The following is a 72,089-nucleotide window of genomic DNA, read 5'->3' as shown; positions in this document are numbered from 1 at the left end:
TCAATTAGCGTGAATTGTATTGAATTTCTTGGTGCACCTTTTGGAATTCTTATATTCCTAACTTCCCAGTTCAGTTTGCATCCTTAATTTAATTAGAAAGCTATCAGCACAACTTTTCAGGCACACTGCCACTGCATGGTCATGTTAGTAATCCTTCTGCTGCTTTGGCTTCAGCCAATCAATTAAAAAGATGGAATGTCAACATCTTTTACATCCAATTTACTGTAAATGCCTTTCTCTTTCCAAGTACCTAACACAAAGGATGCTGGGAAGAAGGGTAAGAAGAGGCATATAAGAGATAAATCCATAATGAACCTTTGTATAATTTCAAAATCAGGAGACAGAGAGAGAGAGCCCTGGTCCACACCTTCTCTAGCACATTTGCAAGCTTGGAATATGCCTTTGGACTGGGATAATAGTTCCTTCCTACTTGGATGAAGGGAGGTGGTGTATGTCAAAACTACTGTCCGGACATATTTACCTATATTTACCTATATTTACCCACTAGTTCAGTTCACAGTTCAATTTAAGTTCATCCTAATGATCCTCAACATTTTCTTCCATCATTCGGAATATTACAAGCAGTGTCAAACATACCTGAGAAGATAGTAAGAAGAAGAAAACTCTCACACAGTTGAATGTCAATTACTTAATTTATTTTCCCCAACAATTACGATCTTCAAGCTTAATCACCCAGCAGAGTTTCTCCCTTTAGAGTTTCAGGCCTCTTGTGGCTGATCTACATTTATTTGTATGCACAAGCCCTCCTAACCTTCTAGAATAAAGCTTTTCTCTCTCTCTTATACATTGGTTATTTGGAATTCAGTTTACTTCATAGAAGACTAATGTAATTTTTTATGAGAACGGTGTAGGAAAACCAGCCAGTATCAGAAGCAAAAATGGCCAACACTTCCACTATCTCAGTATATTCCATTTTTGGTATCATGAATTTGGTTAGAAAAGACATACAAACACTATGAAATACCAGAATCTAGCCATCTAACTATGACAGCTGCTGTAAAAGTACAAGTTTGTACAGTGAGGATGGACAGAACATGGTAGTGGAGTCTTGATCTGATTCCAGAATAATGTGATCAGTAAATCTAACAGCCAAAAGGCACTTCTGACATGACTCACTGGTCCAGCTGGCTTAAACTTAAAATTAGTAGCCAATATTAAGCCACAAAGTTAATTTCCTGCAGTAAACAATAGTATAAAGGTATATGAAATGTACATGTAATGAAACAGAATAAAAAAACACACCCCGTGTTCAATTATTCCTTTTCTTGGTTAGCAGCTTCTTGGTATTGAGATCAGCCCTGAAAACAATGACGTAACACTTGGGGAAGAAGATGCAAGCCAACAGCCCGGTATTGGAGGCCAAGATGGCAAAAAGCTCCACAGCCACAATGTGTTTCCCCTTGGTGCTCAGATAACCAGGAATAAAGGAGATCCAAACACTGCAAAACACCAACATGCTGAAGGTGATAAACTTGGCTTCATTGAAGGTGTCAGGCAAGCTTCTGGCTAAGAAAGCGACAATGAAGCTGAAGAGGGCCAAAAAGCCAATGTAGCCCAAGACACAGTAGAACATAGTGATGGAACCTTCATTGCATTCCAGTATGATCTTCCCAGTCTGTGAGTACATGTCAACATCTGGGAATGGTGGAGAGGTCAACAACCATGCAATACAAATACAGACTTGTTTGAGGGAGCAGGAAAGAACAATGGTAATAGCCACTTTTTGGCCCAGCCATGTCGTGATCCTCTTGCCTGGTTTTGTGGCCAAGAAGGCCAGGACCACAAGGGTTGTTTTTGCCAACATGCAAGAAACTGCCACAGAGAAAATGATGCCAAAGGTCATTTGTCGGAGAAGGCAGGACACCTTCCTAGGTTTGCCAATGAAGAGCAAACAAGAAAGATAGCACAACAGGATGGCAATGAGAAGAACACAGCTGAGGTTCTGGTTGTTGGCTTTGACAATGGGTGTGTTCCAATTCTTTAAGAAGGTTTGTATCACAAAACAAGTGATCACAGCAAAGGAAAGAGCAACACTAACCAAAACAATCCCCAAGGGCTCTTGATAGGATAGGAAAGATATAACCTTAGGGATACAGTGGTCATGGTTCTCATTTGGATAGTGATATTCTGGGCACATGATACAGTGAAGTGCATCTGAAAGTGATAAAAATATATATCATATAAAATACACTCCTTGTTTATGCGGAAGTGTTGAAATGTTGTAATACATAATTAATGGTAATGAAAACATCTCAATCCACTTATTTAAATGGCGATATTTTGGATATATATTGAATATAAAACAATTTTTAATGAAATTCTCTTCAAACCTGGGATAGAATTATGTATTATTATTACTACTACTAATATTTGCAGGAGGGCTATATTCAGCAAAGTACCTCAGGGTGACCCAAAGCAATGGTCAGTAAAAAATAAATTTGTTAATTAAAAAAAAAATCCTCCCAGCTGCATGTTAATTAAACATAAGTCTCACTGAACCTTTGAGTAACTGAATGAAGGATGGGTTTGGTGGTCCCCATATTGGTCCAGGGTGGATTGCCCTGAATTGGAACCCTAGTTTTGCTGTCACTGGGTAGCCTTACATACTATAGATCTGTATTAAGAATATTTTCACTATATTGGGAAATCTGCAGTTCTCTGCATGACTACATAAAATACATAAATGCTGACTTGGAAAAAAACTGCATACCGCAGTTTCTTGAGGACCTGATTAGGATTAAGAAATCTGCTCCACTTCCTAGTGGGGAGGAGTTGTGGTGGGCCGGCCACGTCAGAGCCCAGCCAATCCGTTGGCCAGGGGGGCGTGGCCAGGTCTGTTTAAGCAGAGGTGCGAGCCAGAGGGCTTCCTCTTTGGCTTGCTTCCTCAATCAAGTCGGATGTCACTGTCTCCGCTCCTCCATTGTTCTCTTGGGCTTTGGCTGCCTGCTGAGAGCGCTTTGGGATTTTTGCTGCTTGCCTGCTGCTGCTGAACCGTGCGTGCTGCTTCACTTCTACAGATCAACAGCCGGCTGCCAAATTACTCAGGAGCAGTGCGGAGAGGTGCAGATTGGTTTTTTTGGGCTCCCTGCCACCTGCCCGTGCTCCGGTGCCCAAGGTGGTGATCGGGTGAGTCGGACTAGGTCCGGGGGGAGAGGGTTGTTTCTTCTTTGCCTTGCTAATTTGGGTTGGGAACGTCTTGCCCACAGAGGCCCAGTCAGCTCTGTTTCATTAGCGGCACCTACCTGGAGTCCACCTGCTCAGCTCTGCCTTAGCCAGCTTTGCATTGAATGCACAAGGCTTTCCAGCAACCACGTGCTGTGTTTGTTTTCCCCTTGCCTTGGGGTCCTTCCGGCGGCAACGGTTGCCACTTGGGGTCCTTCTGGCGGCAACGGTGGCCATCACCTGCCCCTCCAAGCTTAAGGGTATTCCGTTAAAGGAATCTGGGGGTGTTGATCTTGTCCGAAGCCTGGGTCAGGGTCTAGGGCCATGACACAACTCTGATGGAAACACCAGGTGGAGCTCAAGTTGGTATGCATCAACAGGGCTCCCCCTTCCGGTGGTTTACCCTTACCGGACTTCCTGCGCATTGGGAAGGAGTCAGATATAGTCAGGGCCATACAATGCCTAAGCCAATACCGCTCACATTCTGTAATCAATAAAGTTTTGGTCAAATTTGCCCAATAACATTAACCTAATATCCGTGTCCTTGTGTGTGTTATTTCTCAACGAAGGGGTGGCTTCGGGGTCTTGACACACAATACACCACACAAAGAGAAGTTTTCCTACTGCACTTTGGTCTTGACAAAATATAAAACATGGAACTGTTTTGAAAATTTCCCTGTACATATTTGTGTACTGCCACATACCTTTCTCATTAGAAATCATGTATTCTGGGCACGGAGAGCAGTCATAGCAACAGGCTGGTTTCCCTTCTTGAATTACTTTGCTGTGCCCAATATGGCAGCTTTCAACACATATGGAAGGAGGTGGCATCTATTCAGAAAAAAAAAATACATGACCATACTTACCTCAGGAACCCTGCCCTTCCACATGAAACAGCCCACCACTTACAGTCATCTTCAGAGGCCCAACCTTATGTCCGGTCCTTGTATGAAAACATAGAATGGTGAGCAAGACAGGGTATTTCCAGCAGTGATGCTGATGTAATGGAATATCCTCTCCCCTCAAAAATGGGATCCACACAATTCCTGTATCTGATACTTTTCTAATATTATTTCTGAAAGGGGAAGCAATTTCAAACTGCTTTTAATGTTTAACATTTTAACCTGCTGTTTTATATTTTTCCTGTAGGAATTCATACCTGTTTTATTCACATTTGTAAGCTGCCTGGCTTTGATACAAAAAGGCAGTCGATGATTATGCTGATAAATGTGTGAAATAATTAATGTGATAAACACTGGGGGCCTTATGTTAAATAAATCAGTCCTAACCCGAAGAGAAAGAACTCTGAATTGTGATGTGATGGAGCAGTTAAAAGTGGAGTTCAAGTAAAAATTCACTCTGCATCAACATTTGATATTTTCAGTAGCATGTCAAATTTCAAATCCATTTTTAAAAATGTAGTTAAAATTATTATAACTGAAGACTACCAAATTAAAATTCTAAACTAAAGATGTCGTGGAAAGCACTCAAGCAGTTGTAACCCATTCAACAACTTCAACAAGAAAAGTTAAGTGCCAACCGTTTTGTTCCACTGTTTTGTGACATAGGTGAGACTGGCTGACAAATTGCAGCCTTGCTATGTGGATGGCAAAAACCACAGAAACCTAGTCCAATTTACATAGTGAATAAAACACCTTCCCAGCTCTGTTAACCAGTGACCAACATCTGTCCAGATCAAAGTGAGCTTAAATGAGGGAGGGTGAGTAGCTCAATTAGCAGCTGAAAAATGAAAGCAGCAACAGCCCAGGTCTCCTTTTCCAGCCCAGAAACAGACTAAGGGAGCACACTTTCCCATCTGGGTCTTGCTCTGCCCCGAGAGCTTCTCAAGGGACCAGATTGGCTCTCATAGCATGCAAAGGACCAAACCTTGCTAGCCAGAAAGCAACCTGACTCCCAGCTGCTTGCTGCAGTGAGAGTGCAACCCAGCCTGTTGTGGAGGGACAGTAAACCTGCATTTGTGGGAGACAAGCCTAGTTTTATTACACTAGTCTAACACTAGTCAAACTAGTTTTATTACACTAGTCTGGGTGTCAGAGAGTACTCAAGACAAACTGAATATGGCCCAGGAAGCATCTCCATTCCATTAAGATAAACAATTTATTTCTACCATTCTTAATCTTTGATTCCACACAATGGCATCTTGGATAATGCTGAAGTTCTGACTTGACGAAACACTTCCAACCAAGACTTTTAGGTAGGATTGGTTAGGGAAAGTGACCCAGTTGATGATGTCATATCCAATTGACACTTCCTTGTTCTCAAACAAGACTTCTTGGGCAGCTCCATTGTTAAAATGGATGTTTTCCAGGAAAGGGTGGAGCTAGATTGGGATAAAACAAAATAAAGTTGATAAAGTGGCATCCATAGTTTCTGTGTGCTCAATCTGACATTTGATCATGTAGAAGCATTTTAAAATTGGACCTGAAATAAAGTACAGAAGAATCAAATTCAAAGGCTTTCTGTTCCTTTATCTCCACACAGTAAGGTAGTAGAAGAGTGAATTAATTTTGGAGCTTGACTGGGAGAAACTGCAACAAATATCTAAAATGAAATCAATTTTCTCAGTACGCTCTCTCAGCAATCTACAGGTCTACCACCTTTGACATGAACTGCACAGCAGACTCCCACCAGTTCCTCATAGGTTTACCAATACTTAGGACAACCAAAATGTTACCAGATAGTGAGCAAACTTCCATATTCTCCAGAGCTCTTTGTTAGATAGTGATTTTTTGGGTGGAGGTGTGTGGAATATTCCCATAGAGTACTGTGGTCCTGTCTCTTTTTCTGGTAATCTGATGCAGTAGCCATCCTGTGTTGAGCCATGCTAAGCTTAGTAGCCATCAGGTGACTGATGGTTTTCCAAATTCCAAACATTAAAGTGATTCTTTACCTGCCATGGCTGGACATCCACATGCTCCAGTTTGCTTTTATGCAACATAGTTCTTGGTCTGGAAAAATATATGGCATGCAAAGCATGTGCCACAGCATAGACAGCATTGTAGATACCATAGCTCTCACCAGACAAATACATTTCAAAAACCTTGGCAGGAAGATCCTCTAAATTCCCCTCCCTACAGCTTTCACACCGTAGCAGTGCTAATTGCCAGAACAAACAGAGGAACATCATTAGTGTCTTATCAAGCTTTACATTATGAAGAAATTCCCTGAATCCTGGCACTGTATCTGCATGGACTGAGAAAGATAAGACACCAAAGAAAATGTTTCTGCCAATCAGTTCTCCATTGGGTAATGTGCTGAAATACCACCCAAGGGGCATGATCCAAACCTTTCCTATTTTGCTCATCACATTGATTTCATTTGCTTCCATCAACTGTGCTAGAGTATTAAGCAAGAATGCATCCACCTTGAGAACAATCACATTGGCATCAGCTGAAGCAAGTGTTTGCATCAACTCTGTGATTCTTACAATGTAATCCAATTGCATGTGATTGTTAAGAATATAGTTAGTTACTGTTTCTCTTTTCAAGAAGGCAACACATATTTTGTTCTGGGCAAGCAAAGGAGTCAGTTTCTGCACCAAGATTTCCCCAGCATCATCATCAGATACAATAAGGCCAATCCATGTCCATCTGAAATGCAGAAGAAGCTGAATGATCCCCACATGGTAGGTAGTTTCCCTTGGTGCCATCCGGTACAAAAAAGGAAAATCACTTTTGCCTCTTACTGTAGCTTCAAATGAACCAAAAGTGAGCTAATGAACAGACAGACAAAGTATATATTAAAACTAAAAGTAAAATAAACCTGTCTTTATTATAAGCAACTGCACCCAGTGGAAACCATCCATGTGATCATTGTGGTCACATGTTACATTCAACAAGGGTACAGTGTGTATTTGTGTGTTAAGCTATAAACTCATACCCTTATTCACATGTAATTTTCAATGAGTGTATGGTCTGTGAACAATACAATAATATATGTAAGAATAGAATAGGTGTCCCACTAATGCACTAATTTTCATGAATGTGCAAATGATGATAGAATGTTTTCCTTTGATTTAAAGAAAAACCGGAAAAAAAATATTCAGAGGAAAATGTTTTGGATAATTCAACTCAAATATAGTCACTACATGTGTTGATACAGATCATGTCTCTCTGTTATAGCCAGCACCTTGTATATGTAGCTAAAGGTAAACCTACAGACCAACTTTTTATAACTTTAGTGATGGATTTATTATGCTTTATTAGTTGTTCTATGATACTTCCAGTATGGGTGCATGAGGCCCTTCTCTGTGTGTCCCCTCCACGAGAGGTCTGGAGGGTGGCAACACAAGAAAAGGAATTTTCTGCAGTGGCTTCCCATATGTGGAATGGTCTCACAGGAAAAGTTTGCATGGCACCTTCATCAGACATCTTCAGGCACCAAGCAAAAACATTCATCTTCAACCAGGCCTTTGGCCTTTAACTATTTTTAGACTTTTAGAAGTGAGAGGGATGTTTATAATATATTTCTTTTTCACTCTTGGCTTTAATGTATCTTTGTGTGTGGTGGGTAGGGGGGTTCTTCCTGTTGGCCTGTTTGTAAGGCATTTTGGGTTGCCCTGGCAGAAAATTCAGTGAAGAATAATAATAACTATTTATTATTTATACCCCGCCCATCTGGCAGGGTTTCCCCAGCCACTCTAGGTGGCTTCCAACAAAATATTAAAATACAGTAGTCCATCAAACATTAAAAGCTTCCCTAAACAGGCCTGCCTTCAGATGTCTTCTAAAAGTCTGGTAGTTGTTCTTCTATTTGACATCTGGTGGAAGGGCGTTCTACAGGGCAGGTGCCACTACCGAGAAGGCCCTCTGCCTGGTTCCCTGTAACTTGGCTTCTCGCAGTGAGGGAACCGCCAGAAGGCCCTCGGCACTGGACCTCAGTGTCCGGGCAGAATGATGGGGGTGGAGACGCTCCTTCAGGTATACTGTACCGAGGCTGTTTAGGGCTTTAAAGGTCAGCACTAACACTTTGAATTGTGCTCGGAAACATGCTGGGAGCCAATGTAGGTCTTTCAAAACCAGTGTTATGTGGTCTCAGTGGCTGCTCCCAATCACCAGTCTAGCTGTCACATTCTGGATTAGTTGTAGTTTCTGGGTCGCCTTCAAAGGTAGCCCCACATAGAGCGCATTGCAGTAGTCCAAGCGAGAGATAACCAGAGCATGCACCACTCTGGCGAGACAGTCCGTGGGCAGATAGGGTCTCAGCCTGCGTACCAGATGGAGATGGTAAACAGCTGTCCTGGACACAGAATTGACCTGAGCCTCCATGGAGAGCTTCGAGTCCAAAATGACTCCCAGGCTGGGCACCTGGTCCTTCAGGGGCATAGTTACCCCATTCAGGACCAGGGGACCACTGGAAATCATTGACCAGTGCAACCAAGGCAGTTTCAGTCCCATGATGAGGCCTGAATCCCAACTGGAAGGGATCCAAATGGTCCTCATCTTCCAGGCGTGCCTGGAGTTGTTCAGCAACCACTCACTCAATCACCTTGTCCAAGAAATAAACAACAATCATATAGCCTGCATGTAAACTACATCATTTATACATATATTGATATGCACAAACCTGCGGAAACTTATAGTTACTTAAGAGGATGGCCATCTGCATAGAGTGTTCTGAACTGAATCCCCCAATAACAGACAATGCATTTTTCCTCTCACACCTGTAATTGGGCATATTCTTTCTCTGCTTGAAAAGTAGATCCAGGATGACCTCGTATGTTCTTCTGGAGTTAAATAGGTTGTCATAGATATCGAACCCCAGTGTGATGTTGGGCAACAGCCGTGGGTTATTGTTGATCTCATTAATGGCAAAAATCATGGTGAGAACATGTTGATAATGTTTAAACTTTATGCTGCAATGAGGTTCACACTGAGATTTACAAAGGTCAATTAGATATTATGCATTAGCGGACTGCAAATAGTCAAGGAACACACACACACAGTAAATTAGGGCCCCTTTATTAAAATAACATAACAGCCGTGGGTTATTGTTGATCTCATTAATGGCAAAAATCAAGGCAAAGACATGTTGATAGTATTTCAACTTTGTTCTGTAATGAGGTTGACAGTGAAACTTAAGACATCAATTAGAGAGAACATAAAGTGCTATTAGCAGCAGAGATATCTCTTTAAAAGAGATGCCACACACATCCAAACAAGACTGAGAAATGCAGGTTAAAATCAGAAAAAACTGAATCAAGGGAATGTATTTCAAATCATCATGTATGAACAGAGTTGCTTAACTGAAGCGGGGTGAGGGGGAAGGATAATATTTGATGGTAAATCTGGGACAGATGAAGCCACATTTAAATACTTTGCCTTATTGATTAACTTAAAAATCATGGACAACTCACTGCGGGTATGAGAAAGGCAGGTTAAGATAAGAAAATAAATGTGGAACAGAGGAATGTATTATGATTCAGAATGTGAGAGGAGAGTTAGACCAATGGGGAATAGGGAGAATATTTCATTGTAATATTCCTTTGGATGCCTTTAGATAGACTGGACTTAATATTTGAAACATTGGATGGAGCTGCCTTTCTTCAGTAATAGTAGTGGGAATTCTCCATTCCCTTCTCTACTTCCCTTTCATGGCCTCCTGGTCCTGCTTGTCATGTAAGAGAAATACAGTGAATTGACTCAGCTTTGTACAGCAGGCTGTTTTAAAGGGCTACACCTAGGAGAATAGGGTGGGGTCAAAATCCTTCCTATTATGGAGGCTATTTGGGGTAAGTTTCCTCCACTTGGGGGTTGCATTTTGACCCCAAACCTGTGTTTTACAGCCTAGATTTCTTCAAAGATATTAAGGAATTGCTATGAAGATTTCTCACTGGGAAATCCGGGAGTGGAAAAGACAAAAGTGAAGTTTAACAAAAAGCCATTCTGATAAAAAGGTTTCATGCAGAGTGTGGACTTTTGGTCCCAACTCTAGTTCTTTCCAGGGTCACTTATTCAGGGGTGCCAACTTAAATAAAATATTGTGGGGGCCCAGCTAAGCTCCACCCTGCATAATTGCTCACATGATGCAGTGCACACACACCATTTGAATGGGAATGCCTATCAACTTGGGGGGAGAAGCTCCTAAGAGTTGGCTCCTATGCACTTATTCAAAGTCAGAAAAGCTTATCCAGATTGGATTTTAGGAATTCAGGGATTTGAATGCTCGCCATTCCTTTAAGGCAAATCTACCAAGGCACCAAATGTAGTTTCTGGATGTTTATTAAAAGGAGAAATTTGAACGATACATTTTCCTCATTAACTTCAGTTAAACCTTTTGAAAAATTAGCTGTTCTGGACATTCCACAAACACACCTTCAATGTGACTGTTGCCAAATGTAATGTTGGCAAATATGAATATGAGTTATTAAAAAAAAAAGACTGTACAAAACTTACAAAGGAGCATCATGACTTCCATCTGGAGCAACTTTAAAATTGAACAAATATACCCCAGGTTGAATTAGAGAAAGAACCCCACCAATTACTACTTCTCCAGGCTTATACAAATGGTCTTGGGTGTTAATGCATGCTCCTGTCATTTCACTACAGGCAAAAGGAGGAAGCTGCAGCTGTAAAAATAGCAGCAATAACCAGCATCTTGGTTTAAAGGCAAGCTTTCCCATCTGCAATTGAACCATATCATGCTTTGCCACACACACAGCAGGGATAGAAGATGGTCAGTTTGTCCTTCCTGCATTTAACTCTGCATTCTCGTCTGTAAGTGGCACATTGCATCCAGCACTTGTGTGAGGTCAACATTTCTGTTTTAATTTTTGTCACAGATGAAGGAAAGCTAATAATAGTGCTTCACATAATTACAGAGTAAATTAATTTCTCCCTGATGTCACCTATGCTGTTTGTGAGAACCAAATAATTTTTTCCCCAGACTCAACCAGGTTTCCATCTGCTTCAGTGAAGTTACAATGTTTGATGGTTTTGGTAAAAGAAGTGGATGAAGTTCCAAGCTTTTCCGAGGTAAAGGTGAAGGACCCCTGGACAGTTAAGTCCAGTCAAATTTGACTATGGGGTGCAGTGCTCATCTCACTTTCAGGCCTAGGGAGACAACGTTTGTCCATTTTTCCAGTCATGTGGTGAGCATGACTGAACCACTTCTGGTGCAACGGGACACTGTGACAGAAGTTCTTTCATCTTGTACCCACACTCAACTCCACCCACCTTTGTCTAATGAGTGAAGCCTTTCCCCAGCTTAAATAATGCCTTATGTAGTACTTGTTTCTTGTCCAGGATCCTATTTAAGCCACATGATCTTGTCATTTTGCCACTATGAGTAAGCCTGACTACTTCTTCTTCTTCTTCTTCTTCTTCTTCTTCTTCCTGCATTCTCTTTCAAACTTATTCACATTTGTGGTCTAAGAGCCTCGGGTGACCTGTCTGCTGCACCATATGGGGATTTAGGTCTGTAATATATTGGTACCATTCCATAACTTCCAGGTATTATTCCTAAGGTTCAATAAAATGGGGCCATACAAAAAAATCAGTCATCTCATGACTGAAAGATTCAGGCAATTTAAGCTGTCTGTTACGAGAAGTGCAAAAAGTGTACTAGTACAAAAAAACACACACATATGAAATAAATTTGCATTCAGTCATTACTTTCATGCGGTTAGCAGTTTACTAAGTCCAGTAAAAAAGTGTTTAATGGTAATACAATACAATACAATACAAGTAGGAAACAAAAACTGGTCAATCATTTGCTGTTTGAGTTATCAGCATCTTAGTATTGCTCAGTCAATTTTATTGTATATAGCCAAATGCCTTTACAATGGACGGCAGAGAATAAAAGGGAAACTTTAATCTAAAATCATACAATTTAACCTGTAGCAGTTTACAACATAAAAAAAATTACAACATTAAAAATTAAGATTGGAGTGCATTCACATAGCTGAAATGGAGTTTCTTGGCTGCTAGCTCAAAATTGGCTACCTGGTGTGTAATGTATAGATGTTTATCTGCTAGGAGTTCAACTGTGACTTCCTGTGTGGATCAGCCTGCAAGCCAATTAAGAATTGGTGATATAAATTTTCCTGTGGGCGTTGTATACAGGGGGCAAATAAGCAAATAGTTTGTGATGTCCTCTACCTGATGGCATCCATATATACATTTGCAATTCATATGGGGATTCTCCAATATTCCCCCTCTAAATTTGCTGAGGGAATCTGTTGGAATCTTAGTTCTACAAAGACCCTGCGTAGTTTTCGGAATGTCAGAATTGGGCCTTGAGTGATTTGTTTTAATTTGAAGGTACCAAGTAGAGTAACGACCAGCAACAATGGATGGCATCCTGATCAAAAATCCAATTTCTAAGGTCATGTGGGCAAAGGGCTAAGTAGTTATCCATCTGAAGATTATAAGACCTAAGCTTATCTTGGCACTTTTTTGCCCAGCCCCCTGTCCTTAGTAGCTCTAACCAGAGCTTAGTAAGGGTATGATCCTCAAAGGCATTTAGTCTGTGCAGTATCTCAGATAGACTAGATCAATTCTAGCTACTAGCAAGGGGAGGCCCAGCTCAGTTCTGAGGTGGGCTGCTGGTGTCCTGCAGGGAAGCCCCAAAATCTGCCTCATAAATTTATTTTGTAGGACCTCTATTTCAGATTTAACACCAAATTCATCTTAATATTGAGATTGGTCCTGAAAACAATCATGTAACATTTGGGAAGAAAGATACAAGCTAATGCAAAGTTTACTAAGTTCAGGAAAGAACTTTTAAATGGGATCCCCACCCCCCAAAAAACATGTAGCAAACAAAAACTGATCAATCATTTCCTTTTTTGGTTAGCAGCACCTTGGTATTCAAATCAGGGGAAATCAGGGTATTCAAATTGGGGGGAAACGATGCAACATTTCATGTGGGAGATGCAAGCCAATAGCCCATTGTTGGAGGCCAAGATGGCAAAAACCTCCACAGCCATTATATATTTTCCCTTGATGCTTAGGTAACTTGGAATAAATGAGATCGAAACACTGCAAAACACCAACATGCTGAAGGAGATACATTTAGCTTCACTGAAAGTGTCAGACAATATTCTAGCTAAGAAAGCTACAGTGAAGCTGATCATGGCTGGAAAATCCATGTAGCCCAAAATGCAATACAACATGATAATAGAACCTTCATTACATTCCAGCAATAAAAAAGCAATATATCACCAAAGTGAACAGATTGCAGGAATTACATATTTGGATGAAAGAATGGAGATTTAACATACAAAATCAGCCCATCCTTTTTCCAGTTAGCAGGTTCTTTTTGTTGAGATCAGCCCTGAAAATAATGATGTAACACTTGGGAAAGAAGATGCAAGCCAACAGCCCAGTATTGGAGGCCAAAATGGCAAAAAGCTCCACAGCCACAATGTATTTCCCCTTGGTGCTCAGATAACCAGGAATAAAGGAGATCCAAACACTGCAAAACACCAACATGCTGAAGGTGATAAACTTGGCTTCATTGAAAGTGTCAGGCAAGCTTCTGGCTAAGAAAGCGACAATGAAGCTGAAGAGGGCCAAAAAGCCAATGTAGCCCAAGACACAGTAGAACATAGTTATGGAACCTTCATTGCAATCCAGTATGATCTTCCCAGTCTGTGAGTACATGTCAACATCTGGGAATGGTGGAGAGGACAACAACCATGCAATACAAATACAGACTTGTTTGAGGGAGCAGGAAAGAACAATGGAAATAGCCACTTTTTGGTCCAGCCATGTCCTGATTCTGTTGCCTGGCTTTGTGGCCCAGAAGGCCAGGACCACAAGGATTGTTTTTGCCAACACGCAAGAAACTGCCACAGAGAAAATGATGCCAAAGGTCATTTGTCGAAGAAGGCAGGACACCTTCCTAGGTTTGCCAATGAAGAGCAAACAAGAAAGATAGCACAACAGGATGGCAATGAGAAGAACACAGCTGAGGTTCTGGTTGTTGGCTTTGACAATGGGTGTGTTCCAATGCTTTAGGAAGGTTTGTGTCACAAAACAAGTGATCACAGTAAAGGAAAGAGCAACACTAACTAAAACAATCCCCAAGGGCTCTTGATAGGATAGGAAAGATATAACCTTAGGGATACAGTGGTCATGGTTCTCATTTGGATAGTGATCTTCTGGGCACATGGTACAATGAACTGCATCTGAAAGGTATAAAGAGAATATATCATTGAAATAGCACTGTTTGCTTTAAGCAGGAAGGATTAAATGCCATAATGCCTTGTGAATGCCGGACAAAAATGATTCAATCCAAATGTTTTAATGAAGGCGTCTCAATTCCAAATACATACTAAGCACGGAACAAAGCCGAAAGACAGGAGGGTTACATTCAGCGAGGTACCTCAGGGTGACTTGAAGAAATGATCATTAAAATAATAATAATCTTTTTGGTGGGGCAATAAGACCTCACTACTTGCCGTAAGGTGGGGCCCAGGCTTTGGGGCTATATCTTGTCATGCCCTTTGGAATGGGAAGTGTTTGGCTTTGCCAAGCAGTCAGCCTACCATGTCCCTGAGTCACACTGAGCCAGATGCCTCAGGTAGCAGACAGGGCACAGCTGGGAGGGGGCAGAATGTCCCTCCCACCACCACCACCCATGTTGCCCTCGAGGAAAAAGGTCCCTCCACCACTTGCTGAGCAGAGTGGGGCACTGCTGCCACAGCCTGTTCCTTTCCATCTCTTTTTTTTCTCTCTCCCACCTTCTTCAGCATGCTGGGGCTGATTTCTCAGGAAGCAGCAGAGATGGCAGATTCACCAATAAAGTTCCAATATATTCCCTTGCAATCATGATTCAAAACTCTGAAGGCTGATTCAGGACTGTAGTCCCAGGGTGGATCTATGCTCATCGTTTTTAATGTTAAGGAAGGGTTAAGAAATTGTTTTGATAATGTAGATGAACACATGATGTCCTCCTTTTTACATTCATAATGTGTTATCACCTTGTCTTTTTATCACTTAATGAATAATCATTTTATGCTGCGATATCGGTAAAACACTGCTCATATGTCCCTATGTAGCATTTTATCTTCTTTTTTATGTCATTGAAACTCCCATCCCCCTCCAGTGGTATTTGAGGGGCACAGAAATCAAAGACAATGGAGGGAGGGAAAGATGGGAGGGAGGAAGAATTAAAATGTAACACCAGAGGACAAAACAGAGCAACCAGTGACCAGGAGCAGGGAAAGAAACAACATTTAGGGAAATGTTGTGGCCGGGTATTATTTAAATTAGATGCAAAAACCAAGGTATAAAACATGTTAATTAATAAGTATGCCCTGTGACGTTTTAAAACAACATATCTACCATCGTCCTAATAACAGGAAATAACATTAAACATGTCAGTGTAGATCCCGCCCTGGACATTGTTGACCACTGAACTGCAAAGTAGCTCTGTGAAGCAGAAGCAGTGCCTTTCTTGAACAGCTTTTCAGTTGAGATGTCAAACATGCCCAGTGAAAAGCACTCAGTTGTTGGTGGCTTTTCTGTAGAGAAGCAGCTTGCAAAATTGCATTATGCACAAAGAAGGATTGACACCTCTGACAAACTGAGATGTGAATCTTGTGGGGTGTATGCTTGCTTCTTTGCAAGCAGCTTCCCTGCTGTCAAGCCACATGTAAAGGAGCAGGATTGGCACCTCTGCTGAGCAACCGTTCAGTGGAAGCCCTGATCCTACATGTGACAGGGTGCTGCTGTGCAAGAAGCTTGTCAGAGAATTGAACTCCTGCTCCTAGTTTGGAAGTGGGGGGAGAGGGAAAGCAATAGCTCCTTCCTGCTTCCCCTTCCCGGTTACATGTTCATTAAAAATAAGATCCTCCCTAAAATATTTCAGAACCAGGTTAAAGGTAGAGCAGGTGGTTAACCCTGATTCAAGAGCCCTGGATTGAGGTTTAGTATTGTATGTCAGTGCATAGCCCTGCACACTACAGAACTATACTGATAATTCTTTTGCTATGTTGATAAATCCTCAGTAGTGCCAATCTGCAGAAACACGGACTTGCAAATTGTAATTTCTCAGGGACCTGAATAGAATTAGGAATGCACTGCAGATGAAAGAGTGTTTTTTACTTTTTCCTGCTGTGCTGTGTTCCTGATAAAGTATAGAACACAAAACTCATGTTTCTAAAATTTACTGTACACTGTCACATACCCTTCTTGTTAGAAATCGTGTTTTCTGAGCATGGAGTGCAGTCATAGCAACAGGCTGGTTTTCCTTCTTGAACTATCTTACTGTGTCCAATATGGCAGCTTTCAACACATATGGAACGTGGTGGCACCTATTCGTTAAAAAAAAGGGGGGGGATAGAATGCATGAACCTTATCCTCAAACATAGGCCAGCCCCTCACTTCTGTCCTTGCATGAAATCTGATGTGGTTAGGGTCTTTTTAGTGGTGGGAAATGGGGAAACATTGAAAGCAAACTATAAGGGATGTTTAAAGATATGTAGCAGCCTATATTCCTAATGCTTCACTGTGCTGCACATTTTTGATTTTAAAATATTCTGCTGGGAGCTATGACTTCCTAGAGAGTGCATATAGCCCCACACTTTCACTCTTTTATTAATTGCCATACACAGCTTTTTTTACTATTTCTCTGACAAGAAGCACTATATGCCACCTGTTCTGCACTACAGCTCTAACACTAGGAGCTAATCAAGTTTGCCATTTGGTTGTGTGCTGAGCCCTGAAACCCACCCCATGGAAATAAAGACACAGTGAAGACAGAATTTAGTTTAAAGGTTAATGGGCAAATTTAGGCCACAACTTTATTGAATACACAAGTGTGACTGGTATTGGCTTAGGCATTGGTATCTAATGACTATAACAGGCTAACCCAGCAGGGAACCTGCAGGGGTAAACTACCAGCAGAGGGAACTCCATCAATGTATATTGACTGGAGCTCACCCCTGGGGTTCCCAGGGGTTCTGGCATGGCCCTAGCCCCTCCATGGGCTTTGGACGAGATCCAGACCCCGGATTCCTTTAACGGAATACCCTATCAAAATGGCGGGGCAGGTGATGGCCGCACATCCCCTCCCCACATCCCCTTAAACCATTGCTTAACTGTCAAACCTTACAAAGTTGTGACGATTGCTAAGAGGTAGGCAAAAACCAAGTGGCCACAGCCAATCTGCCACATTGGGGAAAATTCCTACCTGGCCCCCGTTCCAAAACAGGCGACCAACTGAAGTCCAAAGCAAGGCCAGACATGACCTAACTAACAAGTGGGAGGGCGGGTGTTCGGCAGCGCAAAGCAAGAGGAGGTGCCCATGTCGTGCTGCCTATTAAATACCCCCAACCCTTGTCACATCGCCGATTGGCCAAGCCGGTTGGGGGGAGTCCCAGGGCAACATGGGCCCTCTGTTAAGAGGATCCAACTTCCCTGAGCAAGCAAGAGGCCAAAGTCCTGTCAGCTGGAAAGCTGACAGGCTCCTAGCTGCATGCAGCAGTGGAAGTGCAACCCAGTCTGCTGCTAAAAACCAGTGAACTTGGATTTGTGTGATATTTTATTACCCCAGTCAAGCTCTGGAAGGCTCAGAAATTAGTAAAGAGAAATTATAAACTGAAGGGTCTGCAGCAGGAGTGCAAAATGGCACAGACAGCAGCTCCATTCCATCAAGATACACAATTTCTTCCCACCTGCTTTAATCTCTGATTCCATACAACGACATTTTCCATAATGCTGAACATTTGGCTTGGCAAAACCTTTCCAACTAAGACTTTGATGTAGGACTCATTGGGGAAAATGACCCAGTTGATGATATCATACCCAATGGACAATTCCTTGTTCTCAAACAAGACTTCATGGGCAGCTCCATTGTTAAAATGGATGTTTTCCAGGAAAAGGTGGAGCTAGATTGGGAGACAGCACACCACCTTTTATAAAATGGCATCCGTAGTTACTGTGTACATTCAATATTCCAATTACAAAAAAATTCAAAATTGGACCTGAAGTGAAGCACAGAGGATTCAAATTCATAAGATTTCTGTCACTTTATCTCCACATAATTCTTAAAAATATACAGTGAATGAGAGTTAGTTTGTTCTTCCTGCTAAGTTCCTGTTTGCACAGGCTCAATCTCTACATTGAAAATCTGTTTAGACATGACAGCATTTCATTGGTGTCAAAATTTGACATCTAGTCTGCTTTCTGTTCTGAACAAAGAAGGATGGGCAAGGAATATATGTTTCTAAGCAAGTGCAGTGAATGGCGATATATGTTCTTTTGTCCAATGACAGGCAGTGTGGGGGGGTTATGCCCATTCAGTTTCATATCCCTGTCTCTTTTTCTGGTGTTTTGATATGTTGCAATGTTGTGTTATGCCATGTTAACCATGGTAGCCACTTTGTGACTGGTATCCAAGGCATGATCTCAAATTTCCAAATAGACAACACCATCCTCAGTGCTTTTTTTCCGGTGGAGTACACCGGAACACCATTCCAGGAACTATTTTTTCCCTGGTGGCAATGGCCATGGTAGGCTTCTTCATCTGGGTAGCAGCTCTCCAGTAGGTTTGTGTGTGAGAGACAGAGCATCAAACAGCTGACTGCTCAGTCTTGACATCAGGTCACACCCCTCCACCATGCACTGGCCCCTCCCTATGTCTGTGCCCCTACCACCACATTTTAATGTCAATAGTGCCCCTTCTTTCCCAGAAAAAAGCACTGCCCAGCCTTAAAGTGATTACACTTTACCTGCCATGGCTGGACTTCTACATGCTCAAGTCTGCCTTTATACAACATAACTCTTTGTCTGGAAAAGTATATGGCATGCAAAGCATGTGCCACAGCATAGACAGCATTATAGATACTGTAGCTCTCACCAGACATTTCCATTTCAAAAATCCTTATAGGAAGTTCCTCCAAATTCTCCTCTCCTCTACAGCTTCCACACAGTTTAAATGCAGCTTTCCATGGCAAACAGAGAAACATCTCTAAAGTGTCATCAAGCTTGACATTCCGAAGAAATTCCTTGAATTTTGGCATTGCATTTGTGTGGCCTGAGAAAGAAAAGGCACCAAAGAAAATGTTTCTGCCAATCATTTCTCCACTTAGTTTGCTGACAATATCCCACTGAAGAGGCATTATCCAAACCTTTCCTATGTTGCTCATCACATTGATTTCAATTATTTCCATCAACTGTATTAAAATATTAATCAACAATACATCCATTTTGAGAACAATCACATTGGCATCAGCTGAAGCAAGTGTTTGCATCAACTCTGTGATTCTTACAGTGTAATCCAATTGCATGTGATTGTTAAGAATATAGTTAGTTACTGTTTCTCTTTTCAAGAAGGCAACACATATTTTGTTCTGGGCAAGCAAAGGAGTCAGTTTCTGCACCAAGATTTCCCCAGCATCATCATCAGATACAACTAGGCCAATCCATGTCCATCTGAAATGCCAAAATAGCTGGATGATCCCCATATGATAGGTAGTTTCCCTTGGTGCCATCTGGTACAAAAAAGGGAAATCACTTTTGCCACTTACTGTAGCTTCAAATGAACCGAAAGTGAGCTAACAAACAAATAAAAAACAAAAGAACTCTGCCTTAATAAGCAACTGCATCCAAGAACACCTTTCATGTGGTCACACATTACATTCAGCAAGGTTACAATCTGCATATTTCTATATGGAAATATGGTAGTTCAGCAATACATTCATACCATTAATCACATTAAATTTTCAATCAGAGCGCCATCTGTAAACTATACAATAATATCTGTAAGAATAGAACAGGTGCCACACTAATATGCTTATTTTCATGTACAGGCACCTAAAAGTAGGGTTTTTATTTTCTGTTCTTTTTGGCTGACAATTTATTTCTTCAGCTAGAAATGTTTTACATACGTCAACTCAAAAGTATTTCAACACTTCTGTTAAATGACCTTTCAATGCTATAGTTAGTCCATAGAATGTGTAGATAAAGGAAAAGCCAGATCTCCTACATAATCGTGTTTTATTGAGGATGTATTCTGTATTCATGCGAAACCATTGCTGAGTTTTGCATGAGGAGCTTGTTAGCAGCTAAATATTTTTCTGTTACATTTAGTCTTGGTGCAACACAGATAGCCCAAATTTATTTGTTGTAGTTGCTCATTAATTTAGGTAATCTAAGTCTATGGTTTTAAATGGCTCTAGTATGAATGTAACGAAGAGCAAATATGACCATTATTAAGTGTTAATTTATGTGTTGAAGTTTAGTTTTTAATCAGTATTCCAACTCAGTGTCATTAACCATTAATTACTTCCACTTTTGAGAAACAACTTCTGATTTTTTTTCATATTCTTTTTATGAAAAAGAGAGATTGATAGAGCATAATTGAAAAGCAAGTGGACATCATCCATACGAAGCTTGAGTGTGCATACCTGTGGGATCTTGTAGTTGCTTAAAATGGTAGACATCTGCTTGGAATATTCTGAAGTGAGTCCCCCAATAACAGATAATACATTTTTCCTGTCACACTTGTAATTGGGCATACTATTTCTCTGCTTGAAAAGTAGATCCAGAATGGATTGGAAGGTTCTTTTTAAATTATATAAATTGTTGAAGATATGGAACCCCAGGGTGATATTGGGCAAGAGCTGTGGGTTGTCATTGATCTCACGAATAGCAAAAATCAAGGCGAAAACATGTTGATAATATTTGAAGTTTGTGCTGCAATGAGGTTCACATTGAGATTTATAAAGGTGAGTTTGGGGTTGTTCAATTTGCTATTAGCAGCACAGGTTTGTTTGATTTTTAAAATTGCTGCTGGATAACTTTCTACTAGCTGGAGTAAGGGAGGTTAAGATGAATGTATTTTGGTTCAGTATCTGAGATCATAATTGTTCAGTTGAGTCAGACAGAGAGGGAACAGGTAGAGTAAGTCATTGTAAACCCAGGGCAGATGCAGCCAGATTTTATCCCATTGATTAGCTGTTTGCCTTTGGATCAGTGGGACATAATATATTCACATTAGATAGTTCTTGCCAGTGGAGCAGCCGGTTTCGAGTGGGGAAAGCTATGCAGGGTACTCCCTTGTACCTCTTTCTCTTCCTGCCTGGTATATTTCCCTGGTGATTCATGCATACACAGTGGCGTAGCGTGGGGGTGCAGGGGGGCCCGGCCGCACCGGGCGTAACATCTGGGGTTAGGGTTGGGGGCGCAAATCCATGGGTTAGGGGGCGCAAATCCATGGGTTAGGGGGCGCAAATTACTTGCCTTGCCCTGGGTGCTGACAACCCACGCTACGCCACTGTGCATACACTATGCATAACATGCAGTGAGAAGGCAGTGAATTGGCTCAGCTTTCATTCTTTCCTTTCCTTTTAGGTGGGGGCATATATAATGGGACACAACATTATAAAGTGGGCTGTTTTGAAGTGCTTTCCCTAGAAAAAACTGGGGGGTGGGGAGCTCAAAATCCTACCCCATTACAGGGAATCTTTTGGACATTGCTCCATACAGGTGACAGGATTTTGACCAATAACCCACATTTTCTAAGGGGCACGTCAGTTATGAAAAGGAACACTATGTGGCATTCCAGAGGAATTTCTACCATGCAGTTGTTGGCAAATTTAACATTGTCAACCAGGATTAGAAGTAGACAAAACTGTACAAAACTTACAAACCAATATCGTGATTTCTTTCTGGAACATCTTTAAAATCAAGTAAATAAACCCACTGTTGTTTTAGAGAAACAACCCCACCAATGATTACTTCTCCAGGCTTATACAAATGTTCTTGGGTGTTTCTGCATTCTCCCTTCATTTCCTTACAGGCAAAAGGAGGGGTCTGTAGCTGCCACAACAACAGCAGCAGCAAACACCAGCATTTACGTAGATGCCTTCCCATAACAGCATGAATGCTTCACCATACACACAGTGAGAACAGTAGGTGGTGATTTTATCTTCCGTGCATATATCACCATACGTCCAGCTCTAAGAGGCACAGTGTAACTAGCACTCAAAGGAATTCAGCCTTTACCCACCCTTGGTTTCTTTTATTTAATTCTTTGTTGTATTTTTTGGTTACATATGAATAATAGTGTTTTGCATAATTACAGAGCAGGTAAATACCTCCCCAAATTGGTGCATTCTCTGCTTGTGGGAAATAGCGAAAAAAATTCACAGACACAGCCAAGGTACCACCTGCTTCACTGTGAGGCTGTCTGAACACGGTTGGTTCTCCTTACAATATTGAGTTCAGGGATGAGGAGTTTGTGGTGTTCCAGATGCTGTTCACCTACAACTACCATCATCCCTAACTAATAGTCATGCTGGCTGGGGTGGATGGGTGTTGCAGTCCCACAACATCTGCAGTACAGGAGATTATCCATCGCTGATATAGAAAGCATTCCTATAGCAAGATCCACTGGGATCTTGTATCCAATCCCACTGCCCAATACTTATGTCTCTCTAAGGACTTTGGGGGTAGGATTTAGACTGGATTCTATTTGGATTCACGCCAGTCAAGTGACCTGGCAACCTGCTGTCTGTTAAGTCAGCAAAAAGGGTGGCGTAACTCAAATACCATCTTGAAGGTTTGTTTTCCCTCTGCAATGCTCAGGCTGGCTCATCCAACAGTAGTACCCTTTCCTGGCAAGCCCCTTTGCATCTAGTGTACTGTATGCAGGTAACCTTATGCTGTGCTTGCTTTACACCAGTTTCTTGGGCATAAGATCATTGCCTTACATTAATTATTTACTGACCATAAGAAAAGGTTACCTTATCCCAAATAAATGGGAATATCATGCAGGAACAGTAATGGAATTTACATCCAGCAGATGCCAACACAGAGTCTGCAATTTCACACATCAGTAATTTTAACCAGACTGGAATTGAGCAGAGCCAAAACTCATGGGACTCCACTGCAGTCTTTTGGAATTTTCTCTGATGAGAACTGAGCAGTTAGGAGTTTGAAGCAACAGGTGTTTTTTTATTGTATTTTATTGGCAAAAGAGTGAAGCTGTGCAAAAGTGTGATGATGGTATGTCTCAAGTTCAATATTGCTCCAATGAATATCATTGGAAAACGTTTTTCATTAAACTGTGGGTGTTGGTGGTGATAAAAAAGCTCCTCTCTTTTTCAAACTTCTTTTGCAGGCCATCATAATTATACCCCCCCCCCGACATTAACTGAGAATATTGGAGGTGGGGACAAGGATAAGCACATCAGCTCCATCCCATACAGAGCTGATTCTGTCACTTTACAATTCATACAGGTAAACTGTTTGCACTGAGGAGTCTCTACTTGTTGTGGAAGATCAATACATATCATCTATATATCCAAAAGATGCAAATAATAACAATCATATATACCAAACTAAAAAAGAAAACAATTATTCTTTGGATGGTTGTGACCAACCATGGCAGTTAGAATGGCTTGCCTCATTGCCCAGACCATGAAAAGGCAGGCATGGGGTTCAATGGAGGCTCTTTTCCTACCACAAGTCAGCCAAGCTCACCTGTGCTCTGGGAGACCTGAGTGGGGGAGTGGGGGGGTACAATTAAGAAAATGTGGCTCCGTCCCCACAAGGTGGGCAGCAGGTCAGCTCTGCAAGTGGCCAGGAAGGGCCCCCCATCATTAGAGGAGACCACCAGGGGCCAGCAGGCCAGTTGGTAGTTGAGTTAGCAAACAGGGAAGGAGGCGTGCAGCACACATGTGAGCCAGAATGGGACTTTCAAGGGAGCTTCTGACACCATCAACACTTATGTGAATATCTGTTCATGCTGCACATTCGTGGAAGGGAAGAAGGGTTGGCTTTTAACCTGAGGTGATTGATGGGGATAAAAGAGGCTGGGTAGTCTGGCATGTATTGTGAAAGATGTAAGAAAATTGGCTTCTGGTGGAAGTGAAAATGTCCAGAACTTCCACTATATATCCACCTTTTTGTTGTTCAGGTAAGCAGGTTGGAAAGAAATCCACACAGAACAAAATAACAGCATGTCAAGGTTTATGAACTTGGCTTCAGTGAATGTGCCAAGCAATTTTCAGGTACAATAAAGCTGTATCTTTGAACAGTAAGAATGGATAATTCTAATTATAGTACATGGTAACACAGACTTCATTTCATTCCAGTATGAATTTATTGGTTAACCTGACACCTAAACTATGATATAGTTTCCTTGTCCCAATGGCTTAACAACTGAAAGTTATTAGCCAACATGCAGTAACACGGTTTACTAAGTTCAGTAAAAAAGTCTTTATTGGAACCCTCCCCTCCGGGGGTGGGGGTGGGGACATGTAACAAACAAAAACTAATCAGTCATTTCTTTTTTTTGTTAGCACCATCTTAGTATTGAAATCAGCCCTGAAAATAATGATGTAACATTTGGGGAGAAAGATGCAAGCCAGTAGCCCAGTATTTGAGGTCAAGATGGCAAAAAGCTCCACAGCCACAATATATTTTCCCTTGGTGCTTAGGTAACCTGGGATAAAGGAGATCCAAACACTGCAAAACACCAGCATGCTGAAGGTGATAAACTTTGCTTCATTGAAAGTGTCAGGCAATTTTCTGGCTAAGAAAGCAACAGTGAAGCTGATCATGGCTAGAAACCCCATGTAGCCCAAGACACAATAGAACATGGTGATGGAACCTTCATTGCATTCCAGTATGATCTTCCCAGTCTGTGAGTGCATGTCAACATCTGGGAATGGTGGAGAGGACAACAACCATGCAATACAAATACACACTTGTTGGAGAGAGCAGAAAAAAACGATGGAAGTAGCCACTTTTTGGCCCAGCCATGTTCTGATCCTGTTGCCTGGTTTTGTGGCCAAGAAGGCCAGGACCACAAGGATTGTTTTTGCCAACACGCAAGAAACTGACACAGAGAAAATGATGCCAAAAGTCATTTGTCGAAGAAGGCAGGACACCTTCCCAGGTTTGCCAATGAAGAGCAAACAAGAAAGATAGCACAACAGGATGGCAATGAGAAGAACACAACTGAGGTTCTGGTTATTGGCTTTGACAATGGGCGTGTTCCAATTCTTTAGGAAGGTTTGTATCACAAAACAAGTGATCACAGTAAAGGAAAGAGCAACACTAACCAAAACAATCCCCAAGGGCTCTTGATAGGACAGGAAAGATATAACCTTAGGGATACACTGGTCATGGTTGTCATTTGGATAGTGATCTCCTGGGCACTTGACACAATGAGTTGCATCTGAAAGGAATTAATAGGATATATCATATAAATGACAGCATTTATGCAGAAGGGAAGAAATGGCATAATGTGTAATTAATACTGGACAAAAATGGCTCAATCCACATGTTTATACGAAGCATAAAAGCAAAGTTTAATTAAGCAATCCCCTTCTCTGATCTTTTATTTTAAGAAAGGGTGGGTAGGATTATTTGCCCAATTTCTCTCTTCAGCAAAGAAGCTGAAGTTGACCTGCAAGAATGGATAGTGAATACATACATACATACACTAAAGAAATAAATTTAACAAGGTAATAAGGAACAAAAATATGAGCGATAGGCTAGGTACATTCCACAGCTTAGCCATCAACCTAGTCATCCCACAGCCTGGTTTAAGATATTTGATGGTCCGAAATGTGGTTGTTATCCTTTCTTGACATATGTATCACAAATCAAGTTATTATTATGAGATGCTTATACTTCCATATCCTTATCTATCAGGTTGGATGGGATCACTCAGAGCAGTCTGCAGCTATTGAGGGATGGGGTACCAAGCAGGAAGGACCAGCATGTATCAGGGGAGGGGGGGCTGAATGAAAAGGCTGGCATCTACCCTGACCACTGGGAGAATATAGCAGCCCATCACATGATTCATCTTCTTGTTTGTTGTTAAGGGGCAGAAGCAGAGCCACTGATTTTATCTGCACAGCTGCTCCTTTCCAAGCCACCTCTCTGAGAGGGAGAAGGGAGAGCGGAGCAACATCTCTTTCTTCTGGTGAATGTATGCTAAAGCCTTTCCTCCTTCCAAGGAGGAGAGGGGTTGTGAGCGGAAGATGATTCCCACATCATGCAGGGGGCGTTCCACCCTGTTTCAACTCCAGGGCTGGCACGCCACGCCCCTCCCAGGTTGGGCACCCAATAGGGAAGTTTGGCGGGGGTGGGGCTTACTGAGCAGAGCAACATCTCTTTCTTCTGGTGGATGTATGCTAATTAAAGTAAGACCTACCTACAAACTAGTTCAGAATAGGTCCAGGTTAACCTCTGGTTTAGCTCAGGGTTGGTTGCCCTGGTTAGAGACTCCTAGATTCTGTTTCTGGGGAAGAGGGGATGGGTAGGTATTGGGGAGTCCTTGGTTCTATATGTATATATTTCTCTCTATGTTGAGAAATCCTCAGTTCTCTGGATAACCTGGTGTCAGCCTATATAAACTCTGTCTTGCGGTATGTTAATCTTTAAAAATTGCAAATTGTAATTCCTTGGGGGCAGGCATAGGTTTAGGAATGTTCGACACAAGAAGGAGCTTTTCCCCCCTTTCCTGGTCCTGACAAAGTATATAAAAACATGAAACACATATTTGATCCCCCCCCTTTTGCATAGCTATGTACTGCCACATACCCTTCTCGTTGGAAATCATGTTTTCTGAGCATGCGGTGCAGTCATAACAACAGAGTGGTTTGCCATCTTGAACTATCTTGCTCTGTCCAATGTGGCAGCTTTCAACACATATGGAATATGGTGGCACCTATTCATAAAAAAAATGTATGAGTCCAACCATACTTACCTCAAGAATCCAGGCTTCCTACAGCTCTGGTCTCCTTTTATACCTTGGTTGCAGACCAAGGAAGCACAATTTACTCTCTGTTCTGTGCCCTGGCTGTATTCCTAGGAGCTAGTCAAGAGAGCTGATTGGCTCCCAGAGTAAGCAGAGGCTCTGGTCTCCATTTATAGCTTGGACACAGACCAAGGGAGCACAATTTACCCTCTGTTCTGTTCCCTGGCTGTACTCCTAGGAGCTGATTGGCTCCCAGAGCAAGCAGAGGACCAAGCCCTGCCAGCCAGGAAGGAGCCCGGTTTCCAGCTGCTTACTGCAATAAATGAGCAACTCTGTCTGCTGTGGAGAAACACTGAACCTGAATATGTACAGGGTGAGTCCTTTAAAAGAGGCTCCGTGGATACAGAGTACACAAGTTCCACGGAGCCTCTTTTAAAAGACTCACCCTGTATAAAAGAAGCTTAGTTTCATTGCACCCGTCTACCTCTGTGGGGCTCAGAGATTATTAAAGACAAATAAGAGGACTTAAGGTTCTACAGCAAGAGTGCGGATAGCAGCTCCATCCACAGTTGATTCCTACCTGCTTCAGTCTTGTATTCCACACAATGGCATCTTTGATAATGCTGAAGTTCTGACTTGAAACCCTTCCAACCAAGACTTTTAGGTAGGTCTCATTGGGGAAAGTGACCCAGTTGATGATATCATATCCAATGGACAAATCCTTCTTCTCAAAAAAGAATTCCTGGGCAGCTCCATTGTTAAAGCGGATGTTTTCCAGGAAAGCATGGAGCTGGATTGGAAGAAAATAAAATGAGTTTTATAAAATGGTAGCCATAGTTTCTGCATGCCGTCAATATGCTATTCGGTCATTTACAAGCATTTTAAATTATAGCTGAAGTGAAGTACAGAGAAAAGTTCAAAAGCTGTCTGTTACCTTATTTCCACACATTATGGGTAGCAGTTTTATGATTTAATTCTCTCCAAGTAAAGACCAGGATTTGGTACCTGGCCTACCTTTTGTTCTAAACAGAGAAAACAGGCAGATATTTTTCTTTCTTTCTCAGCGAGCACAGTGAATGCTGATATAGATCCTTTTCCCCCATGGATATACCCATACAGTTTTGTGTTCCTTTCTCTTTTCCCAGTATTTTGCTATGTTAGCCATGCTATGCTATTGTCTAATAACCTTGGTAGACATTTTGTGACTGGTGCCCACAACATTCAAAAAACCGTGAATTACAAATAGGGACTTCCAGCCTTAAAGTGATTAATTTACCTGCCATGGGTGAACATTCACAGGCTCCACATTGACTTTATGCAACATAGCTTTTGGTCTGGAGAAGAATATAGCATGCAAAGCATGTGCCACAGCATAGACACCATTGTAGATACTGTAGCTCTCACCAGACATATCCATCTCAAAAACCTTGGCAGGAAGATCTTCTAAATATCCCTCTCTACAGTTTTCACACCGTAGCAGTGCTAATCGCCAGAAGAAACAGAGGAACATACTTAGTGTTTTATCAAACTTTACATTCAGAAGGAAATCACGGAAACCTGGAACTCTATCTGTGTGGACAGGGAAAGAAAATGCACCAAAGAAAATGTTTCTGCCGATCAATTCTCCCTTTAAGAAGGTGCTGAAATACCACTGAAGCGGCATGATCCAAACCTTCCCTACATTGGTGTTCATGTTGAATTCATTTACTTCCATCAAGCGTGTTAAAATATTCAACAACAGAGCATCTGCCTTGAGAATAATCACACTTGCACTGCTTGAAATAAGTATTTGCATTAATTCCATGATTCTTTCAGTGCTATCAGGTTTCAAGTAATCATTAAGAAGAAAATGAGTTACTATTTCCCTTATCAAGAAGGCAATGCATATGTTGTTGTGGATAAACAAAGAAGACAGCTTCTGTGCAAAGCTTTCCCCTGCATCATCATCAGATACAATGAGGCCAACCCATGTCCATCTAAAATGCAGGAGTAGCTGGATGATACCAACATGATATGTGGTTTCTCTTGGTGCTGTCCAGTATGAAAAAGGGAAATCACTTTTATCACTCACTGTAGCTTCAAATGAGTCAAACGTGATCTAACAAATGAGCAAACATATGTTTTCTTTTAAAACTCAAGAATTTTTTTTAAAAAAAACTGCCTTTATAAGCATCTGCAACCAAAGGACCCCATCCAGGTGATGACTATGTTCACACATGACATTCAAAAAGTATACAGTTTGTGAATTTTTTTACACAATAGTTGAGCTATACACTTACTGTTATTCACATTTAATTTTCAATGTGTGTACAATCTGTGAACAAAACAATGATATCTGTAAGAATAGGAAGGCTCTCCTCCATTAATACACCAATTTTCACAAATGTGCAAGGATCCCCCCTTTTTTTAGTTCTTAGGAAATGCTGAATGAAAAAATCTTTCTTTTAATGTTCTAGATACTTCATTTCAAAACTTGATCAATAGCTCTGCTAAATAAAGATTTACAACACCTGTCTCTGTTAAACTAGTACCTAGTATATAAAAGTAAGCCTAGGGCTTTTGCAAACCAGTGTTTCTTGTGGGTGTAATCTGCAATATGGTCTTGAAACAAAAGCAGCGTGTTGGTAGTAGATTAATTCAGCTTAATTACTTTTTATATGATATAGCCAATGTAATTACATTATTGCCGTCAAAGTGAGATAGAACAATCCAGAATATTTTTGGTATAAGAAGGTACAGGATTTCAGCAGATGTACCATTTGCATGGCTCAAAAATTGATGTTTACCTTTTAAAATTATGTTTATTTTTGAAATTATGATTATATATATGTCAATTAGAAAGAAAATATAAACTATTCTACAAACTTTTACAGTAATTGGTGTATATGGTAACTTTTACAGTAATTGGTATATATTTTGCATTCTTTATTTATCTTCAGGTTGTTCCTAAAGAAGAAAATGCAGTTTCTTCACATTCTTCACAAACACACTGAGCTTCCCAAACTATTAATAATCAGCACTTCTGTGAACCAAATACATTTTTCCTATATCTTTTTTTTTCAAAGAATGAAAAATTGAGAGGGTATAACTGAACAGCAAGCATGCACATACCTGTGGAATTTTGAAGTTACTTAATATGGAGGCCATCTGCATGGAGTATTCTGAAGTGAGTCCTCCAGTAACAGAAAATACATCTTTCCTACCACACTTGTAATTTGGTATATTATTTTTCTGCTTGAAAAGTAGATCCAGGGTGGCCTCGTACGTTCTTCTTGAGTTATATAGGTTGTCAAAGATATGGAACCCCAGTGTGATATTGGGCAACAGCCGTGGGTTATTGTTGATCTCATTAATGGCAAAAATCATGGCGAGGACATGCTGATAATGTTTAAACTTTATGCTGCAATGAGATTCACAATGAGATTTACAAAGGTCAATTAGATATTATGCATTAGCAGACTGCAAATAGTCAAGGAACACACAGAGAGAATGAGATAAAATCAGTGCCCCTTTATTAAAATAACATAAGAACATAATGAAGTCATAAAATTTCATAGTGGGCAATGAAAACTATGTGAAACCCAATTCTATCAGGCTCCTTATCATATTGCCTGGGTGAGCCTACCATATGGCGAGTTGGTTTGGAATTCTAACTTTCACCTTTTGGCACGCTTAAGAAGAGGATACAAAACCCCAAGAGAGTGATGCAGGCTATCCCCAAAAGTGATCCATATCCTGCTCTATGGGCCACAAAGCCCAATGTGTAAGTCTCTGAGATCATTATTCATCTCAACATGCCTCAGAGTACTCACCATCTGTTTCAACCTCTTCCGTTGTCCACACACACCTGCCCCCCAATGAAGACAAGTCTCCCATTTCATTTACCTTCCAGCTTTGTGGTGTTTTTAATTACTGAAAAGTTATTAGACAACTCCCTAATAGCTTGAGAAAGGCAGGTTACTATCAGAAAAGAAGTGTGAATTTTGATTCAGCATCTTCAGGCAGAGTTGTTGAACTGAGTCAGACAAATGGGGATTAAGGAAAATATTTTCTTGTAAACCTGGGACAGATCCAGCCAGAATTAAGCACTTTGTCCTAATGATTAGCTTGCTGCCTTTGGATCAGCTGGACTTAACAATTGTCTGGTTATTGCCAGTGGAATTGCCTATTTTTAAAGCATGGTGGGCAGGATACCATATTTTGGGCAGGAAGGGTGTCATGCACTAATTTCTCTTCCTCCCTCCCTCCCATTAAAGTGCGCTGTTTTGAAGGGCTTTTCCTAGGAAAATTGGGGATGGGGTCAAAATCCTACACTATTGTGCCACCCACAGTGGCTAGGTCTTTAATAAATGTATTACAAGTAGAAATTGGAATTATACATCTTGCCCATTAACATCATATGAAAAGCAGAACTTTGTAGCATTCCACACACATCTGCTGTGCAATTGTTGGCATATGTAATATTAAGTAGTAAAAATGATTACTAGTAAAAAAACATATGCAAAACTTACAGAAGAAAATCATGAATTCTGTATGGAACAAATGTAAAATTGAGCAAATATACCCCATGTTGTATAAGAGAAAGAATCCCACCGATGATCACTTCTCCAGGCTTATACAAATGGTATTGGGTGTTTGTGCATTTTTCTGACGTTTTCTTGCAAGCAAAGGGAGGGAGCTGTAGCTGCAACAGCAGCAGCAACAGCAAGCACCTTAATTCAAATACATGCCTGCCCATACCACAACTGCACAACGGCATGCTTTGCCACACAAAAAAGCAGCAACTGTAAGAGGTCAATTTATCCCTTCTGCATGTGTCACAACAAACACACACCCTCCAACCTATGCAGCACATTGTAACCAGTACTTAAGTGAGCTCAAAATTTGAAGCACTTGTTTTTAATCTATCCATCTCTCTTTTTTGATTACAGATTAAGGAAAAGCAATAATAGTGTTTTTCATAATTATATAGTGGATAAACATCTCCCTGATGTCACAAAGTGTGAAATCCTTTTTTTTCCTTCCTTGTTTGCAACCTTCAGAGGGGCACATGCCAGTATTGCACAGGGACAACTGAAAAAGTGGGCGAAGCAAGGCATTCAGATTTTACTTTTGTTCAGAAATTTAGTTTCTACACTCACACACCCCTTTCTCAAGTAGGGCCAGTGATGGATGTGGCCTGGAAAGAGATAGGGTGGCACTGGTATTTCTCCTAATATACATGCTTTAGTGTACCAGTTTACCAAATATATCCCTTTTTGCAAGCAGTTCTGCATAATGTAGTATACTGCATGTTTGGGTGCAGTTTTCACTAATGTACACTTTTAATGTTCACTTCCCCCCAATATATGCATTTCAGTATACATTTTAAGATTAAAGAACTGCACACAATATTGAGAACAGTGTGAATTTTGAAGAATATTTGTGTTTACGTTTGCCTGTTTTTTCGGGAATTGTAGTTGCATAGGTCTGCAATAAAATTTGAACCAACTGAAAGATAAATTTGAACCAACTGAAAGATAAATTAAGGACCTGGTTGCAATTTTACCAAATTAATTCTTTGTGGAATGAGCACAAAAAAATAGGGATGAGTGAGAAAAAGTCTAGGTTCCAGGTGGAAATAATAGAAGGAAATTCCAAACTTCTATCTAAAATGTATAACCAACTATTAGACTGGGACACTAAGGATGAGGAGGTAAAGGAGGTCTTGATTAAATGGGCCATAGACCTCGGATATAACCTAGATTATGACAGGTGGGTGAAACTCTGGAACAAGGACATGAAGTTCACAGCATGTGCTGATCTCCGAGAAAACTTACAAAAAATGATGTACAGGTGGTACCTCACCCCTGTGAAACTAGAAAAAATGTACAAGATGGGGGATAAAACTTGCTGGAAGTGTAAGTCAAAAGAGGGTGACTTCCATCATATGTGGTGGGCCTGTGAAGAAGTGAAAAGGTTTTGGGGACTTATTTATGATGAATTAAAAAAAAATTTGAAATATACTTTCCCTAAAAAACCTGAAGCCTTCCTTTTAGGAATGGTCGGGAAGGAGATTAGGAAGGAAGACCAAACTATGTTCCAATATGCAATGGTAGCTGCCAGGATACTGCTAGCGCAAAACTGGAAAACCCCCAATATTCCAACCATCAGAGAATGGCAATCTAAGTTATTTGAGTATATAGAGCTAGCAAGGATGACACAGAAGATCAGGCATCAAAAGAACGTAAAATTTATTAATGATTGGAGAAAATTTATTACATACATAGAAACAAATTTAGGAAATATTAAAATTACAGTAGGCGTTATATAAAGTCTGAGAGGTGTAGATAAAGGTGATAAAAAGATACCGTAGGAAGATAATGTGGGAGTAAAGCTCAAACCGTGATGGAGGGAAGTCAATCACTGCTATGGGTGTATGTGTTTCTGGTTTTTCTTTGTTGCTGTATGTTTATATGTTTACATGTTTCTGTTGATATGTTGTTGGGTTTGTACTTTTGCTTTATGTTATTTTTTGTTTGTTTTTTCTTTTTTCTTTTTTTTTCTTCTTCTTTTCGAAAAAGAGCTTAATAAAAATTATTTTTTTTAAAAAAAAATTGAACCAACTTGAATTTCTAGTGCAGCTGTGAAAAAGTTGTGAAAAAGAGGAAAAGTGGAGGGGTTGGAGAATTTGCACTTGCTCAGCGTAGAGACAGAAAGAGGCACTCTGTATGTGCTCAAAGACACTTTTACTATATTCTGGCTAGCTAGTAGATTTTTTTTCTTTTTGACTATGAAACCCAGACATGGTTTGTTGACTGCAGCTAATGTGCACAATGATTCTTACTGAGATACATAAACTTGTTGCACTTAGCAAATTAAGTTCCTAAGTTAATATGGGAAATGCTATTCACAATGGTCTTTAACACACACACACACACACACACACACACACACAAACTATTAAAAAACTATTAAAAATATATAAAAACTATATAAAAAAAGTTGGTGAGGGTTCTTAAGTAAACAAGGCTTTGGGGATTATGACTTTTGGGAATATAGAAGTGGAAATAGTTCCATTGTCTATTTATTTCTTTAAAATAAAATAAATTTCTTATGTAATTCGTCTCATTTCCACATATGTTAATCAGGTAGAAGTTTTATTAGACCCTAGCTGCCTTTTGTTTATTTTGCTAATAATGCTGTAACATCAAATATCCCATCTATGGTTTCTAATTACTCCAACAATCATGTGGGGGGATCAATTTTTTTTTTGGGCGGGGTGTTCTTACCTTGACTTGAGAAGCTACTTCCAGAATACCCCCCCCAAAAAAAAAAAAAATAGTCCAGCATGTTTTCTCACTATAGCCAACCAGATGCTTGTAAGAAATCCAGAAACAGGACCTGAACGCAAGGGCCCTCTCCCCTCCTACAATTTTCTGTAACTGATTTTCGGAAGCATACTGCCTCTGACAGTGGAGATGGAGCATAACCATCATGGCAAGTAACCACTGATAAACGTACCCACCATGAATTTATCCAATCCTCTCTTGAAACAACCCATCACTGCCACCTGTGGGAGAGAGTTCTCTAGTTCAATTGCATGCTGTGTGAAGAAGGACTTGCTTATGTATATTGTGAATTTTCTAATATCTAGCTTCACTGGATATCCACAAGTTCTAGAATCCTAAGAGAAGGAGAAAAACTTTTCTCTATCTACTTTCTCCATGTCATACATAACTGTATAAAGTCCCAAATGCTGCAGCACAAAACAAAACAAACAACACCCACACACAATGTTATATTATTATAACAGAGGTTTCCAGCTTTGTTGAGTCCACAGCTCCGTTGACCAACTGCATTCTTTCTATGGCACCCCTGTGGGGCTCAGGAGCCGAGTTATGCTACCCTAGTGCTTTCCAAATGCACTCAGTACTTCTGCTCACTAGACCTGCTGGTCGTTTATCTGGCTGAAGGCAACCTATGGACACAAAAGGCTGTTTACTTGGAGTGGACCATTTTAAAAGACGTTGCCTCGTTGCCTGATGGAGATCTGAAAATGTGCATCACCCGGTCATCTTGGTGCAACGATGCTCTTGGAGGGGAGATCAGCCTCTGCAGGTGGATAGGGTGCAATGGCAGTGGCACGTGGTGCGTGCTGTAATGCTCTAGGGTGGCCTGGAAAATTTGTCACCCCTTGATCAGGTTTGAGTTTTCGGACTTCTTTCGTCTAGGTGGGGTTCACCTGTCAGAAAGCAGCAATTAACATTTGATTGGAAGATCTTTATTTGGGCCTTTGGATTGGCCGTGGGGGCAGGTTTGGATTGGCAGGAGTCAGACCGTGGTAGGTCCTCCCTTGTGGTGGAAATGGCATTGGTCAGGATCAACATAGTATGGGGGAGGGGCATAATGGGCCTAAGAGGAGGATTGACCATGGCAAACCGAAGCGTGGGTTCGATATTTGCCTGGTTGAAATCTGCACCCCCGTGAGAATTTGCTTGCTTGACTTGCACCACGGCAAGGTTCAACACTGGCTGACTTCCGTCGTACAGCTTTGGAACGATCCAAACCCAGAGGATCCATTCCAGCAACCTGAGGCTTGTGAAACAATGAACTGATCCTGGAACCCGATGCCATGCCAACCTTTGCTCTGCCTGCGGCTATGAAAAACGAATTGGCCTGATTTTATCCCATCACCATTGTACAGTCTGGTTCTTTTGCTGTGCTCATGAGTCACATAGGCAAAAATATCCTAATTAGCAGAATAGCATCCCTTCTTTGGTGTTCTAAAATAAATTAAGCATGTTGGGATTATGGCCAGTGGGGATTTTGAAGAAATAGTGAGCATTAAAAAATGAAAATATCAGATTAAAAGCTCCCTTCTAGACTAAAGTTAGGCTTAACTCATCAGTTAAACAGATTTAAACCCCCACCCCAGTCTATTAGGATTGTTTGCTAAGAAATTTCCAAAATGATCTTACATCCTGTTTTAATGAGCAGTGTTTGATCAACAGCATTAGCAAATCCTTCTACTTGATCAGTTGTTGAATATCAGCCTATATATCAGGTATTTTAGTCAAGGGGTAGAGAGAAAGAGGGGGAGGGGAGTATTTTGATTTTATAAAATTTATGTCATATCATAGGGCTGATATACGTACGGAATCTCCCGGACATTACTGGAAATTTCCAAAAGGTGGTGCTTTGTTCTGGATCTTCAGCAAGTCAATTTTAGGCATTTTGGGGGGCATTTTTGTAAAGAAAAGCTCAACAACTTTCGGGTTGTCCTGGTTTTTACTTTTTGAAATATGGCAACCCTAGGTATCATTACAATAAATCAATAACTGGGAGATGATCCACTATCATCAACTTTTCTTCTACTTTTCAAGGAATACAAAGAGGCATTGTTTTGTTTAATTCCCTACTGGGGAGGCTATTTTAAAAACAGTTGAAAATAATATTAACCAATTTGTACTTTAATATCAATTTCTCTCTTTGATAGCTCAGGTCCTATATATGGAACCCAATTAGATAAAGGATATTTAATGTAGAAATTAATTCAATTGCTGATTTCTAGGTTCACTTCACAGGAGACACATACTTTTACCTGTATAGTTTTACATATAAAATCATTCATCTATTTGCTTTTTCTAACATTGTAAGCTACCCCACTCTAGGAAAGTTGGTAATAGGTGAACAGAGGTTAACTGTATTGTATTTTTTACAAATGAATGTGATGTGACACGTAAAAGAACTTCAATGTCATAAAACAAACTATTATTCTCAAAAACAGTGTTTTGAAGCCACTTTTCATAATATTGGCTTAATGCTTTCTAAAACATTGAGATGTGATGGACATGCTTAAATTTATTGTGTTTTGCTATTCTGTATGTCTGGCTGTGAAAGATGCAAACATGCCTACCCACAAATGAAATAATCTGTGGAATAATGAGCCCAAAGGACAAGAAATAACAGGTAATAAAGAAAAAGGAGATCAAGAGACAATGCATTTCCCCTTTTCAATTTCAGATCTGCCCTCATGCAGGACATAGGGGAAAATGAGACAGAAGTAACTGAATTTGTTCTCGTGGGATGGTCAGGTCGACCCAAGGCAAGAATGGGATTGATGGTCCTCTTCATTGTATCCTATGCAGTCATCCTTGTTGGAAATGGACTCATTATTGTGGTGGTCATAAATGACTCCCGGTTGCACAGTCCTATGTACTTTTTCCTCTGTAATTTGTCCATCATTGACCTTTGTTTCTCATCAACTGGCATCCCACAATCTATAGTCAATTGTTTAGTGGATAGACCTGTTATGCCTCTTCCGCTGTGCTATTCTCAAATTCTTCTGGGTCTCCTTTTTGGAACGTGTGAATGTTTGCTGCTGGCTGTCATGGCTTATGATCGCTATGTGGCCATTTCCAACCCACTGCGATATACACTCATCATGAACAGGAATATTTGTATCACCTTTGCTGCTATGACATGGACGACTGCCTTCATGGTTACAATAGTTCCCTGTCTTGCGAAGCCAGCACGATTCTGTGGGAACAATGAGGTGGACCATTTAGTATGTGAATTCAAAGCTGTCTTTAAGTTACTCTGCACTGATACATCTGCGAGCACGCTGGGCATGTATTTTACAAGCATTTTCACACTGATTTTACCCCTAGCTTTCATTTCATTTTCTTATATGCGCATTCTTATTGCCATCATGAGAATGCACTCAGATTTGGAAGGGGGTAGGATGAAGGCTTTTTCCACATGTGGGTCTCATCTGGTTGTGGTGGTCATGTACTATGGCTCAGGTATGTCTGCATACCTTATCCCTCAAACTAAAGAAACTCATTTAGGTGACAAGATTGTTTATATATTTTACACAGTAGTTACACCTATGTTTAACCCTATGATTTATGCACTCAGGAATCAGGAAGTGATGGGAGCACTAAAGAGACTAATGAGCAGGAAGAAATAATGCAAAATTATGTTATTAGATGTTTCAAATCTAACATTCTGTTGATTTTTCAACTGCAGTCTCAGCTTATGTAAGGGAGTGTTCTATGAAAATCTTATGTAGATATAAATGTGCACAAGTGCAAATTGCCCATATGGCATCACAATTTTCTCATAAGTGTTGGAAGGGATGTTGAAAAAGAGGCACCTTTTTTCACTTATGGTGCTACAGCCCACAAGTATTCAAATTCAGGACAATGGTTAGTCAAGAAATGACCAAAATACCCAAATATCCCATTGCAACTTCACTGTAGCTTTGTTTACCAAATCAGTGGAACAATCAACTGAAAGATTTTTGCCAGGGCTTTTTTCCAGCCTGAATTCATTGGAACACAGCTGGCAGCTGCCAGAATCTCAATTGCCCACAAATGGACAGGACTTGCAACTTTCATTTCGGTATTTAAAATGTATTAAATTTAGCATCAGCTGGGGGGGGGGGAACGCTAATAAATTATGTGTTGCCAAGTGCTTGGAGTATCATGAAAAAGTATACTGTTTGGTGGGATTTTATCATATAAGCAACAAATGCAAACATATAGGACTCCCTCTCCATGGTACAATGTGAAATTGGGCTTCCTTAATGGTCTTAATTACTTTAAATCTCTTCCATATATACTGTGCTGCTTTTTTGTATTTTTATATCAATTATGTTCAAGCTGTAGTAAGGGGCACTCATTGTAGTAGAATTTTAAAAGAATGGGAACTCCAACATGCAACCAACATCTTCCAATAACTAGAATGGAGGTATTTATTTTCAGATTAGGATAATTCAGATTAGGATAATTGTGCCTTTTCCAAAACTAAATATAAGTTTTGGATATTTGAAAACTAATCTGTGAAACTATTGTATTCAATAGAGTTGATGATCAGAAAATAAAATATATTGGTTATTTGGGAATTGTACTGCCTGAACATTCTGAACATGCCACTAGAGAAGGACTTGTGTGTCCAACAACTGATGCCAAGTGAGAACTGTGCCCTTACAAAGCACCGTGTTCCTAGCCTATTCTCTGAGGGAGCTGGGAAATAAAATGACCATGGGTTTTGCATGTAGGGGATAGATCAGCTGGACTATTTAAGGTTTGTAGAAATGACAGGGAGAAGCTGCATGGCACATTATGTAGTATGTTATGAGATGTGTGGTGCCATCTGATGAAAGGGGAGTTGGAGGGAATATATGGCTGCGCTGCAGTTTTGCAATTGTATTGCATTGCTTAATTGTAGAATCACACAAATAGAAAAAGAACATTGGTTTGCAACTATGGCATTGCACTTACAGAAAAAAATCATTTATATCAATTTGAAAGAAGAAGCAAATTGATGCTTCTCTGTATCCTAACATATATAACACACCAGGTGAATGCAATTCTGCTATTTATACACTGCTTAACCAACAATGTTTCTAAGTGGTATACATAAAGATTACAAAAAAGGGCACAACATCTATTAAGATTAATCATAAAACAAAAGTACCATAATAAGTGGTATAGAGATAGGGTGAAATTCTATACTTTTCTCACTGTAATGGGAACCGAATTCATATTTTCTGAAACAATATGCAAACTGGAACACTGTTGTCCTTCTGAAGTGGGTAGGATGAAGGCTTTTTCTACCTGTGGTTCTCATTTGCCTTTGGCAGTCATGCACTATGGCTCAAGTAAGTCTGCATGCCTTATCCCTCAAACTGAAGAAGCTATTTAGGTGCTAAATTGTTTATATACTGTATGTTACACGGTAGTCACACTCATGTTTTATAGTGATCCTTCCAAATTTGCACTTCTCCAAATTTTGAACTGCAGTTCTGCAGCAAAAAAAAAAAATGTCCACAAGAAAGCATATATTTTGGGGAAGTGTGTATACACACAAAAATAACACACAAAAATATATTGGGGAAAATCACTTGCAAGAATGTGTATATTAGGATAAATAAACACAAAAAAATGCAGACATTCTTTCATTAGGTCATTTTTAAATATAAAAGAGCTTCCAATATGTGCATTGGATTCATGTATACTCAGTACTTTTTTCTGGCGGGATGCAGGGGTATGCATACCCCTAAACATTTTGTGGAGTTTTGTCCATTTACTGTATTTATTTTTCCCAGTTTGAACTACAAAATTGTGGTTCTCTTGAGTCAAAATGAGAGCACCCCATATATATATATATATATATATATATATATATATATATATATATATATGTATGTATATATATGTATATATGTATATGTGTATATGTATGTGTGTGTATATATATATATATATATATATATATATATGGAAAAAAAGCACTGTGTATACTCATGTATTAAAGTATAGGCAAATTAACAGAACAACATTCAGTCCCTGATTCTAAAACAAATGAGGCATTTGGGATTATGGCCGTTGGGAATTATGAAGAAATTGTAAGTGTTAAAAAAAATATATCAGATTAATAATTCTCTTCTAGACTTGAGATCTACACCCAACACTATTTGAATTATTTCCTAGGAACTTTCCTAAATGATTTCCCACACCCTTTTAATAAATCGGCACCGTTAATAAATCCTTCCACTTGATTAGATGCTGCATTTCAGTACAGAAATTTGAATCAAAGGGGAGAGAGAAGAAGACGGAGAGGAACTATTTAGAATTTATTACTATTCATGTTGCTAGATTTTATTCTGTCCTCATCACCCTACTCACATACTTGTGATATCAGTGCAATCTGGAAGATAAATCACTAACTGGGGGACGATTCACTTTGAAAAACTTATACTTCTTTTCAAGGAATACAAAGAGGCAAGTCTTTTATTTAATTTTCTTATTGCTATATTGAGATATTATTCACATTTTTTTTTAAAAAAAGGAAATAATACTAATTAATTGATTTGTACATTTATGTCAGTCTTTATGTTTAAATACTATATAATATTGATGCCTACATTTGATAATTGAAATCCAAAATATATGTCTACAGTCAAGAGAGTCATATTCCCAATGTGTAGAAATCAATTCCGTTGCTAAATTCTTGAATGATTTTAAAAGGACTTCAAGGTATCATTCAATGGATTGTGCCTGTTGTGTCTAATTGAATCTCTCAGCCTCTATATCATCACAGTCAAAATGGAGTCGCAAACATCATTTAAAAGCTTTTTTAATTTTTAATTTTTTATCCATCACATTCTTCCAATGAACTTAGGGTGGAATATATGGTAGCCACCTACACACTATCCTTCCAACAACCTTGTAAATAATGTTAAGTGAAGAAATTGGCCTACAGAGAGCTGAATTAAATATAATACATTTTATGGGCTTAACAATTTTTTCAGTGGTTTGCAAGTAGAAGATACATATGGAGGGGAGGGAACCTAGATCAGTGGGAGAAGGTGGGTGTTTAAATACTTTGCCTTTTGTTGTGGTTTCAGTCCAGACTAGTCCCCTGCATCTGTTATTTATACTGGAAGTAAAGCTTCCACTGGTGAGAATGGTACTCAACACCAGTGTATAGAGCAGGTGTGGTATGCATGTGGCAGGTAGGTAGAATCCAGATTGAGATTGCAGCAGGAGACTAACAAAAGATTTTCCTACTGCCTCCAAAGTATAGCCTTCACATGAATTAAAACATTTTAAAAAATCAAACAATTATCAGTTGTGTGAATGATGCCATGTTTAGTTTATCCTTAAGCACTGTGACTGAAAGGATTGGAATTTTTCATTCCCTCATCGAAGTCCATCTTCTATACTAGCAATAGCTAACATGGTGTCTTCCATATATCTATTCATTTTACTTATTTCATAAAATTTATATACTGCTTGATCATAGAAGACATCAAAGTGGTTACTGAAAGATTGGTGCTGTTGGACTACAGCCCCCATCATCCATAGTCAGCATGTCAAATGCTCAAAGATAATGGGAGCTGTAGTCAAATATCATCTGGAGGTCACTACATTGATATTCCCTGAATTATTCAAAAATGGATCTATTTTTAAAAAGTTTTATTTGGAATGATTTCCAATATAATCAACATGTATTCATTTGATAAAATGTTGCCCACGGATATACCTAAAGTGAAAAGAAAGGAATAAAATGAATTGTTTCCACTTTGATTAAAAACTGACAGAAGCATTGTATTTTTATCCATTTTCTAAAATTATTAATCTATTTGCTTCCTCTAACATTATTGAAGGCTACCCTGCTCTGGGATGGTACGTAATAGATTGAGGAACAATTACTGGGTTACATTTTTTAAAACTTTAAAAAAAAAAAAAAATTGTATCTCCCTCATGCTCTCTAACCATAAAACCAAACATTGACAATCACTTCTTAATGTATACCTTTACATATAAGCACAATACTATGTGTGATAATGAAAACTCACAGGACAATAAATAAACGGTAAGAAAGAGAAAGGAGATCAAGAGATAATGCATCTCCCTTTCTTCTGTTTCAGGTCTACACCCATGCAAGACGTAGGGGAAAATGAGACAGAAGTAACTGAATTTGTTCTCGTGGGATGGTCAGGTCGACCCAAGGCAAGAATGGGATTGATGGTCCTCTTCATTGTATCCTATGCAGTCATCCTTGTTGGAAATGGACTCATTATTGTGGTGGTCATAAATGACTCCCGGTTGCACAGTCCTATGTACTTTTTCCTCTGTAATTTGTCCATCATTGACCTTTGTTTCTCATCGACTGGCATCCCACAATCCATAGTCAACTGTTTAGTGGATAGACCTGTTATGTCCCTTCCGCTGTGCTATTCTCAAATTCTTCTGGGTCTCCTTTTTGGAACGTGTGAATGTTTGCTGCTGGCTGTCATGGCTTATGATCGCTATGTGGCCATTTCTAACCCACTGCGATATACGCTCATCATGAACAGGAATATTTGTATCACCTTTGCTGCTATGACATGGACGACTGCCTTCATGGTTACAATAGTTCCCTGTCTTGCGAAGCCAGCACGATTCTGTGGGAACAATGAGGTGGACCATTTAGTATGTGAATTCAAAGCTGTCTTTAAGTTACTCTGCACTGATACCTCTGCTGATACACTGGGCATGTTTTTTACAAGCACATTCACGCTTGTTTTCCCTCTGATTTTCATCGTTTTTTCTTATATGCGCATTCTTGTCGCCATCATGAGAATGCACTCAGATTCTGAAGGGGGTAGGATGAAGGCTTTTTCTACATGTGGGTCTCATTTGGCTGTGGTGGTCATGTACTATGGCTCATGTATGGCCTCCTACCTCACCCCTCAGAGTAAAGAAACCCATTTAGGTGACAAGATAATTTTTGTATTTTACGCAATAGCCACCCCCATGTTTAATCCTCTGATTTATACACTCCGGAATCAGGAAGTAATGGGGTCATTGAAGAGACTGGTGAGTGGAAAAAAGTAATACAGAAGTATGTTATTAGATGTTTTTAGTCCACTGATATATATTGGTGTTTTCCTATATATAAACTGTTATATTCATACCCCAATCCAGTCTTTTTTAAAAAATAAAAAATAAACTTGATTTGGTAGTTTATTTAAAATAAATATGTCCGAATTTAACTCTGATTCTCAACAAATTGTGTATATGTATATGTGTGCTCATGTACATAAGGTGTTTATTTAAAAATTAAAATTAAAATGTAAGATTTCAGACTACTTCTGTCCATTTGCATTGATCATCACAAAATAAAATAAATTGGTTGTTCAGGAGCTATACTGCCTGCACAGTCTGGCTCTGGAATTAGACAGACACTCAAGTGCCCAGTTCCTGATGCCAGGCTATTCCTAGTCTAGCCTCTGTGGCAGATAGGACAGAAACTATTGGCATACCCCATTAAAAGCTCCTTATGTCCCCTGAAGATCTCAAAACCCAAGCAGGTTTGTATGTGAGAATAAGGTCTTTCAGATAGCTTGGACCTAAACCACATAGATCATAAAACTAGTGCTTTGAATTGTGCAGGAAACAGGCTGAAAGCCAGCCTCTATTGTTTTACCAAGAAAATTGTATGCTACCTATTACCAGCCCCAGTCAACCATCTGGCTGTAGGTCTTTGACCCAGATGAAGTTTCTAAGTCATTTTCAAAGACAGCCCCACATCATGCATTATAGTAATCCGAACAGGATGTAACTAAGGAATATATCACAGCGGCCAAATCAGATATATAAAGGAATGGGTGAAGCTGGCAACAGGTTCATTACTTCCAAAAGCTGTCCGAAAGCACTCCTGGCCGTTGAAGAGACCTGGACATTTAGGCTGCGAACTTCTATCTTCAGAGGGAACGTTACTCCATCTAGGACTGGCAGAATTAGGTGAAAGCGTAACTAAAAACACCTATGCTCATGAAAACAACACACAAAAATGCATTGCAACGCAGAAAATTGCCTGCAATATTAATCAAAACTGCACACAAAATGTATATCTTTGGAGAAATGTGAAGTAATGTGATGAATTTTAATGAGGAAAGTTTTTTCCCCCATGCAAAGTACAGTACTGCAGAAATGTGGAGACCATAATTCTGCATACTTTCCAAGTGTCCCTATTTTCCAGGGACATATTGTTACATGGACAAAGTTTATATAATTCTTACTGCAGTTCCTCTTGAAGCAAACTGCTGCAGACTACAGACTCTGGGTCTTTTAGGTAATTCCTGACTCCCTCTCTCTCCTCTACCTCAGCTTACTCTCTCAGTTGTGAAATCTTGATCACAACTCTGTGACATTTAAATGGGCCAATCTATTGTATTACTATAGCCATCTAACTGAGAGCATCAATGGGGTCTGATGTACTTGTCAAGAGACTTATTTCAGATTTTGGATACCAAAGGAGGCATATGTTTTGTGCCCACCTGGTGCACATCTGAGAGTGAGGGAGATGAGGGGAAGAGCCTCAGAAAGGATATTTCAGAAAGGGAGGGGGAGGCTCCTTCAAAAGGTGCATTTGCCAAGAACTTCAAGACAGTCTCTATGTCTTAAAACTACAGATAAATCTGAAGCAGCCTCTCCCCTCTTTAAACAAGGGGGCAGATGGCAACAGAGTTGTGACTTTTTTGGTCATGGACCATTTGTGATAGCTCCACATCTCTCATGTGGAGATAAATGGTCTGGGGATAAATGATAATGCCAAATTGCCAATGGCAAGCAAGCCTAGGACTGCCCAAATGGAAGTCAGCCTTGAAAACCCATAAAGATCCATGGTTGAAGAAAGCTGGGACACAAAAATGCTAAACCAATGTACTAAATAATGTTGATGTATAAATATACTAAATAATAATACTGGCAAGGATGCTACATAAATTCCGCTGGAGGAATGATCTGAAATCAACATGGCATTTCACATTGACTGATATTTAACAATTATTTTACCTTCAAGTTGGTTTTTGCAATGTTATTTACTGCGGTCATAAGTTTTAGTTATGGAGTAACTTCAGAAAGTAATGAGACATTTGGGAATGCACCCAATGGGAAGACAAAAAGCAGAGTACTAAAATAAAATCTAGCCCATTGTTTCCTATATAAAAACTCCCATTGAAAATTAGTTACATCTCTATTAATTTACTCAGGCGCCATCTGTGTGGTTTGCTTGGCACTTAAAAAATAATAATAATCCTGATTCTCCAGTGCTGATTCTTCTAAGAGTGCTCGAACTATTAGTGCATTAAAAGGTAATGTAAATTGTATTTGTATTAATGAATAGGACTATTTCAAACCAGGATTTCTACCAAGTTATTTCTTTTCTAGTTTTGCTTACAGTTAAATTCTACCTATGTTTTCTTTTTTAAAATAACAACACCACAGTTTTAACCAATTTGATGCAACTAGCTAATACATAAAGTATGGATAGTACTATTAAAATAGATAATATAAAGAAGTAGAATTTCTTCAATGGCTTTTGATTTCAAGGAGTTTTAAGAAGGTAATGAATTTTCTTACACATTTTAGTCTTTATAATAATTATACATCATAATACATGTTTTATGCATTTATATCAATTTTGTTCCATATATAATGTGCAAAATACTATTCTCTCCCTCACTCTCCTAGAAACAACAGTAACTAGTCATTAGTATTATAATAAAATTATTGATGTTTCCATTGGCTGTGTAATTTTCTTACTAGGGGGCTGCAACCACTGGTAGTCACAGTCTAAGTACTAAAAGACCAGTTAAAATTAATAGAAATGGCTATGCAAGGTTTGCTCATTTCTGTTTTTCTGACTGTATGGGGAAGGGAGAAATGAAAATGTTGTGGATAAAATGTTCACCATGCTATTTTCTTGTTCTGTTTTGCAAGACATATATTTGCATCATAAATTTTCCTTAAAAGTTTACATTGTGGAAAGGAAACATGTGTCCTTTTACCCTCTAAATGGCCACCCATGAAATAATAATAATAATCTAATAATAATAATCAGACCCTCCAAATCTCTATATTTTCCAAGGACAGTCCTGGATTTACAGAAGGCATCCTAGTTTTTAATTTGGTCCCAGAATGTCCCACTTTTCCTTAGGGCATCCCTATTTCATTGGAGAAATGTTGGAGGGTATGGAGTTATGGGACCCCTGAGCCAATGCGATAAGTAACTGTACAGACTTTAGGAGAAATCTGAAGGCAGCCTTGTGTAGGGAAGTTTTTTTAATGCTTAAAGTTTTATTAAGTTTACATATATACTGGAAGTTGCCCAGAGTGGCTTGGTCAACACAGTCAGGTGTGCAGAGTAGAATTCTTCTTCTTCTTCTTCTTCTTCTTCTTCTTCTTCTTCTTCTTCTTCTTGACTAGGACAGCCCTATTTTAATCAGAGAAATGGAGGGTATGATAATTTAAGAAAGTTCAGTGGTTGGAGTCTCTTACTTGAGTATAAGAGACGTTTACTGAGGCAAAGTAGAGGTATAGGCTCAGCAATAGGCAGTGAGTCACAAAAGCCTTTGCACTCTAGCCAGGTGACAGGAAAGGTGAGAGTAGATAGCCTAGAAAGAATAGTTCAGCCCTGCAGAGTCCAAGATCGGGGCAAACAGTTCAGAACTGAAAAGAAGCAACCGAGTTGTCACAACAGGTCGGGCTAGATGAGCTTGGTGGCAAACTCTTTTGAGTGTGCAGACCCTTGCTCTGTCAGGGGAGGGATACGTCCATAGACTAGTTCCTGCACACACACTCACACTCCTCTCTATCATCTGTCTAGGCAAGCAAGAGACATGATCAGACTTCCAATGCATATTTGAGCCATGCAAATGTACTTAAGGGTTCAAAACAGAGTTGCTGAGTGTTGCAACCTTGAAAGAAAAGAAAGGCTGGGGGGGGCAGAGACCCAGAGGGTTGCATTCAACTCCTGGATCTGAGGGTCCCCAACCCTGCCATAGAAGGGTGTGTGCAAAGAAGGAAACATATTTCTTTCCATACTCTTCTATGTTTCTTCATGCCAAGAGTCAATCAACTCCTTAATTTGTGAATGGCATTGTTTAGTTTCCAAACTGATAGTCACTCATCTACCTGAATTCACTATTGCAGAGAATTCTGGCCCTTGAAAGTTATGGACCAAAGTCATATTTATAATATTATGTAGAAGGATTACTCTGTTTCTAAAGATGCAAAATAGGAGAAATTAATGGAAAATTCCATTGGAAAAGGCACTACCTTCCTTTCCCTCAATAAAATAGAAAGTAATATATAAATACATCAGTGCTTTTATATTTTTGCTCTTTTTATATGTTTTTATCATTCTGTTTACTGTTTTTATGTTATCCTTTTTAACACTTAGGGATTGAACAAAATTAAGTTGCTTAGAAATGATGGTAAATAAATGAATAAAATAATTAACTCAACCATAACAATTCTAGACACAAAATAACATTGTAAATATTCCCTGGGATCTCCACATCTCAGGCATTTTGTGTCAGCCCACATTAATACACTCATCTGAGATTTAGATGTTTTTTATGCTCACAAATTTTCCTATATGGTCACATTTAATCTCACAGTCTGATGCTTTATTGCTTCATCTTCTGTTACATAAACTAGGCATCTGAAAAAATGGATATGCCCAGTAAATAACAAATAAATTTGTTCAACTGTATTCTAATCTATTTCAAAACTATTTAAACATCATTATTTATCTCTCCCCATCCCCGTCTTATCAGCCTTTATGCAGGAAGTAGGAGAAAATGAGACCGCAGTGACTGAATTTGTTCTCATTGGATGGTCGGGCCGCCCCAAGGCAAGGATGGGTTTAATGGCGTTCATGATAATTGCATATTTGATTACAGTTGTTGGAAATGGACTCATTGTGGTGGTGGTCATAGCTGATCCCCGGCTCCACAACCCCATGTATTTTTTCCTGTGCAATTTGTCCATCCTTGATCTGTGCATGTCATCATCTGGAGTCCCCCAGTCTATAGCCAACTGCATGGTGGACAGACCTGTCATATCTTTTCCTTTATGCCTCACCCAACTCTACACTGGCCTTTTCTTTGGCACAACCGAATGCTTCCTTCTTGCTGTCATGGCTTATGATCGATTCATTGCCATCTCCAACCCACTGCGCTACATGCTCATAATGAACAATACAGTTTGCACCGTCTTGGCTTCTGTGACTTGGTTTAGTGCCTTTATGCTAACAGTAGTCCCCTGCCTTGCAAAGCCAGCTAGATTCTGTGGAAACAATGAGGTGGACCATTTATCATGTGAATTTAAAGCTGTTTTCAAACTCATTTGTACAGATACCTCTATGAGTCAAATAAGCATATTCTTCACTAGCACTGTGACACTGGTTCTGCCCCTTGGCTTCATCCTTTTTTCTTACATGCGTATCCTTGCAGCTATCCTGAGGATGAAATCAGGAGGCAGGATAAAGGCATTTTCCACCTGTGGGTCCCACCTGGCTGTGGTTTGCATGTTCTATGGCACATGCATATTTACATACCTCCTCCCTCAAAATAAGAACACGCGTTTAGTTGACAAAATAATTTCTGCATTTTATGGAGTGCTGACGCCCATGTTTAATCCTTTAATTTATACACTCAGAAACCAGGAAGTGTTGGGGGCATTGAAGAAGCTTCTGTTTACAAAAAGCTTATAGGTAACTAATTACACTTTTAAAATAACTTATTTTGTGTGTAGATGTCTTATCTGTAACTGAAATCTGTTATCTGAAAACTGTTGTGTCTGTTGTACATACCCATCCCAATTTCCAGTCTAGAAATTTAAAATGGTTCTTTTAAATAGTATCTCTATGTAGAACACTAACTGTGGTAGGAAATGAAATGTTCATCTTAATTTCTACTCACATTGTCATTTGGGGCTGAGGCAACTCTTAAACATGAAAATCTTCCACAACATTTGCAGCTGGAAGTGGTGAAGCGCCAGTTAAACCCATTAAATGTGTGAACTGGTTATTGTTGTTGTTGTTTAGTCGTTTAGTCGTGTCCGACTCTTCGTGACCCCATGGACCAGAGAACGCCAGGCACTCCTGTCTTCCACTGCCTCCCGCAGTTTGGTCAGACTCATGTTTGTAGCTTCGAGAACACTGTCCAACCATCCCATCCTCTGCCATCCCCTTCTCCTTGTGCCCTCCATCTTTCCCAGCATCAAGGTCCTTTCCAGGGAGTCTTCTCTTCTGATGAGGTGGCCAAAGTATTGGAGCCTCAGCTTCATGATCTGTCCTTCCAGTGAGCACTCAGGGCTGATTTCCTTAAGAATGGATACGTTTGATCTTCTTGCAGTCCATGGGACTCTCAAGAGTCTCCTCCAGCACCATAATTCAAAAGCATCAATTCTTCGGCGATCAGCCTTCTTTATGGTCCAGCTCTCACTTCCATACATCACTACTGGGAAAACCATGGCTTTATCTATGTGGACCTTTGTTGGTAAGGTGATGTCTCTGCTTTTTAAGATGCTGAAACTGGTTATTAGAACTGAACTGGTTATTAGAACCCCTGAATATTCAGTCACTTCAATAGTTTGCATTGATTATTTGTAATATGTGATTCGGTGTGTTTTAATTTGCTCTGCTCCACTTAGAGATGTTGAATATATTAATTGGTATAGAAATAATAATTATATAATAATTATATTATATGCAGCCATCTGACTGAAACTGTCTGCAACAATATTTTCATTTTACCAAGCTGGTGCACCATTCCTGACAATAGATGTCATTGCCCAATATTCTATTATAACAATATTATAAAATATATGGTTTCAGAGCATTACAGAAGTCATACAGGAATTTCATAGCCTTTCCTTGCTTCAAAAATGGGGTTGTCAGAAATGCACCCCTTGAAACCGAAGTTGCATTTTAGCAACAGAGAGAGGCTTTTAACTTAGGACTTCTCCTCCTTGTATACTAGTGGGTTTATTCTAATGGAAAGGATCATGACAATATTTCTATCAATAACCTAAGAATTTTCCTCCCCCAGTGTTTGCAAATAGTCTTCTATCTGTATAAGCCTCTTTCAAATTACACACACACACCCAAATAGCCTAAAATGCCCTACCTTTTACTTTCTAGCTATTCTGGCTTCACCTTTCTGGCTATTCATTATTCTAAAGATGAATTGACTAAGAACATATAAAATTAGTGCTGTGCCAAAATTTTCTCCAGCATCTTAAAAACCATTTTAAAACCATTCATCATCAACTGATGAGGGGGGGGGGGGGTAATTCAAAAACTATCAAAGGGGAAAGCAAATTCCAGTGAAATTATCATGGGCAGTGCAGGAGATGGGGGTTGGTTGTGTTCAATTACTTTCAAAGAGGCCAAAGGGGACTAGTGAGTGTCCTTTCTACAAATCAATTCCACAGTTGTCTGGATTCTGTTTTGTAGGAAAGAATCACTGTTAGGATATGAGACCCATTTTTTTTATTTTTTGCAGTTCTGGAAACAAGTGGAGAGTATTTCAACAAGCTGTCCCAGCCAGAGTATACTTGAGACTTATGTGGAAGGCAATTTAATCAGCATCAACACCTGCAGCCTCCCAGGAGCTCCTGCCTCCTGAAAAACTAGCCAAGCTTTCTTGTATGTGTCTGGTTGCTCTCCATTGTTATTCTTTTTATTTTTTGAAAGTAGATGGTTTCATCTTAAAGAAATCAATGTGGATATAAATAAATGCAGAGAGAGGAGGAGGAGGAGGACTTCTGTTAAGAACCATATACACTGAGGTCAGGCTATCAGCAATTCATAGCTACCTTTCCCAGTTTCCCACACTTCAGTGAAGGGATTGGATAATTCCTCCCAATGCAGCTTTTTCACAGCAGGAAACCCAGGTAGCAAGGAAGGCTGTAGAACTCTGAAGAAATATTTAATGGAAAGAAATAAGAAACACACAGTTCCCCCCTCCCCACGCCAGCCACTTCACAGTGATAAAGGAAGCTCAGAACCACACCAGAATCCACTGGAATCCAGTGTCCCAAGAAAGAGATAGGAAAATGGAAGCCCCTTTTACAGGGGAAGAAAACTTTTGAGAAAAGTGGAGAATAGGCTTTGGCACAGAACTAAATAGAAATTCTGCAATGGTCTCATGCTGTTAAGAAGAATATATTACTAGTTGGAGAGTTAAGCAAACAAGACTCTCCCACTGAAATCAGAACAGTTACAGATTTGAATACATTTCCCCATGTGTATACTAAGAAACTTTCTGTCATCCTCATCTTTATGGTGACTCAGCTCTTTGAATGCTGAGCAGATTTCTAAAATAGATAGGAGTCGCAGAGGTAAAAGCCTGTTTCTATGTATATGGCAAAGCTCTGGACTGGGTTAGATAAGAGTGTAATGTGGAAAGCCAAAGCATCAGCCTGACAGAACTGAGAAAAAGAAAGAGTGGGAAGAAATCTCTATAATATTTTTTTAATGCATTAGAATTGAAGAGAAATTAAATTTACATTCAAACCTTAATGCTTTAATGTAGCTAATCAAAAATACATACTACATCATCATCACCATCATCGTCACCATCAGATATGGGACTAAATAGTCCCCCAGAACTGACTGGGATTGCACCTGCTAAAGACCTTCTGTATCACAGTAATAGGGCTCTGCATCAGGCTAAGAAGATTGATAATCTCTGTGATATGTATCAGTTTTATTCTTAGATGGATTGTGGTGGAACTACAATGCAAACAACAATAAACAATAATAGGAGTAAGTCTCTCCTTGACCCATCCAGTCCCCCTTTCCCAAATACCCTCTTTAGGGACTTAGACTGGTGTGAGTTATACCAGGGGAGCCGTGAAGTGAGACATGTACTCTCGTGTATCTCTAGTTCACCTGGGGGGGGGAGGGGTAAGGAACTTACACTGAGCTATCTGTGACTGAGCCCTGACAAGATTAGCCAAATCCAAATTCTTTTGCCCTGGTGGATCCTGGGTCTGGATTGTGCTGTAAGACACACATGGATCTTTCCTTTCTACTATTAGATTGGATGATCTACATGGAAATACAAAATAAATTTTAGTAATCTCCCTGGCAAGCATTTTACACATAATTTTGCAAATGCAGTAGGCATAGTAAATGTATTTCCTTATTTTTCCATTTGACTCTTTCTGCTTAATAACTATGACTGCAAATGGACTTGTTGCCTAATGTACCATTTCCTTTGCTACTGGCCCATACTTGATATCTATTTTTATTGCATTTTCATTCCCACAAGCTATTGCTAACTGCTTGTTTTCACTTTTCTGCTTTTCATTGCTCTGCTATCACGTGATAGGCAAAAAAAATGTGTTAGCCCTAGTATTATTTTTATTTTTTGAGGTCTAGCCCAGGATTATGTGCGGCAATAATTAAGAACACTGCTAGCACTTGTGCTAAGGGTCTTTCCTTCATGCAAAAATTATTGTCATTTGCCCACAGGGATTCCAGGTGAAATGCCATATTCTTTTTGCGATGAGGGGGGATCATGGCCTAAAGACAATGTGGCAGAATGATTCAACAATTGAGCTATGAAATTAATTAAAGATTACAGCCCTAAAAAGAATCATTAATTTTCTGATAGAATAAACAAATTCCTTCCAGTAGCACCTTAGAGACCAACTAAGTTTGTTATTGGTATGAGCTTTTGTGTGCATGCACACTTCTTCAGATACACTGAAACAGAAGTAACCAGACCCTTATATATAGTGAGAGGGAGGGGAGGGGTATTACTCAGAAGGGTGGTGGGAATGGGTGATTGGCTGATAGGTGTGGTAAACCTGTTGACAACTGTTAACGACTGCAATTGGTCTTACAGGAAAAAGCAAGCGGTGAGATGGCTAAAGATAGCTTTATCATGTATAATGAGATAGAATGCAATTCAGACCAGGTCTCTCCATGGTTTTAAGTTTGGTAATACCATAATTTTCGCTCCAAAACACGCACTTTTTTGCTCCTAGAAAGTAAGGGAAAATGCCTGTGCGTGTTACGGAGCGAATGCACTCGACCGGAGCCATGGCTGCCGTCAGTCAAGCAAAGCGGGAGCCGCTTGCAGGGCTTTGCAGGGCTCTAGCTTTGATTGCTTTACAGCCAGGAGGAGGGGGAGGAGCCGAGGAGGAGGGAGGGAAGGAGAGCCATGGCAGCAAAGTGGGCAGTAGCCGCTTACACGCGAGGAGGGACAGACGGGAGCCATAGCGAGCCAGAAAATTGCCGCGTAGCCAGCAACAGCTGCTGCAGCCTCAGCTAGCAAAGGTCCATGCGCTCTCTAAATGGAGCAATGAGGCTGCAGAGGGACGGCAGGGCACAGGAGGGCTCTGAGCCACGAGCGCAGTGAAAACCAGTAAAAAAGTTTTTAAAAAGGCTGCTGGGGACAGGAGGGCACGGGATGAGGGAGAGGGGGAAATTACGATTCTCCCAGCGTCTCAGCTGATCCGCTGAGCAGGACTTGGGTTGCAGGGGATTCGCCATTAGCTGTGTAAAGCAGCAAAGAGGGAGAGAAGGAGCAAAGCGGGAGAGGAAAGGAGCTGCTTACACTGCTGTAAGTGGCTGCTGTCCGGTTGGCTCCTTTAAAGCAACAGTGCTCTTTCCCTCCCCCCTCCCCGCTCAGCTCACCGAAAAACTCATTTTCCACACACCCCACTCGAGCTCCTTCTCCCCTTAAACCCCTCTCCTGCATCATTAGCAGCATCCTTTTCCACACACCCCACGCGTGTTCCTTCTCCCCTTAAACCCCTCTCCTGCATCATTAGCAGCATCCTTCTCCACACACACCCCACGTGTTCCTTATCCCCTTAAACCCCTCACCTGCATTATTAGCAGCATCCTTCTCCACACACCCCACGCGTGTTCCTTGTCCCTTGAATGCTTTTCCTTCCCTCCCCACTTAAAACGTGGTTACAAAGCACGGATCCACATGGATCCTCAGGATTTTTGCACTGGGTCACCCCAAGTTCACCATCAGATCACATAGCATATCCATGGCTACAGCCTGCACCAAAAAACACACACGCACCCACTATTTCATGGGGCTGCAATGGCACAAAAACGTGGTTACAAAGCATGGATCCACGTGGATCCTCAGGATTTTTGCATTGGGCTACCCCAAACTCACCGTCAGATCACGTCTGTGGCCACAGCATGAACCACAAAAATCATACATCCACTGTTTCGTTTAGAATATTTTTTTCTTGTTTTCCTCCTCTAAAAACTACGTGGGTGTTATGGTCAGGTGCGTGTTATAGAGCGAAAAATACGGTAAGTTGCAGGGACGCGGATGGCACTGTGGGTTAAACCACAGAGCCTAGGACTTGCCGATCAGAAGGTCGGCGGTTCGAATCCCCGCAATGGGGTGAGCTCCTGTTGCTCAGTCCCTGCTCCTGCCAACCTAGCAGTTCAAAAGCACGTCAAAGTGCAAGTAGAGAAATAGGTACCACTCCGGCAGGAAGGTAAACGGTGTTTCCGTGCGCTGCTCTGGTTCGCCAGAAGCAGCTTAGTCATGCTGGCCACATGCTGGCCAGAAGCTGTACGCCGGCTCCCTCACCCAATAAAGTGAGATGAGTGCCGCAACCCCAGAGTCGGCCACGACTGGACCTAATGGTCAGGGATCCCTTTACCTTTACTAATAAGTTGCAATTCAGAAACTTCTCTTTCCAGTCTATTTCTGAATTATTTTTTGTAATATGACAGCTACTTTGAGATCTTGTATAGAATGTCCTGGGAGACTGAAATGTTCTCTTACGGGTTTCTCTGTCTTGTGATTCCTGATGTCAGATTTATGTCCATTTATGTCATTAACAGTCGTCAACAGGTTTACCACACCTATCAGCCAATCACCCATTCCCACCACCCTTCTGAGTAATACCCCTCCCCTCTCTCTCACTATATATAAGGGTCTAGTGGCTTCTGTTTCAGTGTATCTGAAGAACTTAGTTGGTTTCTAAGGTGCTACTGGAATGATTTCTTTTATCTTGTTTCGACTACTGCAGACCAACACAGCTACCTACCTGTTTCTGATAGAATATTGTGTGTGTGTGTGAGAAGAAAAAGAGAAGAGTTTGGATTTGATATCCTGCCTTTCACTCCCTTTAAGGTGTCTCAAAGCAGCTAACATTCTCCTTTCCCTTCCTCCCCCACAACAAACACTCTGTGAGGTGAGTGGGGCTGAGAGACTTCACAGAAGTGTGACTGGCCCAAGATCACCCAGCAGCTGCATGTGGAGGAGCGGAGACGCGAACCCGGTTCACCAGATTACGAGACTACCGCTCTTAACCACTACACCACACTGGCTCTCAGTTTGTGTGTGTGTGTGTGTGTGTGTGTTTATAGTACAATTTATTACATATGATGAAAGATGCAAGGCATATCATATACTGATCAAGAGTACCAAAGATTCATGTTAAGCTCCTATAGCTGGTCAGACTGCTTAGTTCCTGAGGGCACCAATTGGTTTTCCATATACCTGTTTCGTCCTTGATGGACAGAATGAGACTTGATTGAAATTTGAAATTGCTTGCCAATGTGTGTGTGTGCAACTCATTCACACACATGGCACACATGCACAAGAAAGATCACTGATCCAGAGCCAGGCAGATATGACACTTTTTTCCCAGACCTAAAAATATTTAACAATAAGCTTAAATCAAATTGAAGGAGGGCAAGAACAGACCCTCTAAGTGTCCCTATTTTCCAGGAACATTCCTGATTTAGAAAAGCTATCCTGGTTTCTGATTTTATCCCAAAATGTCCTACTTTTCCTTAGGATGTCACTATTTACATTGGAGAAATGTTGGAGGGTATGGAGTTATCCGACCCCCAAGCCATCTGAAGGCAATGCTGTATAAGGAAGTTTTTTTAATGTTTAATGTTTTATGATGTTTTTATGAATGTTGGAAGCAGCCGAGAGTAGCTAGGGGAGCCCAGTAAGATGTGTGGGGTATAAATATTAAAATTATCATTATGGAATGGTAGGTCCCTATTTTCATCAGATAAATGTTGGAGGGTATGCAAGAATGAGTTGGTGGTAGCATAAAGCACAGTGTTACCAACTTAATTATCTAACTAACACTCAAAGTAGAAAAATAAAACAGGCAGTGTAAACAAGAGTTATGGTGCAAGGGATTGACTTTTAGTAAATGGTTTTAGGAAATAATAGAACTGGATTTATTTATATATAAACACACTTGACTTCTACAAGATGTTAAAATGCAAAAACAGAGCAAAATTCCCAGCAGCATTTCCAAGCATCTGGGTGGGCTTGTCTAATCAAGAATGGTTTTAGTAGGTCCCTAAAAGGATGCACTAAAGGGTCCGGCTTGATATTAATAGGCAGAAAGTTAAGATGAAGCAAAACACAACCCTCAACTCCACAACTCTTGTAGTATTGCAGCTCCAGCACACAGGAAGGAGAGATCTACAAGAAACCAAGTGTCAATCTTATAGGCCCTTTAAATTAAATAAGTTGCTGAACGATAACCTGTTTTTCTTCTTCCAGAAAGGTATACTATTGACTTAGTGTTGCTTTATACAGAGAGTGACTATTGGAACATATGCAGAAACAATAACAGGGAATGCAGGGCAAATACTATAGAGCAAATACTATAGTAGAAGTGGTGGTGTACACTGCAAATATATTAACAATGCCAAGCTGCAATCGCAACTGATAGTATATTTACAAAACAAATGAGAATAAATTACATCACTGCTAACGTTACAACAAACAGAATTGCAGGGAAATACATTTTTGAAGAATTCTGGATGGTGAACATTCATTTAAAGGGCCTGTAATATTAATCTGAAGTTTGCTGAATCTAAAATGAAATCTGGTGAAAATAAAACATTCAAAATTAGGTGATTTATAGGGGGAACATCCAAATAAAAAAGCTATGTATCTATTTAATATGTCATGTCTGGTTTTTTCTTACCTATCAGTTTTTTCAATGCTCCCAAGACTTCTTGGTTTCTGAGTGTATAAATTAAAGGATTAAACATGGGAGTCAGCACTGAATTAAATGGTGATATTATTTTATCTATCTCATGTGTCCCTGCATTTTGTGGAAGGAGGTAAGTGAATATAGCTGTGCCATAGTACATGATCACTACAGTCAGATGGGAACCACAGGTGGAGAAAGCCTTTGTCCTACCTCCTTCTGAGTGTATCCTAAGGATGGTCACAAGAATGCGCATATAGGAAAAAAGGATGAAGCCCAGAGGGAGAACCAGTGTCAAAGTGCTAGTGAAGTACATGCTTATCTGGCTTGAAGAGGACTCTGCACAAATGAGCTTAATAATAGATTTAACTTCACATCCTATATGGTCAACCTCATTGTTTCCACAGAATCGAATGGGATTAGTAATAGATGGAATCACAGTAATCATAAAGGAAGCGGTCCATGTTGCAGTGGCGAGGAGGATGCACACTGTTCTGTTCATAATCATGGTGTAGCGCAGTGGATTGGAAATGGCAACATAACGATCATAAGCCATGACAGCCAGAAGGAAACATTCTGTTGTACCAAACAGAAGAAGAGAATACATCTGTGCATAGCACAAAGGAAGAAGCATTACAGGTCTGTCCACTAAGCAATTAGCTATCGATTGCGGGATTGCTGTTGTTGTGAGGCAGAGGTCAAGGATGGCCAAATTGCAGAGGAAGAAATACATGGGATTATGAAGCTTTGGATCGTGTATGACTACCAAGATAATAAGTCCATTTCCAATAACTATTATTGAATAGGAAATGATCAAAAAGGTCATTAAAGCCATTCTTGATTTGGGTCGATCTGACCACCCAGTGAGAATAAATTCAGTCACTTCTGTCTCATTTTCTCCCGCTTGCTGCATGAAGATGGATCTGAAAGTTTACAGTATGTTATATATTATATATTAGCACATTTAAATACATTTAATTAGAACCAACTATTGTGTACCATGGTTGGTCTATTTTGGAATCGTAGTTCATGCACAAGCAGCAGGTGCTGCTGTAGAAGATTTCCTGCACTGCATCATATGAGATTGCATGATAGGTTGCCTCTCAAATCCCCACTTAAAAACAATAAACTGGGAGAAGATTCTAGACTAACCTTCCAGCTGATATGCAAGGCTAAAAGTTGCAACTGTGTCTAACACTCATTCTTTTCATTGAGCCTATAAAATATTTCAAGAAAGATATCCCAGGATTTTGACAACTGATCAGTCTTCTAACACAACACATGCACACGAAACTCATACCAATAGCAAACTTAGTTGGTCTTTAAGGTGCTACTGGAAGGATTTTTTTTATTTTTTTTTGACTACGGCAGACCAACACAGCTACCTACCTGTAACTCGAAAAACACATATATATTTTCTGTATCATATTGTAGGAAGATGTAATGAAGAGAATCAGAAACAACAATAGATTGAAAAGCATATTATGGTCACAGATATTTTCAATTAACCCAAATAGTAAGTTATATTGCACTTTTTTGAAACACATTGTTATGAATATTTATTCATCATTACTGCTATGTTCTGTGAGGCTTAGTTCCGGGGAGGTATTCATAACACAGCTGCTTTATTTGCATGCATATTAAAATACACCTATATATTAACTGCTGTTTAATTATGTTGAGTTTAATAATTCAAGGAAGAGTCTGATAATAGAGCCTGACATATAACTGAGAGAAAACCACCCCAATCCTGACAATAGTCAGTCAGCTAAGTCATCACCCAGGATACTTCTATTCCATTTCTTTTCCAACTGAGTTTTGCATATCTCTCTACCCTCCTCCAATAGTGAGTCAGCATTCCACTGGCCACTGAGCATGAAGTTTATTCCCCATAAACTTGGGTTTTTTTCCTAAAATTAAAATTGTGTACATCTGCAAAACTTTATCCTAAAAAGAAAATGGTGCACAACTGCTAAACCTTTGGTTCTCACCCCCCCCCCCACCACCACCACAAGCCTTCTGATAAATTTCCCTTTCTTGATTCCAAAAGTGGAATAGGACTATTTTAGGATTAAAGGAAAAAATAAAAATAAAAAATAAATAAATAAATGTGTCTGCATAAGCAATGTCGCTAATACCAAACAGACTGAATGAGAATTCTTACAATGGGGGCAACAAAAAGTAGGCAAAAATTATACTTGCCTTCTTAAATCTCATTGAACTCAGAAGAAGATAATCCACTATTTTTAGATTGTCTAGTGTGTTTAAGAAGTCAGCAATTACAGATTCATAAAAAGAAAGAAAAATGCAGACAAACTGCTTGAATAAGACTCCCCATATCATCTGTGCAAATGAATGGAGAAACAGCTATCTGGCTTTCAGTGGGAGATTTTATTTAAGAAACTATGGCATAGCATTTTATTTGCATACTTATTTACTTACTGTTTTTTATTCCCTCTGAGCAGATTCTCTATTGCCTCATTACTGTTTGAAATTATTACAGTAGTTTTAATTAGTAGAAGTTTTAATGGGTTGTCTACAACTAGTTTTCATGCTGAGTTTGGAGAACTCCCTGTGCAAAACAGTGCAAACAAGCAAGAGTTTGTAGAAGTCTTCTGAAATTTCCTCTGTGAATTTGTCTAATCCTCTTTTAAAGCTACCTATGTTGGCTGCCTCCTATGGGAGCGAGTTCCAGAGTTTAACTATGTGCTGTATATAGAAGTACTTTCCTTTTTCTGTTCTGAATTTGCCAACATTCTATTTAAATGGATGTCCAAGAGTTCTAGTGTAGAGAGAGAGAGAACTCTTCCACATCCATTTTTTCTATCCCATGCATCATTTTAGAAACACCTATATTTTCATTTCTGAGGAATTATATATAATGAAATGAAAAGGATATTTAAAATAACTTTTGTAACAAAAACTAGAAGCTTTTCTTTTGGGAATTATAGTGACCTAAACTGTATAGAAACTTATTCATGCTGCAGCAAGAATGTTACTTGCCCCAAAATGGAAAGAAGCAAAAGTCCCAGCAAAGGAAGAATGGATACAAAAACTTATGGAATATGCAGAAATGGCGAAACTTACTGGAAGAATAAGAAATCAAGATAACAAACTTTTTATTAAAAAATGGAAATGGTTTATTGAATATTTAAAGATAAATTGTAAACAGATAAGAACATTGGCAAGATTATTGTAATAACCTGTGGTTTTACAATATATATTTAAAGAAGATGAATAAAGGAGCACATTAATTTGGATATGCAGAAGATATTTAAAATAAATTTAAGGAACTGCAGAAAGAGGGGGAAGGAAGTCAAGTTTTGAAATGTCGAAATGATTGTAAAATTAGTGAAATGTATAAACTTGAAAAGTATAATCATTTTGCAAAAATAAAATAAAATATTTTTTAAAAGCGTTTATCAATTTTCCAATAAAAACATCCAATTAACATATCAAATCAAATCCAATAAAAATAAAAAACTAAAATAAAAAAGGTCCAATTGTCTTCCAAATTATAATAATTTTGTTTTGACTTCCCACGGTCTGAATTTCGAAGCACATTCAACATCATAGTCCTGCCTCTCATCATCCTCAATGTTATTCATAATTCCATGTGTGATTTTTCCCTTCCACATTTTGACTCTGGTTCTACGATCCTCATTCATGTCAGAAAACAGATACTTTTTTTTCTATGGAGTGCAGATTTGTCCATATATTGTACTCCTTCAGCTGTTTTTTCATCGCACCACTTCATTTAATTGCATCCAATTTCAAAGTTCTGTCCAGCTCTTTGAGAGTTGTTATTTTGGCAGCTCCCAGATTGTTAATCTTTCCCGTCCAGGTGTTATCAAAGAAACAGAGAGAAATTTCCTTCTGTAACCTCCTTGTTGATTTATCTTAAACAGATTGTTTGCAGTGTAGCCATATATCAGACAGTTAGCAATTGGCCTTTGGAATCCTCCCAGTCCCCCCCAGGCCCTGGAGGGGGGCTGCCAGACATCCATTTAGCCCTCTCTCTCGCTCGTAATCAAAAAAAGCATCTTTTTGCAAACAGTTGTATATGTAATATTGTTTCCAGTCTTTATAACCAACCATCCGTTTTGCTCCTGTTTCTCTTAATCTGGAAAGTATTTCAGATATTCAATAACGACGTAGTGGGTAGAAGCCATTTTGTCCTCCTTTGTTTTGTCTTTAACAGACATTTCTAGTCTTAGAAGAGAAGTGGCTGCGAGTAGATCCCAATTATATATGAAAGTCCATCTGAACTAACTTTTTGAAGAGCAGTTTAAGTTCTTAATGAGGCTAGGCATGCATTACGGATTGTTGATGTTAAGGATAAAAGAATGTTTTTTTACATACCAAGCCCCTCCACATTCCAAACGTCATGATGAGGATCTCTTTGAAGTTTGATCTTTTGCACCAGAGACTATACATACTGCAGGTTTTTTCCAGCTTCTTCAATTCAGAGCATGTCTGTTTGTTTTCCAAATCTTTATATTTTCCCAAACAGATGCGTCCGGCTATGGGGTGGCATCGCAGGAGTGTCAGCCGTCCCTAGCTCCATGACCCAGTGCCCCTGCCGTCTGCCACATCAGCAATCTGGGGCAGACCGCGGGTCGTTGAGACAGTCCTCCCCTGCCCTGGGGAGGCTGCCAGGGCTAATTACCCCCATATCAGCCCTGAATTATCAGAACGGCTGAGGTCCGATTGTGTGGGATCAGCCATTTTCCACTGCCAGAAACAGGAAGTCATCCCAAATTTCAGCCCAGCTGGTGTTTGTTGCAGGGGAACCTGTGCAGACTGGAACTCTTCAGGGTCAGGCCCCAGACTTGGTTCAGATGATGCCTGAGGCAAAGGATCCGGTGCAGATTGAGACTCCTCTGGTTCTGAGTCTGAGCCCGAGTCCTAGGCCATCACACAGAATTTCAAAACTTTCTCAAATTCAATTTACTTTCAAGTTAACCACACTACTGATATTCACTATGACTTGAAGTTTTAGGTAAGAATAACTTTGTGAAGTAATGAGACATTTGGGAGCATGCCTAAAGGGAATAAGAAAGCAAATAGTTTTTCTTTTTTTCTTTTTAAAAATCACATACGAGACAAAGTTTTCTCAGATAAAAACTCTTGTTAATGAGGAAATAGTTATTTCTCCAACCATTTTTATTGATGTTAGTAAGGGAATTACACTGCAGCGTCTTACTTGCACTTTTTTCTACTTATAAATGCGTGTATTGTATCCTTAGCCATTAGTACACAATTCTGTATTTAAATTAACATCTGATTAAAGTGCATTTTTATTAAGTAGTAAACTATTTCAAAACAAGGCTTCCAACATTTGAAGTACATTTATATTGGCTTAGAGGACATTTTTCATGTTTTTTTAAATCAACTTGCTACAATTCAGCTTAGAGATAAGAGTTATACCAATTAAGATAAGAATTCAAAAGACAATTGGATATTGTCAGCTTAAAGGATGGTGATTTCTGCTATGCAAAGGGCTTAAAAAGGCAAGTAGTGAATTTTCTTACTCATTACTGACCTCATTGTGATTATCTTTATTTTTTTTAATGAAGATATGTTTGAATCATAAATTTCCATTAATTCCCCTTGTATGATTTATGCAAACATCTATTTTCCCTCCTCCCAGTTCTACATTAAAAACCCTTTTCATTTTAAAATCTGATACAGAGGGTTGAGAAACCTTTGAGATATAACAGAAGGTGGGGCAGGGGGCTGCTAGGGGTGTGTCAGTTGCTCCCCAAAACCCGGCCTTCTTCCCTGTTCCACTAGCAAAAGTAATTTTCTAAATTTATCCGACAGTAGTTTATTTGTTTTTAATGGGCATTTTGCAGAAAATGCTTGGTTGATGTTGTTCTCATGCTAGAATAAGTGCAATCTAACTTTGGTCCACAAAGATAAATATTATATAGATTTCCTCTTGACACCCTTCTTATTAGTCATGCCTTCCCTGTGGAATGCCCTACCATCAGATATCAAGGAAATAAACATCTATTTGACTTTTAGAAGACATATTAAGGCTACCCTGTACTGGGAGGTTTTGAGTGTTTCTTGGTTTTTTGTTTTTTTTAATATTTTATTAGAAGCTGCCCAGAGTGGGTGGGGCAATGCATTCAGTTGCGGGGCATTTAAATGTTGTTTGAGTCAACAAAAGCTATTCATTGAAATGCTTAAATATTTAATCGAAGAACTTGCAGAAACTGTTTTCCAGTGCTGAAATCCTATGCATTTTTACCAGTGAGTAAGCAAGCTACTCACTCGGGACGCAGGTGGCGCTGTGGGTTAAAGCCTCAGTGCCTAGGGCTTGCCGATCGAAAGGTCAGCGGTTCGAATCCCTGCGGCGGGGTGCGCTCCCGCTGCTTGGTCCCAGCGCCTGCCAACCTAGCAGTTCGAAAGCACCTCCGGGTGCAAGTAGATAAATAGGGACCGCTTACCAGCGGGAAGGTAAACGGCGTTTCCGTGTGCGGCTCTGGCTCGCCAGAGCAGCGATGTCACGCTGGCCACGTGACCCGGAAGTGTCTCCGGACAGCGCTGGCCCCTGGCCTCTTAAGTGAGATGGGCGCACAACCCCAGAGTCTGTCAAGACTGGCCCGTACGGGCAGGGGTACCTTTACCTTTACCTTTAAGCAAGCTACAATGAAAACAATAGGATTTACTTCTGAGTAAATGTGCTAGCTCATAATGTTTGTGGTGAGCAGAGGCATAGCATAAAGAGAGGATTCATTTTCTTCTGTCCCCATCACTTGTTATTCTATTGTTCTATTTTCACCTATCTGAATTTTGCAATGAAAAACTCAGTGTACAACCAAAAACTGTCTACAAAAATGCTTATATTGGGGAAATGTATGCATGAAAATGGACTCACTGGGGGAAATAGCATATTTGCACATTTGACAAATGTGCATTCAATGTGTATTATAGGAGATTGCATACCAAATTGCTGATGAGTTTTTGTGAGGACCTTTGTTGCGAACTCCTAGAGCTGACTGGGGGGGAAAGATGAGAAACTTTGAACTGCTTCAGTCAGGCTCTTCTAACCCTAACCCTATTACACACACGGTAAATATTGAGCAGTTCATGCTTACTTGATGCAATAAATATTTCACATTTGCACTCTGGTGCCATTTTAGAAAGTTTAGCATATGTTCCATTTTGGTTGTGTAAGAGTCTGTTACCCAAATGTTTTGCAAACTTCCATACCTTCCAAAGGGAAGCAAAATATTTAGATCCTACCTGCTTCTTTACTATAATCATCTATGAAAAGGCCAATGCACCTATATTTATATTTGGGGTGTGTTTGTGTGTTAATAAAGGCATGAGAGATTACAAACTTAATATAGTGGACGCTCGGGTTGCGAACGTGATCCATGCGGGAAGCACGTCCGCAACCTGCAGCGCCGCATCTGTGTACGCGCGGGTCGTGATTCAGTGCTTCTGCACATGCGCAAAGCACCATTTAGTGCTTCTGAGCATGCGCAAGTGCCAAAACCCGTTTCGGTACTTCCAGGTTCGGTGTGGTGCACAACCCGAAATCACACAACCCAAAGCATCTGTAACCCGAGGTATGACTGTAGTATTGTTTGAAATTTATTGTATTTAAAATTTGAGGTTCAGGTAGAACTCTCCTCTCTGACACCGCAATTTCTAAATGCAAGGTGCTTTCTCTATATCCAACCATGTTCTCTGAAGTGATATAGTCCTGGAAACATTTTACAACCTCATCAGCTGTTTATGTGAACCCAGACACCAAAGGAGACCAAAACAACAACAACAACAACAACAACAACAACAACAACAACAACAACAACAACATAGTATGCTACCCTTTATCTACAGATAAAGGGTGCCATACTATGTTGTTGTTGTTGTGGAGGGCAGTTCACAACAGTTCACAGCATAGAGCGCTGTCATTCTAAATTTGTTTAAGTATAGCTATTTTCAAATTATTCACATTGTATTTTTCTTTTGCTATGTTCCAGGCCAGCCTTTATGCAGGAAGTAGGCGAAAATGAGACAGCTGTGACTGAATTTATCCTCATTGGTTGGTCAGGTCGACCCAAGTCAAGGATGGTTTTAATGACAGTTTTTATAATTTCCTACTTCATAACAGTTCTTGGGAATGGACTTATTGTTGTGGTAGTGATATGTGACCCACGGCTCCACAACCCCATGTATTTTTTCCTCTGCAATTTGTCCATTATTGACCTCTGCCTCACAACAACGTCACTCCCACAATCTATAGCCAACTGCTTAGTGGACAGGCCTGTAATGTCTCTTGCTGCATGCTATACACAAATGTATTCTATTCTCTTATTTGGTACAACTGAATGTTTCTTCCTGGCTGTCATGGCTTATGACCGATACATTGCCATCTCCAATCCACTGCGCTACACACTCATCATTAACAGGACAGTGTGCATCATGTTGGCCACTTCCACATGGGTGGCAGCCTTTCTTATAACAGTAGCCCCTTGTCTTGCTAAGCCAGCTAGGTTTTGTGGAAACAATGAGGTGGACCATATAGGATGTGAATTCAAATCTATGTTTAAGCTCATTTGTACGGATACCTCTATGAGCCAAATAAGCGTATATTTCACCAGCACTTTGTCACTAATTATTCCCCTTAGTTTTATTCTTTTCTCCTATATGCGCATTCTAGCAGCCATTGTAAGAATGCACTCAGGAGGAGGCAGAATGAAGGCTTTCTCTACATGTGGGTCTCACCTGGCGGTAGTGACTATGTACTATGGCACAGCCATATTTGTCTACCTTTTCCCTCAGAATGAGAAGACTCATGAGATGGAAAAAGTACTTGCAGCATTCAGTGCAGTGCTTACACCTGTGTTTAACCCTTTAGTTTACACACTCAGAAACCAGGAAGTTTTAGGAGCACTGAAGAGACTTTTAGGTAACAAAAAGCCAGGCATCACATACTAAACTTGTTTATGCAGCTGTTTTAGTTGCAATGTTCCTTCATAATGTGAAGCAACATTTCTTTGATTGTCCCATAGTGTCACTTCTTTTTACTGTTTTTGGCAATGAAATGGAAATACACTACAAATGTAATAGGAATGTAAAGTTAACGTTCATGTTATGGCATATCATATCCAAAAATATAATTACCTACAAAATGTGAACTTAGCTGTGGTGTTATTTTTATTCTCCCTGTCTTATAAACCTATCAACAGCTTGATCTCTAGCTCAGCAGAGTCACAATATTGGTGGCCCATTCTTGTGTATAGAATTTGCCCAGGAATCTCAATTAATGCTCCTGCGATAAGAACACATATTCCATCTTGGGTGCTTCACAAGTTGGATATAATGGTTATAAACACTTGCTAGTTCAAGAACTGAAACTCAAAAATATACTTTTGGTGAAAATAGTGTTTGCATCTCAGCAGCAGACTGACAGGCTATTACCTGCTCTTGGTTCGCTCCTAAGATGGGCTTCCTTTCATTTTTATTTATTTTTTTAAATAATATTTATTAACATTTTAAAGACTACAAAAGAAAGAAAAAGAGTTAAACAAAACAATACAATACAATACAAAAACAAAAACACCACACAACACCAACACCATAATATTAAATTAACAAAACAAAATAAACACAATTTAAAACACATCCAATAATTTCAGTATCTTGTCTTTCATTCCCTTGTTTCAATGACCTCCTCACACCTCCCTTTTTGTATTCTACTTTAATTAACTGTTTCAGCAATTCATTTCCATCTTCCTCTGTTTTCTGTCCTGTAATTTATCTTAACATATTCTAACCTTATTTTTTCCCTTTAATATATAATTGTTTTAACACATTTTAACCTTATTTTCCCTTTAATACTCTAATAATCTATTTGTACTTAATTCCTTATAATCTCTCTACTAAAGCCATATAACTCCTTTCCAACATTTTTCTAACACTCATTAATTTTACAATATTTTTATAAATAGTCTTTAAACTTTTTCCAATCTTCTTCCACCAACTCTTCTCCCTGGTCTCGGATTCTGCCAGTCATATCCACCAATTCCATATAGTCCATCAACCTGGTGATCTTCTGTCTGATGCTCTTAACTCTTTTCCAACTCCCTTCTGCGAGTCTTCTTCATATTTATACATGAACGTTACTTTGTCTTCCACTGATCTTATTTTTATTTTCCTTCCTTTGAAGCTAAAGAGTAAATCTCAGAGAAACTCCCACCTAAAGATGATTTTATTCCTTCTCGACAGGGCAACCAAATCTCCGTAGTTAAATCTAAAATCCAAAAGATATTTCAGAACGTCTTTCAAAATTTCCACTCTTAACTGTTGTTCTTCTAAGTTCTTCTGGTAGTTCCAACAGTCTCTTATTTTGTTCTTCTCTTTTTTCCCTCCTCTTCCAAGTCCAAAGGCCCTCACAGTTTTAATCTCTTCTTGACCCAAGTCCCGGTCCCAAAAATCATCAAATTCCTGTGTGGGGAAATCTATCAAACTTTCCTTCTCGAGTTCAGGTAGGGCTCTGATCCTCAAAATCTGATTTTCTTTAGATTCGATCATAGCAGGCATCAACTTATGGTCATCAAATTGCATCTGTAAGGCTGGGACTCTCTCTCTCTCCAATTGTGTTACTTTAGGTTCAACGGCAGTAACTTTCTCCCTAGCCTTCTCCGCAGTTTGCCATGTCAAAGTATGTCCTGTATCAATTTCTGAATAGTGTCTGTATTGGTGTTCACTTTTTGTCCCAAATTATCGATTTTGGTAGTTACCACATCCACCTTTTTGTGAAGCTGTTCCAGTTAGTCACTTATCTTACATAATAAAACCACTAAGGCTTCTTCTGCCGACATTCTCAACCGATTCAAGGTCCCCAGAATCTCACAGCTTTTTATCTTGCAACTGGAGATCCCCCCAGCTCAACTCTTGTAATAGTTTCAAGGGCTTCCTCTAGAGGGAAACAGTTTCTATTTGTATTAGTCCTTTTAAACTCAATTCAAACAATAAAGTTAGTTTCAATTTTCTGTTAATTTTACTCCTTTTTAAACGCAGACGGAGACAGTGGAAACAATGTATTCCTTATTTAACTAACTGTCAGTGAACGTTCTAATCACGATCAATAAGCATTCCAGAACACGTCAGTCCTGTTGGCAGCCCGTTTCCAGGATCGGAGCGGTGGTATTTTAACTCTGTTCACTCTCTCCTGCAGGTATACTCTGTCCAAAACTTTCCCCCCTCTTCTCCTGCCACCAAGGGGGGTTTAGTATTTTTTACCGATGGAAATTTAGTCCTTTACAATAGGCTTTCCAAGGCTTCAGCTTGCATCCTCATTGCTTCAATCTATTTACAAAAGGGGAAGGTGGACTTCCTGTTTTAGACCTCCCCGTTTTGACACCAAATTAAGACGTTTAAAAATCCAATTCTCCGCTCTACTCACGGGTAGTTGCTTTAAGATCAAATTGTCCACAGGAAAAAGTCAGCGCTCTCCGGCAACAGCTATGCAGCTTCGCTCCATGGAAGAAGCAGTCAATTCGAAGCACCGCGCCACTCATCCCACGTTGCTCCGGATTCCCAAAACCGGGTTTCCCTGAGAGTAGGGGAGGCGCAAAAGGTGCCAGCCAAATCCTATGTTCACAGGCTTCACCCACCTGTGATTTTTGGTGGGTCTCCGCCTTCGCCGTGGCGGCCAGACCCAGATTTCCACGAGGCAAATTCCTCCCGATCAGAGGAATTCAGCCATTGCCGGAGGCGCCAACCCGGAAGTGGGCTTCCTTTCATTTTAGTTGATGGGTTCTATCAGTTTGGGTGGGGAGCAGATATTTTGCCTGAATCCACCAAGTGAAATAAAAGAGGAGGAGAAATATGATTTTCAAGGGAGAAGGAGGGGGAATTACAATTGTCACAAAAAGATTTTGCATCAGTCATGGCTCGTGACTGAAACATTGTTGTCACCAATCCCTGAGTACTACACAGATCATTAAGAGGGTGGTTTGCATCATGTTGGTCACTGTTACTTGGACTTTCATAATTATTGTAATCCCATGTCTTGATAAGACAGATAAATTGCTTGGAAAAAATGAGATTGACCATGTAGGATATGAATTCAAATCTTTCTGTAAGCCTAGTTGTATGGATACTTTCTCAGAGTGACAAAAATTGTTCTGACGTGGTTTTTATTCTTTATCCCTATTACATACTTTTGGAAATGTAATGTTGACTGCCTTATTTTTCTTCAGTGTCATGCTCAGTCAGTAAATTTATTGTATATAGCCAAAGGCCTTCACAATGAACAACAGGGGGCAACAGCAAGGTATTTCTCTAAAATCACACCATAACCTTTAAAGTCTATGGTGTAAAAGCCTACAGCACAAACATTAACAGCATAAAAAATTAGAATTACAATGCATTAACATAACTGGAGCAAAGCTTCTTATCTTCCAGTCCAAATTTGGCTACCAGTTTGTAGATATTTATTGGTTAAGAGTTCAACTATCACGGGGGGGGGGGGGGGGTAGATTGACCTGAAAATCAATAAAGAATAGGAGATAAAAAATCTCTGAGCACTATTTATAAATTTATAAAAACAATTAACAGTACATTATATCGTCAACCTGCTTACATCCATAAATGCATTTCCTTTCCATATGAGCTATTTCAATGTATTTTGCCTCTAAATATGCTGAAGGCATCTGCTGAAACCCAAGTTCAACAAAGGCCCTATATAATTGTGAAAAAGTCAGCCTTTCAAGGTAGTCAGGCCTTGAATGGTTGCTTTTAATTTGAAGGTATCAAACAGAATATCAGGCAGCAAAAATGGATTTTTTAAATTGGTTAGCACCATAACTGAAGTTCCAAGTTCTAAGTTCACGTAAACTAAGTGATAAATATTTATTCATTCGGAGATTATAAAGCCTAAGATTGTCTTGACACTTCTGTGCCGAACTTCCTGCCCTTAGTTGCTCCAACCAGCAGAGCATGGTAAGAATATGGTCTTCAAAGGTCTACATCATTTAGGCTAGATCAATTATGGCTGCTATCAAGGGAAGATCCAAAGTTCTATGATGAGCTGGTGGGGTCCCATGAGGTGACAGTAGGAGGCCCTGTAGGAGCCTGTTCATGGCACTTAGCATGTGGTGGTGATCAAAACCTTGGGATTTACATGTTGAATGCTTAAAGTTTTCTTTTTTAAATGTAAAACAAATTAGTCAATGGAGATTCGTTCGTGTGGGAACCCACAAAGAAGAAATACAAGTCAGAAATAATAAAGTCATCTTCACCTTTACCTATTTGTGGAAATGGCTGTGATTTACTTGTATTTATTTATTCACATGTAAACCTGAATCTATATTCTATAAATAAAAGGAGTCACATAAAACTATAGAAACATCAGACCAAGGGAAGTCAGGAACCATAAATGCTGTTGCTAATCTCAGGCATTCATTGTGAGACTTTTATTTGAAGAGGATTTTTAAATGTATTGATAGATGAGCTAAGATAAGAACTGCTCAGAATTTTAGGGACATATGTAAAGTACTAGCTTTTAACATGACAAGAACTTTACTATCTATGTTCTGCCTTCTGAATCCTCTTGAATTACCTTTGGGTCATTTTGCAGATTTATGCTAAATGGAACAGCATCCTTAACGTGGGTTTTTTTGCAGGGGGCGGGCGAGAAATGCTCAATGTTCTGAAGGATTTTTTTCACGATTCCCCCTTCAATCTTCAGTGAGTAAAAAAAACCCCAACGATAAATGGTAAGCTATTTTGTTTATTCGTTACGAATTTTTGAAATATTTGTGGTCACTTCATGGGGCTTGGCTTAATAAGTTTCTCACTATTCTTGTATGGACTAGCATATTTGTGCCATGAAGTATTCCAAATTACATCTTACGCATTTATACATTTTCTCTTAAGATCACCATTTCAGGGAAGCAGGTTGAATGATCTAAATTCAAAATGAGGGGGAATAAATTAAACAGCAACCAGAAATACTTTCAATCAATTGCAAACATTTCATTCTACATACCTTGGAAATCTGTTTGCGGAAGGGAATAAATCCACTAAATAATTGTGTGGAAGCATCCAGATATAATAATGAAATAAATGAATGCAATTCTATATTTTTCTACTCAGAAGTCCCATTAAAATCAATGCTTACTTGTAGAAAAGTTGATATAATATTGCAGTCAGATAAAAAGTCCAGTTGTAAAGGTACTATTTCTTCCAAATGGAGGTCTCATATTTCTCATAGGAGCATAAGTTTTGTCATGCTTTGTCATGCATTGTCAGTTCAGTGCTTCTAATCAGTGCTTCTCACTGTCAAAGCTGCTGTTACATGAGCTTTTCACAAGCATGACATGAACACACCACCTATTCTTCTTTATTCCATCTTTGTAGTAAGATGTTTGAACATTACACACTTTCTCTGTAGACTCAGTGCTTGTAAAGGAAGTGACCTGCTACCTCAACTCTCTTTATATTAGAAAAATGAGTAGTGTAGAAATGTCTTAGAAATTTCATATGGTACTTCTGGTGAATGACATTTTTCTTTTCCTCTTGGAAATTATTTTAATAGGATTAAGGGAACATTTATTTAAAATTTGTTTCATTCTGCATGGTTGTCTAGAGCTACACATTTGTTGTAATTTCTACTAATTTTCAGTTTAAGAATTTACACATTCAGTGTAAGGGAACTGCAGTTTCTATTATAATATCAGTATGATAGCATTAGGTTAGTAGAATTAGACTGAATCAAACCTAAGATCATAGAATCATAGAGTTAGTCACATTTAGGTTTTGTTGAAATTCATGGGACTGATGGCTAATTTTTCACACTGAATTCAGTGTAACCCAAGTACTACTAACATATTAGACCTGACCAGGTTTTAATGATATTATAATGTCTATAGAAATCCAAATGGCATTTGT

The 72,089-nt window shown here is 39.7% G+C and overlaps 5 protein-coding genes across 6 annotated transcripts; 3 read left to right on the top strand and 2 right to left on the bottom strand.

The window, feature by feature from the left end:
* Positions 1 to 24,225: 24,225 nt before the first annotated feature.
* On the bottom strand, positions 24,226 to 27,693 carry LOC307200205 (vomeronasal type-2 receptor 26-like). Of its 2 annotated transcripts, XM_079948622.1 has the most exons (3): positions 27,452 to 27,693; positions 26,715 to 26,841; positions 24,226 to 25,341 (listed from the first exon to the last, which is right to left on the bottom strand). In XM_079948622.1, exons 2-3 carry the CDS (start codon positions 26,731 to 26,733, stop codon positions 24,437 to 24,439), a joined length of 924 nt encoding a protein of 307 aa, XP_079804748.1. In that variant the 5' UTR covers positions 26,734 to 26,841; positions 27,452 to 27,693; the 3' UTR covers positions 24,226 to 24,436. The 2 variants fall into 2 exon arrangements, 1 of the variants encoding a protein (XP_079804748.1); XR_013832341.1 differs by lacking the exon at positions 26,715 to 26,841.
* Positions 27,694 to 36,880: 9,187 nt separating this feature from the next.
* LOC307200186 (olfactory receptor 13H1-like) lies at positions 36,881 to 37,825 on the top strand (the record flags this gene model as incomplete). The annotated part of the gene is made up of 1 exon (XM_079948604.1): positions 36,881 to 37,825. Exon 1 carries the CDS (start codon positions 36,887 to 36,889, stop codon positions 37,823 to 37,825), a length of 939 nt encoding a protein of 312 aa, XP_079804730.1. The 5' UTR covers positions 36,881 to 36,886.
* Positions 37,826 to 42,383: 4,558 nt separating this feature from the next.
* Positions 42,384 to 43,244, top strand: LOC307200217 (olfactory receptor 13H1-like; the record flags this gene model as incomplete). Its single annotated transcript, XM_079948635.1, has 1 exon — positions 42,384 to 43,244. One exon carries the CDS (start codon positions 42,384 to 42,386, stop codon positions 43,242 to 43,244), a length of 861 nt encoding a protein of 286 aa, XP_079804761.1.
* Positions 43,245 to 47,979: 4,735 nt separating this feature from the next.
* On the top strand, positions 47,980 to 48,912 carry LOC307201524 (olfactory receptor 13H1-like; the record flags this gene model as incomplete). Its single annotated transcript, XM_079950797.1, has 1 exon — positions 47,980 to 48,912. One exon carries the CDS (start codon positions 47,980 to 47,982, stop codon positions 48,910 to 48,912), a length of 933 nt encoding a protein of 310 aa, XP_079806923.1.
* An 8,220-nt stretch (positions 48,913 to 57,132) lies between these two features.
* On the bottom strand, positions 57,133 to 58,080 carry LOC307201523 (olfactory receptor 13H1-like; the record flags this gene model as incomplete). Its single annotated transcript, XM_079950796.1, has 1 exon — positions 57,133 to 58,080. The coding sequence occupies one exon, from the start codon at positions 58,078 to 58,080 to the stop codon at positions 57,133 to 57,135; it is 948 nt and encodes a 315-aa protein (XP_079806922.1).
* Between the last annotated feature and the right edge of the window lie 14,009 nt (positions 58,081 to 72,089).

Source organism: Podarcis cretensis, assembly GCF_951804945.1.
Source record: "Podarcis cretensis genome assembly, chromosome: 13".
Lineage (NCBI taxonomy): Eukaryota > Metazoa > Chordata > Lepidosauria > Squamata > Lacertidae > Podarcis > Podarcis cretensis.
The sequence above is the reverse complement of the archived record's forward strand: the minus strand, read 5'-3'. Positions and strand labels throughout refer to the sequence as shown.